Source organism: Amblyomma americanum, chromosome 5 (genome assembly GCF_052857255.1).
Source record: "Amblyomma americanum isolate KBUSLIRL-KWMA chromosome 5, ASM5285725v1, whole genome shotgun sequence".
Lineage (NCBI taxonomy): Eukaryota > Metazoa > Arthropoda > Arachnida > Ixodida > Ixodidae > Amblyomma > Amblyomma americanum.
The window spans coordinates 86,094,517-86,166,605 of record NC_135501.1 but is presented as its reverse complement, the minus strand read 5'-3'; the positions used below and the strand labels follow the sequence as shown (position 1 = coordinate 86,166,605).

The following is a 72,089-nucleotide window of genomic DNA, read 5'->3' as shown; positions in this document are numbered from 1 at the left end:
GCATTTGTGAACGCCATTCCCAGCCACAGGCGACAACAGCGTAGCATCGCAGTGGGAGAGGCGGGATTGAGGACTAAGTTGGAGTAAGGGGTCTAGGCGGTGCAGACGGCCTGTGGAGTTCCCAGTAGAAGACCATGACGCTAAAATCTCTCTTCGGCCAAGCATTCGCAGATGTCTTGCTGCGTCGGCTCTTGCCAACGGTATCTGGACAATGTTGGCACTGCCGTGAGCCGCTCGTCGGACCAGGTTATATCTGAAACAGCCGCTCTGAAAGAAGCAAGCGCGTGCTGGTTTTTTCTTGATACCTGATTTCACCCCTAGCAGTATTTATTTATTTATTACAATACCTTCCGGGCCCCCGTGGGTGGGATTGCTCAGGGGTGGGAGAGGCAACCGTTAAGGCCAAACCTGAAATAGGAAAGTCATGGCTGTGCCTTACATGCAAAGCCTCAAAATTAACAGGTAGCCAGAACTATGGAAAGGCCAAACATGGCAATGACGCTGACATTTATTTATTTATTTATTTATTACAATACTTTCAGGGCCCCAGTGGGGCGTTACAGAAGGGAGTGGATAAAAAAACTAAAACCAAGGCAGCAAAATGAAAACAAAAAGTAAATGGAAAATGTAATGTACTACAGCAAGGAATGAAAAAACGTAAGCTTGAACAAAATACAAATCAGATTACGTAAGAAAACAGCCAAGTCAAACACAATTTCCCGCGGAATTTTTGAATAAACAGGTGTCAGAAATGTCGGCAACCAAGGTGGGCAGGTGGTTCCAATCGCTCGCAGTCTTGGCTATAAAAGAGTTAAAATATGCATTGCTTCCGCAGTATGGAATGCGTACCTTGTGGCGATGATCCGTGCGAGGTGATATGAACGATGGTTCAAATAGAAGATCCCGTTTTAGCTGATGATTGTGGTAGTAAATCTTGTGAAAAGTTAGTATTCGCGCGAGTTTTCTACGAAGGGAAAGGCTAGGAAGGTTCAAAGTATTTTGCATCGTAGTTACACTAGCAGTGCAGGAAAAATTAGACAAAATAAATCGGGCGCTACGATTCTGTACTGACTCTGATTAGTAAGAGTTTCAAGTCCCGGGTCCCACACAGAGCACGCATATTCTAATTTCGATCTAACTAAGGTTTTATAGAGTAGCAGTTTTAAAGAAGATGGAGCCATGGAAAAATTACGACGCAAGTAGCCAAGCATGCGGTTAGCATTGTTAACAATATAATCAACATGTGCCTGCCATGAAAGGTTAGTAGTTATATGAACCCCTAAATATTTATATGTGGTAACTTGCTCAAGGAGAGAACCTGAAATATTGTAGGGAATAAGATTTTCGTTAGCAGACCGGTGTGCAATACGCATGACCTTACACTTGTTAGTATTCAGTCTCATGAGCCAAATATTACACCAACTAGATACCTTATTTAGGTGACTTTGAAGTAAGGATGATTCTGAAGCGGATTTGATTAATCGATAAATAACGCAATCATCTGCGAAATGCCTAGTGGAGTTAATGGAAATTGGTAGATCGTTAATGTATATTAGAAACAATAGCGGCCCGAGCACGGAACCTTGAGGCACGCCGGAGGTAACAGAGCATGGTGAGAAATCAGCGTTATTTGCAGTGACGAATTGAGTTCCGTTACGCAAAAAACTATCGATCCATGAAAGAATGTCTGGGTCGATGTTTAGTTTGCCAAGCTTAAAACAAAGTAGTTGGTGATTAACAAGATCGAATGCTTTCTGAAAATCTAAAAAATACACAGTCAATGAAAAATCCCTTGTCTAATGCATCAAATAAATCATGGGTGAAGGAAATGAGTTGCGTTTCACAAGAAAATGATTGACGAAAGCCATGCTGATGAGGGAAAAAAAACGAATGATTTGCTAGAAATTTAATTAGATTAGAATAAATGATATGCTCAAACAGTTTACACGGGACACTAGTTAATGATATGGGTCTGTGATTAAGAGCACAATGAGCATCACCAGACTTGAATATTGGTACCACCTTACCCACCTTCCAGTCCCCGGGTAGCTTTCCTGAATTCAAAGATTGCGAAAACAGTGCACACAAGTAAATGAAAGAATAAACATTTGTATTCTTTAAAAATTTAGAATTTATGTCGTCGATTCCCGAAGACAAAGAAATTTTGAGATTATTAATTAGACTCTCTATACCAGACTGTCAAACACAATTGGGTCCATTAATGGAATCTGCACAGGCTGAAAAGAGGGCAGAGAAACAGATGATTGCTGTAAAAAAGTATTTGAGAAGGCGTCATTTAGCACTTGAGGACATTCTGATGGAATGGCTGCGCCGCTTCTATCGTTCAGAGCTATTGCTTTATGCTTGGGACCAGAAATGATGTTCCAAAATTTTTTGGCATTATCAATCAACAAAAACGGAAGCGTACTCTGGAATAAAACCTGCTTGGCGTTTCTTAAGGCTTTTCGATACTCAGATGTTATGGCACGATACACATCCCAGTGATCAGGGCAACCGGTGGTTTTCGCTCAACGATAAACTCGTTTTTTTTACTTAAAAGGCGTTTTAATGCGGCAGTGAACCACGGGGAACGTTGCTTGCCTGATATGACGCGTAAAGGTATGTGTTTTTGGACGAAAAAATGAACTTTTTCTTTAAAAAGGCGCCAGTTCATTTCCACAGTTCGGTTATAAAAGTTTGGCCTGCACTCTCCTAAGAAGATTTCGAGTTCAGCGTAAATGGACGGAAAATTTGCCTGTGAATAAACTCTGATATATTTGGGATTGGGTCGCACACGTGTGCTAGTAACTTTAAGGTCAAACTGGATGAAGGAGTGGTCACTGAGGCCTGGTAGAAATGGCAATGAATGAACTAGCTCAGGAAGCGTAGTTAGAACAAGATCAAGAATGTTAGCGCTAGTAGTGGTGATACGGGTTGGCTGGGTAATGAGCTGAGAAAAATTAAAGTCAGTGCACAGATTGATGAAGTCAATCGTGTCAGGTGACGAATCGAGAGTGGAAGGGAACGCGCCAGACCAAATTATTTTTGGCATGTTGATATCGCCAAGTAAAAAGATTGGTGAAGAAGGAAACCTAACTAAAATGCGATTGAGCACATTATGAAGTTCACTACAGAAAGACGATGGAGCATTTGGAGGGCGATAGCATGCGCAGAAGATTACGCCTCGATGATTAATGTGTATAGCGGCGCATAAAATTTCTAGTGAAGAAACAAGTGACACGTGTGAAGAATGCAGATGATCAGCGACCGCTATGAGAACACCGCCTCCTATTCTGTCTCCACGGTCACATCGATAAGTAATGAAATCCTTTTCGCAGTTTAGTATTTCATCATTAGAAATCTTTGAATTCAGCCAGGTTTCGGTGAGGACCAGAATGTCTGCATCGCACGTGTCGATGATACAACACAGATCATCACGCTTGTTAACAACACTACGAATATTAGAGAACAAAACATATATGTCATTTGGAAGCTCATGACCACGAGCAGGTAGCTCCGCGGTAGAAAGATCGGCAGGCAAGACACTACTATCAGGGCTGCGTGGGGATGCTTGGTTATTGATATGATATTCACAGATGCTATCTGATGCCGAAATGTAGATGTAACACTTATTCTTTATGAAGAATTTGTTCCGACGAATAGCGTACTTCTCTCCACTTGCTTGTCCAAAGTCAAAATGTTTTTTACGTGCGTTGCGAGTTGACAAGCAGAAATCTTCCGTAACCTTTATCCCAGCATTTTTCATTTTGCTTCGATCAGTAAACACGGCTTCTCGGATCTTAAAATTCGTAAACTTGACTATGACAGGACGGCATTTGTCATTCGAAAATTTACCCAGCCGATGCGTGCGTGCTATGGCCTCACCGGGTAGCTCAAGGTCTATTTCAGAAAGAAGCTTTTCACGCACGAGCTTTTCATATTCATCCCATGTTTCGTTTTGCGTGTCAGGAAGGCCGTGAAAAGTAGATTATCGCGTCGTGACCTGTCTTCGAGGACGTCGAGTCGTTTATGAAACGTCTCTGCTTCATTCTGTACAGCCTCAGACACTTCCTGGGTAATGTCAAAGGCGCTGGAGGCTTGCGAGGCAGCTACTTTTTCTTCGACGGCAACAAGCCTATCGTTCATACTGGCCATCTGACGCTCAAGCTTTGTGTTTGCCGAACTTCATTGAGCTGGGAGAGTATTTCGCTATGGTTCTTGTCAATTTTTTCGTTTAAAGATTATAACAGTGACTACGTCATCATTGGACTGGCTAGAATCTTTTTTAGGGGGCCCTGGGTTCTGTTCAATGTCGCCACCTAAGAGCAATAATTTCAGCACATATACACATTCGCAGACAATGCACATGAATACGCTTGGGCATGGCACAAGCAGCAGGTTGACATTACTTGTGCGTTTACAGTGCAAAGAAGGACATGAACTGACCTGCCCCAAGAAACAGAAGAACATTGGTCGTTGCTGCATTGCTGCTGCTGTTCCATGCCCACTGAAGGCGCTCGGTGATTGCCAGTGCTTAAATGGGCGCGATACACTTGATGACTGGGACGATGGGGCTTGCGCGGCCAAAGGTGCAGACCACTTGAAGGCGATGGCTTCTTCCGGTGGCGTCGGGCAACATTCGCTCATTCGTAGCGAGTCGGGCTTGAACTGTACAGGCAGCCGAAGAGGCGATACGGGGCGCTCAGTCAATGTCAGGCAGGGTACGTGCTGCCGGTCGCTCGAGTCATGACTAAGGCCGCTCCAAGATAGCATCTGCACCAAAAAACAGAAGAACATTGGTCGTTGCTGCATTGCTGCTGCTGTTCCATGCCCACTGAAGGCGCTCGGTGATTGCCAGTGCTTAAATGGGCGCGATACACTTGATAACTGTGACGATGGGGCTTGTGCGGCCAAAGGTGCAGACCACTTGAAGGCGATGGCTTCTTCCGGTGGCGTCGGGCAACATTCGCTCATTCGTAGCGAGTCGGGCTTGAACTGTACAGGCAGCCGAAGAGGCGATACGGGGCGCTCAGTCAATGTCAGGCAGGGAACGTGCTGCCGGTCGCTCGAGTCATGACTAAGGCCGCTCCAAGATAGCATCTGCACCAAGAAACAGAAGAACATTGGTCGTTGCTGCATTGCTGCTGCTGTTCCATGCCCACTGAAGGCGCTCGGTGATTGCCAGTGCTTAAATGGGCGCGATACACTTGATGACTGTGACGATGGGGCTTGTGCGGCCAGAGGTGCAGACCACTTGAAGGCGATGGCTTCTTCCGGTGGCGTCGGGCAACATTCGCTCATTCGTAGCGAGTCGGGCTTGAACTGTACAAGCAGCCGAAGAGGCGATACGGGGCGCTCAGTCGATGTCAGGCAGAGAACGTGCTGCCGGTCGCTCGAGTCATGACTAAGGCCGCTCCAAGATAGCATCTGCACCAAGAAACAGAATAACATTGGTCGTTGCTGCATTGTTGCTGCTGTTCCATGCCCACTCCAGCAAGCGCGTGCTGGTTTTTTCTTGATACCTGACTTCACCCCTAGCAGTATTGGGAAATTGTCACTAATGTCGTAATGAACCACAGCGGACACAACGCTCTTCTCATCAAAATTAGTAATAAAAAGTTCAATGAATAATTTTGTATAGACAGGAACTCTTGTAGGCTTACCAATTGCGTTAATGCAGCCATATGCGGAGAGCAGAAAAATGAAATATTTTGCTGTGCTGCTGTCAGAAAACAGATTTACATTTAAAATGCCGCCTAGAATTACACGGAAATTGTTAGAGATCACAAAACTAAAAATATATCAAGGAAACAAAATAATTCTGAATTGTGGCCATCAGGAGGGCTGTAACACACTCAATTATAGTAGGGTCAAAATTTAAGCGACACAACATAATCTCGGTGCTAGGTCACAATGTATACACTTTTTCACTAAAGCATGAAGACCGCCACCACGATTTAAGGACCTGTCTACGAAGAATGAGTTGTACGCGGGCATATTAATTACTTCACCACAGGAGCACCAGGTTTCCGTAATCATAAATACTTCAAACTTATCTAGTATATTAAACAGGTATTCAAGATCAGCCGTTTCATTCACGGCAGACCGTGCATTCACATGAGACAACGAAAAGATGTGTTTGTTAATATTTCGTTACATTTTACTGCATTCATCGTGACTTGATTGTAAGCTCCTAGACCGTCTTGTTCATTGATAAGACTGCGCACGTCTAGATTGATCAAGGTATCCGGCGTCTTGACCGAGTGGCCCGTACTTCCGTACTGTGCTCTACTTCGCTTCCTTCGTTTTTTGGTTCTACTTCAAAGATGTCGTTGCTGTCGTTGTCCCACGTGAAAAGACAACAATTAATTAGGACTTTATAATACGTCAACCTACCAATTTCTTTCTTGTCGCAATTTTCTTTGGTTCGAATCCACACTTTTTTCCTTACCTCTCGGACCCTTCGCGAAAAATCTTCACTGATTGAATAGGTAGATCCTCCAAGTTTAGAACACTGGTTTAAAATGCTCACTTTGTCACGGTAATCTAGTAATCTAAAGATCACATGTCTATATTTGATTCCATTGTCTGCCTTTCGTCTAACTAGCCAATGTATTCTTCCAACACCTGATACCGTCACGTTTAGCTTATCTTAAAGAATATCTTTTGTTACTATTCCTGAATTAAGTTATCCGTAAGACTCTTCTTCTTTCTCCTCTATGCCAAAAACAATCAGGTTTGATCGTCGGCTTCTATTTTCTAAACCATCAGTTTTTTTTTTCCTTACTGACAGCTGTTGCCTCAATTCGGTTACTTTTTTTCACATTCCATCACTTTTTCCTGAAGGCTGCCTATCTATTCCAGCTTCTTTTCAACAACGTTTAGCCTCTGGTTCGTTTCATTTAAGAGCGTTAGCTCTTTTTGTTCATCACGTATCGAGATATTTTCTTTGCCAATTTCCTGCTTAAATATCCAGTATGTTCCCAGTGCCGATTTCGTCAGCATCCATGTTTTCCACAGAGCTCTCTCTGTTTCTTCAACCTTTTTCTAAACAGATAATTGCTGATTTGCCCCCCTACTGCTGTTCAGATATATGCTTGTCAATTTTCTAGTTCGCTTTCTCCATTTCGTATCAACATTCCTTATATACAGGATCTGAAAACTTTCCTAGCCCACTGCTCTTCCCCCATTTTTCTCAATCTCTCCTCTAATTATATCTTACTGCTTGCTTTTCATCCCTTGAACGAGGCCCATCCCATACCACCCTGTACTCCCTGATTTGGTGTATTGCCATGTGCTCCCAAAGCTAGCCTCCCTACGCCAAGTTGTTTGATTTGTAACCTTGCTTGAACATCTGATCTCATGCACAGGACCGCACTGCCGAAAGTCAAGCTAGGAACAATTGCCCCTTTCCAGATCGCTCTAACCACTTCAAACCTGTTGTAATTCCACAGTGCCCCAATTTTCATAACAGCTGGATTCCTACTAGCTTTATTCATTATACATTTTCCATGCTCTGTCAGATACTCAGCAACGTTTTTTATCCACACTAAGAGATACTTGTATTCATCCACTACTTCTAGCGTGAACTCCTGTATTCTGTGCTCGCCGACCTCATCATTAAATATCATGACTACAGATTTTTCCTTACGAAACTTGAAACCAAATCTATCTCCGTCTGTACCACTTACGTCTATCAACTTCTGCAAATCTTCCTTGCTGTCAGCCATTAGCACTATATCATCGGCGTATATTAGTCCCGGTAATAACTTTATTCCATTATCCTTGCTTGAAAAAGAAAGCTTGAAGCCTAGTCCGCTCTTCTTTAACTTGGCCTCCATCCCTTGCAGGTACAACAGGAACAACAAAGGAGACAGAGGACATCCTTGCCTAAGCCCCCGCTGTATCTCAATAGGCCCCGATACATTTTTTTTCCATTTTATAAGCACTCTGCTACCTTTACACACACACACACACACACACACACACACACACACACACACACACACACACACACACACACACACACACACACACACACATATATATATATATATATATATATATATATATATATATATATATATATATATATATATATATATATATATATATATATATATATATATATGAAGGGAGCCAACAGTCACCGAAACCAAGGTGCATAGGGGAACGTTAATTTTTTTTTTAATGTGGTATGCTTATCAGTAGGATAATAATTCTTAGATTAATAAATTGCTTAAAGAAAATTACTTATAAAGCAGCAGAAAAAACAACCATGCCGCCGGTGGGATCCGAACCCACGACCTCCGAATATCGCGTCCGGTGCTCTTACCAACTGAGCTACGGCGACGGCTGTCCAATCTGCTGCTCTCGTGGGTATTTATGTTTACTGGGTGTAAGCGAGCCTTGAGAGTGTTCACCAGCGCCACCCTCGACCATAGCGGCGGACGTAGCACGTCCTGTAATACCGCGAGCGTGACGTAGAACGTCATCTAACGGCGAGGGCGGAAACTGTGCGAGAGCCCTCTTCTGCTACCTTTGGCACTAAGACTGCCAGAACCGAGACCCTCGTTAAGCTATCAGCAGCCAAGTTAAAGGAAATGAGGGGCCCGTTTGACAAATTCATGAAGGGAGCCAACAGTCACCGAAACCAAGGTGCATAGGCGAACGTTAATTTTTTTTAATGTGTTATGCTTATCAGTAGGATAATATTTCTTAGATTAATAAATTGCTTAAAGAAAATTACTTCTAAAGCAGCAGAAAAAACAACCATGCCGCCGGTGGGATCCGATCCCACGACCTCCGAATATCGCGTCCGGTGCTCTTACCAACTGAGCTACGGCGACGGCTGTCCAATCTGCTGCTCTCGTGGGTATTTATGTTTACTGGGTGTAAGCGAGCCTTGAGAGTGTTCACCAGCGCCACCCTCGACCATAGCGGCGGACGTAGCACGTCCTGTAATACCGCGAGCGTGACGTAGAACGTCATCTAACGGCGAGGGCGGAAACTGTGCGAGAGCCCTCTTATGCTACCTTTGGCACTAAGACTGCCAGAACCGAGACCCTCGTTAAGCTATCAGCAGACAAGTTAAAGGAAATGAGGGGCCCGTTTGACAAGTTTATGAAGGGAGCCAACAGTCACCGAAACCAAGGTGCATAGGGGAACGTTAATTTTTTTTTAATGTGTTATGCTTATCAGTAGGATAATAATTCTTAGATTAATAAATTGCTTAAAGAAAATTACTTATAAAGCAGCAGAAAAACAACCATGCCGCCGGTGGGATCCGAACCCACGACCTCCGAATATCGCGTCCGGTGCTCTTACCAACTGAGCTACGGCGACGGCTGTCCAATCTGCTGCTCTCGTGGGTATTTATGTTTACTGGGTGTAAGCGAGCCTTGAGAGTGTTCACCAGCGCCACCCTCGACCATAGCGGCGGACGTAGCACGTCCTGTAATACCGCGAGCGTGACGTAGAACGTCATCTAACGGCGAGGGCGGAAACTGTGCGAGAGCCCTCTTCTGCTACCTTTGGCACTAAGACTGCCAGAACCGAGACCCTCGTTAAGCTATCAGCAGCCAAGTTAAAGGAAATGAGGGGCCCGTTTGACAAATTTATGAAGGGAGCCAACAGTCACCGAAACCAAGGTGCATAGGCGAACGTTAATTTTTTTTTAATGTGTTATGCTTATCAGTAGGATAATAATTCTTAGATTAATAAATTGCTTAAAGAAAATTACTTATAAGGCAGCAGAAAAAACAACCATGCCGCCGGTGGGATCCGAACCCACGACCTCCGAATATCGCGTCCGGTGCTCTTACCAACTGAGCTACGGCGACGGTTTTCCAATCTGCTGCTCTCGTGGGTATTTATGTTTACTGGATGTAAGCGAGCCTTGAGAGTGTTCACCAGCGCCACACTCGACCATAGCGGCGGACGTAGCACGTCCTGTAATACCGCGAGCGTGACGTAGAACGTCATCTAACGGCGAGGGCGGAAACTGTGCGAGAGCCCTCTTATGCTACCTTTGGCACTAAGACTGCCAGAACCGAGACCCTCGTTAAGCTATCAGCAGACAAGTTAAAGGAAATGAGGGGCCCGTTTGACAAATTTATGACGGGAGCCAACAGTCACCGAAACCAAGGTGCATAGGGGAACGTTAATTTTTTATTTTAATGTGCTATGCTTATCAGTAGGATAATAATTCTTAGATTAATAAATTGCTTAAAGAAAATTACTTATAAAGCAGCAGAAGAAACAACCATGCCGCCGGTGGGATCCGAACCCACGACCTCCGAATATCGCGTCCGCTGCTCTTACCAACTGAGCTACGGCGACGGCTGTCCAATCTGCTGCTCTCGTGGGTATTTATGTTTACTGGGTGTAAGCGAGCTTTGAGAGTGTTCACCAGCGCCACCCTCGACCATAGCGGCGGACGTAGCACGTCCTGTAATACCGCGAGCGTGACGTAGAACGTCATATAAGTAATTTTCTTTAAGCAATTTATTAATCTAAGAATTATTATCCTACTGATAAGCATAACACATTAAAAAAAAAATTAACGTTCCCCTATGCACCTTGGTTTCGGTGACTGTTGGCTCCCTTCATAAATTTGTCAAACGGGCCCCTCATTTCCTTTAACCTGTCTGCTGATATATATATATATATATATATATATATATATATATATATATATATATATATATATATATATATATATATAGTATAGAAAGATGAACGTATTTGGTTGGTAGAGGCAAAAATTCAAAGTTGAAAACTCTTCATTTAGCCATAGATTTATTTTGAGTCGACGTTTTGGACAGAGCCTGTCCTTTCTCAAAACTGAGGTTACAGGGGTCTTCTTCCTCTTCTTAAGGAGTTGGCACTGGCACACATGTACGACACATGAACAAAAGAAACAAACTGAGCCAAAGAACACTAGAAAATATCCAGATAGAAAGGAAAAAAAAGGGGCACAAATAAAAAAGAAAAACGTGTTGTCCCCCGCCGCCCACCCCGAAGCCGCGGGGAGCGGACTCCGGACAAGGAAAAAAAAAGGAAAACACGGATCGGGAGGGGATAATGGCTACCCATCAAGGCAACAGAGCGGCGGCGTGTAAGGTGCACAGGAGCAGACGGTGGCGGGATCGCCCTACACACAAAAGTTAAAGACGCGTGCACTCGCGTGCCCCGACCATAAAGAGTAAACAAATAAACAGAATAAAATGCAGACAGGGCCGGAGCTTCCGTCATCTGAAGAAGACCGCACCGCGGTCGAAACGTTGATAAATAAAAGTGTCTTTGTAGAAGTGCCCACTTCTCTTAAATCTTTATTCTGCGGAGCCAACGCAACCTACGTTCGTAACACACACACACACACACACATATATATATATATATATATATATATATATATATATATATATATATATATATATATATATATATATATATATATATATATATATATATATATATATATATATAATTTAAAAGATTAATTACTCCATTTTCCACATCCAATGTGCCCAATATGTCCCACAAATGCTCCTGAGTAACGTTGTCATAGGCTCCCCTAATATCCAGAAATGCTAGCAATAAGGGCCTATGTTCCTTTTCCGCAATTTCTATACACTGTGTCAATGAAAATAGATTGTCCTCCAACCTCCTTTGTTTCCTGAACCCATTTTGTAGCTCCGCTAGCACCCCCTCGTTCTCCACCCAAGCCTCCAGTCTCTCGTTTATAATCTGCATCACCACCCTGTAAACCACAGATGTCACTGTTATGGGACCGTAGTTACTTACATCAGCTTTGTCCCCCTTTCCCATATATATCATGTTCATTCTACATAATCGCCATTCATCGGGGTCTACCTGTATTATTGTTTGCTCGGATTTTGGTCCTAGCTTCTATATTAACAAAATCGAATACCATCTGGTCCTGTTGATGTGCCACTAGGAACCTTCTCTGCGCTTTCACACTCTCTTCGCTCTAGTGAAGCAATTGCAGTAACCGGTGTATCCTCCTTCGATAAATTATGAGCAACATTTCTTTCTTTAATTTTTTCTGTCATCCTTGTTCCTATGTGTTTCATTGCTTCATTCCCTTCTAGTCGAATACCCTTAAATGTAATAAACCTTTGCTCTAGCCTAGTCTTATTACTCATTGCGTTTAGATTCTTCCAGAAGTTTTGAGCTGCTTTTCTATCCTTTGTATTTACTTTTGACATCCATTGGGCACCCTTCCAATTTTCTCATTAATCAAATTGGATGCTTCTCTCCTACACTTTATGAATGTATCCCATTTTCTGTCTACTGCTGTTCCTGGTTCCCCTCTCTTCTTGAAATATCTGTGTTCCCTGGATGCTTTCTGACGTTTCTCTATCGCCCTCTTGACCTCTTCATCCCACCAACTCTTGGGTTTGCGTCTTTTCCCTTTTGGCTTTACTCGCACCTAAGCTAGCTCCAGCTCAAGTAACTGAGTTAATTTCGTATAAGTGCACTGTGTACCATTATCCTGAAAAATTACTTTCTGCATTTGTTTGGCTGCTGCCAATTGCTTTTCTGAGTAAAAATTCCCCTCTGTTCATCTCGCTTCAGTTCTAAATTGGTTTCTGTTCTCAAACTCAACTTGATACGTTTGTGGTCACTACCTTGACTTCCAGAACCATGTTCATCTATGCTCATTACCCCTAATCTATTATACACCCTCTGTGACATTAGTGCATAATCTATCGTCGAGTGCAGACTCTCTTCCTCCCATGTTATGAGCCCCTCACACTTCTCGGTACTGTTGCATACAACTAAATCATGCCTGTCACACATATCCTGCAGCACGCTTCCTGTCGAATCTGTGTACCCATTCAGGTGTTCTATAGTGCGTTCATGTCGCCTAATATAATTATCTCGCCTGTCCTCCTAGCTCAGCAATGTCGGTTGCAATACATTCTAACATTTTCATGTTTTCTTCTTTGGCATTAGCTCCTGTCCACAGGTATACAAAGTCAAGGAGTGTTTGCTGCCCTGCCACTTTTCCTTTTAGCCATAAATGTTTTTGCGTCCCATTTTAACCCTTTGAAAATTCATACCTTTATGAATGAATGCCCCAATTCCACCCCTCTTTCTACTTCCCTCTTTTCTATTGCAATATTCCCATGTGTAGTCTGCGTTACAGGGTGGTTGCTCCATGTTTCTAAGATGCATTTCCACTAAACCATATACCATTAATTCCTCCTGCCTTAACTGTTCTTCTATTTCCTCCCATTTCAGTCTATTCCTGCCACTTTGCATGCTAATGAAAGCTATATCTGAATTAACTTGCCCCTGGCGTTTATGTCTATCTATTCTACTATGGTTCCATCGTCCCTTTGACCTTGGTTCTTGCTTCTCTACACTATTTCCCTCAGAGCTCTCGGTCCCCCCCAAAAAGCTGTTGCCTGGCGACCTATCCTACTACCCACCCTCTTGCCAGTGACATCACCGTAGTGAATGGCATCCTGCTTTGGGCGAGCTGAAAGAGGAGCGGGAGAAGCGGGCCCAGCTAGAAGAGCACGTAGAAGCGCTCAGGTCGTGGCTGGCAGGGCACCCCGGTTCGGAGCAGTGTCAGGTGATTGTGTGGCTGGGGGCTGACCTCGTACACTTCCCTGTTAACTTCCATTACACCGTATCCTAGTTGGCGAGTCATTAACCTAATCACACGGTTAGCCTCAACGGCCCTCCTTTCTCTTTCGCTGGCCTTCCTCTGGACCTCTGGGATTGTGCATGTGGTCACATGCACTCTCAGATGCCTCTGTAAGCCTACGCATCCCCACTTCTAACTGCTTCTCGAAATTCTGGCTCCTCCCCTTCAGCACATTGTTGAGACCAGCGTGGATAACGACAAGGTGATCGCCATCCAAGTTGCCCCCTACAACCTACTAGGCTTCGGCCATTGCATCTACCTTGCACTTCCCTGACTGGGCCTCCACCTGCACCCACCTGTCCGCCTTCGCTAACGTCAAAACGCCTCCTTCAACCCTCGCCACGTTCGAGCCACCGACTACCAGAACCCTCCTGCGCTCTAACCGTTCGCTTCCTAACTGCGACTCTTGCCCTCCGGACCGCACTAGTATCCTCCGCCGCCGTACGCTACTGTCGCGAGCCTCCGTGCCCGATTTTACCTCTCTGTCTTCCCCACTCAAAGCCTGCGGCGCTACAGCATTGTAGGATCGACGAGCCTCTTCCCCCCCTGACACTGCTCCGAACCAGGGTGCCCTGCCGGCCGCCACCTGAGCGCTTCTACCTGCTCTTCTAGCTGGGCCCGCTTTTCCCACTCCTCTTTCAGCTCGCCCACAATTCGTTCCAACAGGTCGGCATTAGCCCCCTACCTCTTAAGTAACTCGGCGACCTGAATTTATAGCTTAATCCTTTCCTCTCGTTCCTCCTTCTGGTCCCCTTTGAGTTCCTTTATCCTAGCTGCTCATTAACCTTTCAACGTCCAAACGGCCTCCACAAAACGATTACATATTGACACGGTAGATTCCACTAGCACGCGCCGACTCAGAAGAAGAAGGAGCGATCTGGAGCTGTGGTCAAGATGTTCGTCGGAGCCCGCCGCTGTCTCTTGTGATCACTGATCTCCAGCATTCGCGCTTGACATCTTGGTGGTGGTTTGCTGGGTAGCGCACCACATGCCCAGGCCCTCTCCAGGAAGCCCGGACTTCAGCCCGCCTGAATCCTTGAAAGTCGAAGTTACGCCCAACCACCAAGGTAGCCGGCAGCTGCAAGGACTGCAGCCAGAGTTCGGGCCTCTGCAGTCTCGTCCGACAATGAGAAAACTGACCTCTGATTCAGCGTGACCATCTCGTGTCCACACAAACCCCCGTCAGCATGCCGGATGCAATCCCTTCGCCGTCTGTCGTGCTGCAACAGCCACGCGAGCCACCCACCTTTCAACGTTTTCGAGGCCAGGACCCGGAGGACTGGCTCGAGAAGTTCGAGTGCGTAGCCCAATACAACAAGTGGGCTTACGACTCGAAGCAGCAGCACATGGTTTTTTCGCTGGAGGGTGCAGCTCGTACTTGGTTTCAGAACCCAGAGCCCACAATAACAACGTGGGGTTCCTTCAAGACTCAGTGTTTGCTGGCTTTTACTACCGTCCTCCGGAAAGAAGGTTGCGAGCTGTTCCTCCAGACACGCGTCCAATCACCAAGCGAGAGCGTCCTTGTTTACTCCGAAGACATGGAGAAGCTCTTCCGCCGGGCTGATCCCAACATGTCCGAAGAGAAGAAGATGCGTTTTCGTATGAGGGGCATCAAGAAGCAAATCTTCGCTGGGTTAGTTCGAAGCCTGCCCAGAACAGTCGCCGAATTTGTTTCCGAAACCACTACGATGAATAACATGCACGACATGCGATTCAGACAGTACGACCGTCCGCCGTTGCTGATGGCTACCAGCGGTGTCGATGCTTCAAGCCACGACGTCCTTCGGGAGACCATCCGGACCGTCGTACGCGAAGAGCTTCAAAAGCTCTTTCCAGCCACGCAGTCGCCGCAGGTTTTTTCCATTTCGGACATTATTCGTGAAGAGGTACAACAGGCGCTCCGCCGCCAGACACTCTTCAACCGAACACAACACCCCAGATGATGACATACGCCGCAGCCGTTCGCCGTCCACCGCCGCCTCCAAGTCGCCCCTATACACCTGTCCATATTCGCCGCCAACCACTCCTTCCTGACCCTTCTCAGGTCCTCCCTCAGAAGAGCGACGTCTGGTGTACTGCCGATCAGCTCCCTCTGTGCTATCACTGCGGCGCGCCCGGTCAAGTCTGCCACAACTGTCGTTACCGACGTATGGGTCTGCAGGGTTATAGTGCCGATGCGTCCCGACCGCTGCGTGGTGAATGGCATCGAGAAATAAGCGATTACCTGGCCGCGGCACCCGAAGCACCACACTATTATGCTCGGTCGCCGTCTCCACGTTGTTTCTCGTCTCCGCGACGTTCTTCTACCGACATTTCGCACGAGTCTCCTAGTCCCCGTCGGGAAAACTAGAAGCGGCAACCTTTGGGGGGAAGGTTGCTCACCGGCGACACGCCCAAGATCCTAAACCACTGCACAGACATGACCGGCCGCTTCTACGACGCACAGAAGATCACCAGCCCGATAACACGCCTCGCCGCATCAATTCTCCTCCGAAACAAAACCGCCTGGCGCCACACCGCAGCCGTGAGCGGACTCCGCGACGTTCCCGTACACCTACGTCTACAACTGCTGATCTGAACATTTCAATCGACGGTACCGACGTCACTGCACTTGTGGACAGTGGCGCCGACTACTCGGTAATCAGTGGATCTTTTGCCGCGACTCAGAACAAGGTGACCACACCTTGGACGTGCACACAGCTTCGTACTGCCGGGGGCCATTTGGTCACCCCAGCTGGCAAGTGCACGTCACGAGTGACCATCGAAGAGGACACGTACCTGGCCACCTTCGTCGTACTCGACCAGTGTTCCCGGGACGTAATCCTCAGAATTAAGTTTTTGACAGAAAATGATGCAATCACTGACCTTAGATCCAAGTCAGTGACGTTCCCCACCGAGAACGCAATCCACAGTGCTTCCGAACGTCCCGCGGCTCTTTAAATCCTTGATGGCGTCACCATTCCACCCCATTCGAGGTGTTGTATCTGTCGGCGCGAAGACGCTGCGGAAGTTTGAAGGCGTCGTCGAAAGGAAACAAATCATGGTTTCCGACCGCTGTCTTTCTGTCGCCAGAGGGTTCGTTTGCCTCGAAAACGGAGAAGCCAAAGTGCTGCGCACGAATTTTGGAGGTGAGCACCAAAATCTCAGCCTTGGGACCACTGTGGCCCACATTCATGGTATCGCCGACATTCAACGAGCGCGCAGCCTTGCCATGGTATCGTCAACAGAAGTTCACACCGGTGTTCCCGACTTCCAGTACGACATTAACCGCGCGCTTTCGCCGCAGGAGCGAAGACAAGTAGAAAATTTCCTCCAGCACTGCGGCGATACCTCCTCAACTTCTTTCCGCGTCGGAAGAACACACTTGGCCAAGCATCGGATAATTACGGATGACGCCGTGCACTCTCTCCAACAGTCACCTTACCATGTGTATTCCACTGAACGCGCTGCAATAAACCGTCAAAATAAGGAGATTCTTCCAGACGACGTAATTCAGCCCTCCCGTAGTCCCTGGGCGGCATCTCTCGTCCTCGTGAAGAAAAAGATGGTACACTGCGGTTTTGTTTTGACTACCGTCGCCTAAACAAAGTAACTAAAAAGATGTTTATCCCCTTCCTCGAATTGACGATGCTCTCGATTGCCTCTGCTATGCAAAATATTTCTCTTCCATGGACCTCAAGTCAGGATATTGGCAAATAGAGGTAGATGAAGAGGACCGAGAAAGACCGCATTTATTACTCCGGACGGGCTCTATGAGCTTAAAGCAATGCCATTTGGTTTGTGCTCTGCACCCGCAACGTTCACACGGCTGATGGACACAGTTCTGGCGGACCTGAAATGGCAGACATGCCTCGTATACCTTGATGACATCGTTGTGTTCGCACCAACCTTTGATGAGCACCTTCGGCGCCTTCAAGTTGTGCTGCAATCCATAAAGTCTTCTGGGCTAACGTTAAAAAATGAGAAATGCAACTTTGCTTACACTGAGCTAAAGTTCTTGGGTCACGTCTTCAGTTACAAGGGAGTTCTGCCGGACCTAGACAAAACCAAAGCTATTGCCAATTTCTCTCCACCGCAGGACCAAAAGGCATTCCGCCGCTTTCAAGGATTACGTGCCTACTACCGTCGCTTTGTGAAAGATTTCGCTCGAATCTCTGAGCCCCTAACGCATTTGACGAGGACAGACACGCCGTTCACGTGGGACGCCCCTCAAGCACAAGCATTTGAAACTCTTCAACGCCACCTGCAGGCACCTCCAGTTCTGGCTCACTTTGACGAAAACGCAGATACGGACCTTCATACTGACGCAAGCAACGTAGGCCTGGGCGCCGTTCTGGTTCAAATCCACAGCAGTCGAGAACGAGTCATCGCTTACGCCAGCCGCTCTTTGTCTCACGCTGACGCTAATTACTCAGCAACTCAGAAAGAGTGCTTAGCGATAGTGTGGTCGACGTCGAAATTTCGACCCTACCTTTATGGAAAACGTTTTACTGTAGTTACGGAGCATCATGCCTTGTGTTGGCTCGCGACCGTCAAAGATCCGTCAGCTCGCCTTGTCAGATGGAGTCTGCTCCTCCAAGAATACGACATGACAGTGGCGTACAAGTCCGGCCGGAAGCACTCGGACGCCGATTGCCTCTCGCACGCCCCGGTCGAATCCCCAACGGAGGACAGTAACTACGACGACGACATCGCCTTAAATGCGATCAGTGCAACGAGCCTCGCTGCAATACAATACGCGGACCCGGAACTTCGGCACCTCATGGAGTTTCTTAACAGTACGCGCCCGACTGTCCCGAAGGCTTTCAAGCACTCGGTAACGTCACTCTGCGTTCACCATAGTGAAGAGAAATTTCGCTGAAAACAATCAGCAATACCTTATTGTCATGCCGACGAGTCTACGTGACGAAATACTTCAAGCTTCATACGACGAACCGACTTCTCGACATTTGGGTGTAGCCCGCGCGCTTGCAAGGATCAAAGAGAATTATTACTGGCCCCGCCTTCAGTCGGGCGTTGCGCACTACGTCCGAACGTGCCGAGGCTCTCAGCGTCGCAAAGTGCCCTCAACAAAACGAGCTGGATTCCTGAAGCCTCTATCACCACCATCGAGGCCTTTCCAGCAGATCGGGATGGGCATGCTGGGCCCATTCCATCTTTCTCATTCGGGAAACAAGTGGATCATCGTTGCAACTGACTACCTGACACGATACGCGGAAACACGAGCTCTACCAAGCGCCACAGCCCTTCAGGTGCAAAATTTTCCATCCATCAGATCGTATTGCGGCGTCACGGTGCATTGGAGATCCTAATCACCGACAGGGGTACAGCATTTATGGCTGACCTGCTGCAGCAGAGTTTACACCACAGTCATACAGACCACCGAAAGACGACATCCTACCACCCTCAGACGAATGGTTTAACGGAACGGTTAAACAAAACGCTAGGTGACATGCTCTCAATGTATGTAGACGTTCAGCACAGAACATGGGACGAAGTGCTCCCATACGTCACCTTCGCATACAATACGGCCGTACAGGAAACGGCAAACATGCCATCGTTCCGTCTCGTTTACGGCCGCGACGTGGCCACGATGCTGAACGCCATGTTAGCGCATGTGGACGACATCGACCCGAATGCGGATCTTCACACCTTCCTGCACCTCGCTGAAGAGGCTCGTCAGCTGGCCAGGGTGAGGATTCTAGACCAACAATGTCGAGATGCCCAACACTATAATCTCCGACGCGGTGCGCAGCAAGGATGCGCTGTGCGCTTACAGTGGGTGCCAGGCCACTGCGGCATCACTGGCAACGAGGAGACCGACGAACTCGCGACCGCCGCACACTAGCTACCGCCACGAGATCTCCCCCTTGCGCTGGAGGACGTGCGAGCGGTCATTCACGAACATCGACGGCAGCACCCCGACCCACGCATCGCCTGAGGTGAGCGCATCGCCAGCATCAACGGCTGCCGCGCTCGATCGCGGTCGCAACGCGCAACGATCCTCCGCGCGCGCATCGGCTTCGTGTGGCACGGTGACCGACGGGTGCGTCACGGACACGCGACGAGTGAAATGTGTGTTGGATGCGGTGCAGTGGAGACACTGAAGCACCTGCTCCTTCGATGTACCGCGTTCACTGATGCTCGTCGCGATATGCTCGCGGCCTACAGAGAGCTGGGATTACTCCCGGACTCGCTCAAGACACTACTGTGGCCGCAGGGCAGTGCGCGCACCCGTGAGCGAACAATGGTGAGCCTCTGTGCATTTCTCGAACGGACGGACTTGACGTCCCGTCTGTTCTGCGCCAGGTAGTGATGCGCTGTGACGGAACGCTCCCCGTGCACTACCTCGGACGCTTAACAGCTGAGCGCCCCACCCCAGCTGTTGTGTGAAAAGTGTTGTACGGGTGCGTTTGTTATTTTTATTTTATAATTTTTTGTACACGCGCACGACCTGGACAACTTTATTTTGACTCTTTGTAAATAGTGTATATATGACCTTTCCCTATGTCCTCTCTTGCTGTCCCCTCACCTCTTTCATTTTCCTTCTTCATACTGCCTTCTATCCTTTATTTCCGCAGCCCCAGCTCAGGTGCCGCCGATACAGTGATGGCAGATGCCGGGGTGAGCAAAAATCTGTTAACTTCATTTTTATTATATTTTTGATTAAACACTTACTACTACTACCTCCGACGCCGTGATGTTCAGTACGCATCAGGAGACCGTGTGTGGGTCTGGTTTCCCATTCGCCGACGAGGACTTAGCGAAAAGCTCCTCTGTTGGTATTGTAACGTGCTTTGCGTAGACGACGAAGGAGAGATCAGAAGCGTAGAGAAAAAGGAAGCTGGTCGGTCTGATCGGTTTGAGCTCTGCGCCCCGTCGCTAAATCTCTTAAATAAACACCCCAGACTCACGCAGTGCCTACTGAGTACGTAACAGTTGTGGTGGAGGTGCTGGGTATCACTACGGATTCCCCTGTTCCTCGACGCAGCCGCAGAGTTGTCGGATTGCCACCACTTCCACTGGATATGCATCAGGACGGCGGCGCTGAGCAAGCAGCACCCGCGGCGGGCCACTGGCAACATCACCGCGAACCGCGCATCTTTGCTGGAAGGTCCGATGAAGACGTTGACGAGTGGTTGACTAATTACGAGCGAGTGAGTCGCTATAACGGCTGGGATGCCACAGTGAGGCTAGCCAACGTCGTATTCTTTTTGGAAGCGACAGCGCTGATTTGGTTTGATAACCATGAAGTCGCTCTTACCACGTGGGAACGTTTTATAGAAGAGATAAATAAATGTTTTGGTGACGGCTCTGCCAAAAAGAAACGCGCCGAACAGACGTTGCTTCAACGGGCCCAATTATCTGGTGAGGCTTGCACCATGTACATTGAAGAAATCGTAAAGTTGTGCAGGCTAGTGAACCCGCGGATGTCTGAAGAAGATAAGGTCGGACATTTACTTAAAGGGATTGCTGAAGATGTATACAACTTCCTTATTAGCAAAGACAGCATGACATCGACGGCCGACGTCATCAGGCATTGCAGAGCGTTCGAGGCTTTGAAGCTTCGTCGTATTGTGCCGAAATTTGGGCGCCTGGCGAATGTCACCTCCATCGCCAGCGTTGACGTCGCTGCTCCAGTGTCAACGGCTGACATGATTCGCCAAATTGTGCGCGAGGAACTCCTCCGGTATCAAGACCCTGTGCACCGAAATGACGCCCAGCAAGATGGTTGCGCATTGCAGGCAGAGCCCGCAACACCATCTACTTCTTGGGTTCCAGCTGGCGTTTTGCAGAACTTCGCCGATCGGAGACCCCGCGAGGTACAGTCTGCTTACCAGTCTGTGGGCAGACGGCGTGCCTACGAAGGCGACTTGGCACGACAACAGCTTCGAGATGATTACAACCAACGTTCTGACCACGCTTGGCAAGCATCATACGTTGATAGCTGGCGCCCGCCACCTGTGTGTTACCGCTGTGGCATGACCGGACATATATCCCGATACTGCCGCCGACGAGGCCCGATGCAACCAGACCATCGCCTGTGGCCGAACACTTCCCTCAACCCCGATGCGGACGTTCAGCACCCAACGCCAACATCCTCTTGGGGTAGCTACCGTGCGCCATTGCTGCGAAACACCTCGCCTGCCTCCGACCGCTGCCTGACACCACCACCTTCACGTCAACGACGCTCACCATCTCCTCGACGCCGCTCGCCTCCTCCGGGAAACTAGACGGCGCGGCCGATGGAGGTGAGGCCGCCGGCGAGTCGATATCATCAATCCCTCTTCCCGTGTTTATGTTAAAGAACAAACTTGAAGTGCTTATCGACGGAATTCGAACTATGGCGTTAGTAGATGCCGGTGCGACAGTATCTATAATGAGTTTGAACTTCAAGAATAGTTTGGGTCGAAAAGTAATGTTTGGTTGGGATCAGGCTGTGCTGTTTCGGGGTGTTGGGGGTGAAGCATTAGTTCCCTTTGGTGTCTGTTCTGCGAATGTTATTATCGGTGGTCAAGTGTTCAGGACTGAATTTGCTGTGCTGTCACGTTCCATACATGACGTTATACTCGGAATTGACTTTTTGCAGCTGTGCGGTGCCACATTAGACTGCCGTACTGGAGGGATTTCATTGGACGCAACTCTGATGTCGGCTCTTGTGGAAAGCTCCTCTCTTGATTTCGGAGCGTTCTCTGTGTCAGAGGACACAGTTGTACCGGCGATGTCTGCCGGATTTGTGCCGGTTGTTTCATCGAAAATTTTGTGTGATGCCTTCGATGCCGTGGTGGAACCCACTGCACTGACGTGTGCTAAGAAGAGTGTCCTCGTGCCCTGTTGCGTAATCCGCGTAACTAGTGGCGGCCACACCACGCTGTGGAGAGTGAACTATTCGGAAGAGCCCGCCGTGTTACCTCGTGGCATGAAGCTTGCCCATTTCGAGGAAGGCTTGTCGGTTTCCGTTGCGGCGCTCAGTGATCACGCTTTTGAAGAACCGGGGCACCCCTGTGAAGAGTCCAATGTTCATGCCATGATTAATAAGTCTCTTTCCACGACCGAGCGTCGCATTTTGGTGGGACTGCCTTCGAAGCATGTCACAGTGTTAGATTTTTCCAGAGACCCTCCAGTACCAATTCCCCGTTCTCGCATTCATCATGTGATCGATACTGGATCCGCACCTCCAATACGACAAAGGCCTTACCGCGTATCACCAACCGAACGTGAGATAATAGACCAACAAGTTCATGACATGATAAACCGAGGAGTTATCCAGGAATCTTCAAGCCCTTGAGCGGCCCCAGTGATCCTCGTGAGAAAGAAAGATAATACGTGGCGGTGCTGCGTAGACTATCGTCGCGTTAATGCCATCACAAAAAAAGATGTGTATCCGCTCCCACGCATAGACGATGCCATCGATTGTCTACACTCTGCGTCATATTTTTCCTCGTTTGATTTAAGGTCAGGGTACTGGCAAATACCAATGCACCCGAACGACAAAGAAAAGACTGCATTTATCACACCTGACGGACTGTATGAATTTAATGTCTTGCCGTTTGGATTATGCAATGCACCTGCCACATTTGAAAGATTTATGGACACTATTTTGCGTGGTCTGAAGTGGCAGATTTGTTTGTGTTATTTGGATGATGTCGTGATCTTTGGGAACACATTTAGCGAACATAACAGCCGCCTCGCTATCGTCCTCGACTGCATTGAAAGAGCGGGCCTGGTCCTTAACTCTAAGAAGGGTCACTTTGGTGAACGTCAAATAATTGTCCTCGTTCACTTGGTTGATAAGGACGGTGTCAGGCCGGATCCCCAGAAAGTTGAGGCTGTCACGAACTACACAGCGCCGCAGTCAATCAAGGAACTTCGCAGTTTTTTAGGGCTGTGCTCGTATTTTCGCTGTTTTGTTCCGCGGTTTGCCGACGTCGCCTTCCCACTCACGTGCCTCCTACAAAAAGACGTGCCATTCCAGTGGACCCCTGACTGTGAGTCTGCATTCCGCCATCTGAAATTTCTCCTGACGTCGGGACCCATTCTGCGCCATTTTTGCCCGTCTGCTCCCATCGAAGTTCACGCCAACGCCACTGGTGTCGGAGTTGGCGGTGTGCTCATCCAGCGCCAAGGCGGAGATCAGCATGTGATAGCTTATGCCAGTAGGTTGTTGAGCAAGTCGGAACGAAACTACACTTACCGAACAAGAGTGTCTCGCGGTAGTTTTTGCTGTGCAACGCTTTCGTTCCTACCTGTACGGCAATGCTTTTACCGTCGTCACCGACCATCATTCGCTCTGTTGGCTCGTGAATCTCCGTGACCCATGTGGCCGACTTGCCCGCTGGGCTTTGCGGCTACAAGAGTTCAACTTAACTGTCGTGCACAAAAGCGGTCGTCAACACGCCGACGCTGACTGTCTGTCGCACTTGCCGCTTCCGACGACTGCTTGCGATGGCGACAACTTCGACGACTACCTCGCTTCTGTCTCACCCACGTTTCCTGATGTTAACCAGTTCAAGACTGAACAGCGCAAGGACACGACCTTAACAGCACTCTTCGACGCCGCCGGCCATTTCCCTACTGCTCGTTTCTGTATTCTCGCTGGTTTACTTTACAAGAAGAATTTCACGCCCGGCGGTGCACGGTACCTTCTCGTCGTGCTGGAAAGCCTTCGCATCCCTGTTCTTCAACTGATGCACGACGATGCCACATCAGGCCACTTGGGAGTTGTCCGGACCCTTCACCGCACACAAGAACGTTTTTACTGGCCGAAAATGCGTCAAACGATTCAACAATACGTAGCCAGCTGTGTCCAGTGCCAGCGTTTCAAGATCCCTGCATCGTGTTCGCTAGGCCAGCTGCACCCTGTCACTCCACCGACCACTCCATTTAAGCAAGTCGGCATCGACCTACAATGTGATCAGGCAAATTGGAGTCCTCAACTATGAGGTCGATCCTGACGGCTTTCTGAAGTCCCGGCGATCCTTCCATCCTGAGGCGGTGCACGTTGTCCGTTTCAATCCTTACTGCGTGGGATAGCGGTAGACCTGGGCTTTCGCGCGCACATCATGCTTTCCCTAGTGAACTTTTTTTTAAAACAGATAGGCTACGTATCGGGACGATGCTCTTTCTTTCCGGGGGGCCAGTGATACGGTGCATTTCGCTAGCACGCGCCGCCTCAAAAGAAGAAGAGGAAGAAGCGATCTGGACCTGTGGTCAAGACGTTCGTCGAAGCCCACCGCTGTCTCTTGTGATCAGTGATCTCCCGCAATCACGCGTGACAATATCTTGCACGCGAAGCTAGCCCCATCTGCCTCGGCTACGCTCCTGAACTTGGTGTCGTCTAAATAGCACCAACGGTCGCACTCATGGCACTGCACAAGCTTTCCGTCCACCTTGACTTTCCTAGCTTGCCGACCCAATGGCCGGCCGACTACGCACCGAAAAAGCCCGCCAAAATTCCTACCCAAAATTCTTGGGCACTACGCAACGCAAAAGCTCGCCAAAATTTTTACACAAACACGTTCGGCATTACGCAACGTAAAAGCCCGCCAAAATTCCTACACAAAAACCTTCGGCACTACGCAACATAAAAGCCCGCCAAAATTCCTACATAAAATCCTTCCGCACTAGCAACGTAAAAACCCGCTAAAATTCCTACACAAAAACCTTCGGCACTAAACAACGTAAAAGCCCGCCAAAATTCCTGCAGAAATACCTTCGGCACTACGGAACGTAAAAGCCCGCCTAAATTCCTACACAAAAACCTTCGGCACTACGCAACGTAAAAGCCCGCCAAAATTCCTACACAAAATCCTTCCGCACTGCTTAACGAAAAAGCCCGCCAAAATTCTCACAGAAAATTCTTCCGCACTACGCAACGTAAATGCCCACCAAAATTCCCACACAAAAACTTTCGGCACTAAACAACGTAAAAGCCCGCCAAAATTCCTGCAAAAAACCATCGGCACTACGCAACGTAAAAGCCCGCCAAAATTCTTACAAAAATACCTTCGGCACAACGAAACGTAAAAGCCCGCCTTAATTCCTACACAAAAACCTTCGGCACTACGTAACGTAAAATCCCGCACAAATTCCTACAAAAAAACCTTCGGCACTACGCAACGTAAAAGCCCGCCAAAATTCCTACAAAAAAACCTTCGGCACTACGCAACGTAAAAGCACCCCAAAATTCATACACAAAAGCCTTCGGCACACACACACTTCCGCTATCCTTCCCACCCTTAACACGGTTTAAACTACCGCCCCTATTGAATGTACAAGAGCAAATACCAAAAAGCGCTTAGCCTAGGACGTAGTCTCTGGAGCTCCGAACAAAGCATCCACCTCCGACCGCGTCACGAGTGTTTCTACCGATGGATGGATGGATGGATGGATGGATGGATGGATGGATGGATGGATGGATGGATGGATGGACGGACGGACGGACGGACGGACGGACGGACGGACGGACGGACGGACGGACGGACGGACGGACGGACGGACGGACGGATGGATGGATGGATGGATGGATGAGAGAGAGAGAAGGTTTATTGATAGGAAAGGCAGAGAGGTAGGCCTGAAAAACAAATATTTGGCCTGCTACTCTGCTCGGGGGACGGGAAGAGGAGATAAAAGAAGGTCACGATGGGGGACGATGATGATGGGAGGAGGCAGATGAAGAACTACTTTAAAAAAAAAAACAAGGCACACTTTCTGACATCACAAACGCGAGACAAGGTCCGTGTCGCTCAAAAAGCGTGAGAGCGCTCGCGTTGCCTTTACAGTTATAAAACTATCTGGCCAAGCGCCGAGGATCAAATCCTCAGAGAGGAGCGATGTGTCCATAGGCTTCAGAGCAGATGCGAGTATGAGTCTTTCACGTGCATACGCTGGACACGCCACTAAAACATGTTCTATAGTCTCTAGCACGCCACATGTGGTACATTCCGGGGAGTCCGCTTGTCCTATTAAGTGCAAGTATTTGCGCGTGAATGCCACGTTTAAACGTAGTCTACGGATAACGCATGCAATAGGGCGAGGTATTCCGCGAGGAACTGAAAAGGTCATCGTCGGATCTAGCCGTTTAAGGCGGATGTGGCGGGTGTCTGGCAGGGCCCAGTACCTAGCCGTCGCCCTCCTCATCAATTCCGAAAGGAGACAAGTTGTGTCCACTATAGAGAACGGTACAGCTGTACGCAGGCCACTGCTGAAGGCGCTCCTTGCTTCAGCGTCGGCGGTCTCATTTCCATCGAGTCCGCAGTGTCCGGGGATCCACTGAAACACTATACGGTGGCCGTTTCCCTGAGCAAATGATACGAGACTAATGATATCAAGAGGCAGAGCTTGGTAGGCTGTGTGGCGTAGGAAGCATCCTGAAATGTGTAGCGCAGGTTTACAGTCGGTGAAAATGCACCACTCCTGAGGCGGTTCTCCGCAGATGTGGCGATTCGATTCCCGAAGGCCCACAAGCTCTGCAGCGGTTGAAGTAGACTTGTGTCCCAAACTGAATCTGCGGGTCGTCTGTTGTGCAGGGATTGCGAAAGCTGCTGTTGATGCATTTGGAGACGCAGATCCATCCGTGTAGACGTGCACACATTTGTGGTATTCTGACCAGATGAAGGAAAGTGCGAGTTGCTTCCGCTAACCGGCATCGCTGACTTCTTGATTATGCCAGGGACATGCAGGCAGACTGAAGGCTAAGCCATTACCCATGGGGACTGCAAGGAATGATGCGGCAGGGCATAGTCTGATGGCAATTTGGAGCGATGGAAGCGCAGTGCGTGTGCAAAGCTGCTGTCCGGTCGCTCATCAAAAATCTTCGTCAGCGGGTGACAGCGGTGCCGTGTAAGCGCACGTACATATACACGAAGTGGTTCGTGTGACAGGTAGACCGATATTGGGCACGCACGAGATTCCTCAATCGTGCCTTTGTTCGAGGCACAACGTGGTAATCCGAGGCATATCTTGAGCGCTTGTGCTTGGACTCTCTCTAATGTCCGCAAGCAGGAAATACTCATGTTAGAGAGTACAGGAAGGGTGTAACGAATGTAGCCAATAAAGAGGGTATTGTAAAGTCGAAGCATGGAGCGCTCCGTTGGGCCCCATTTAATGCCTGCCACAAAGCGAAGCACATAGCAAAAAAGAGTGACTTTTCTTTAGCATGTTTATATGCCTCGACCATGACAGATCGCGATCAATGATAATGCCCAAAAATCTGTGGTGGGAGACGTATGGTATTGCAACCCCTTGAAGAGTTACCGGGTAGTGGCAGACAGACTTGCGCGTGAATGCGACCACAGCACATTTTTCAGCTGGCAAGTGCAAACCCTGACGCCGTAGGTACCTTGAAGTAGATGACACGGCACGTTGTAATCTCGCACGCATTTGCGGACGTGTCGAACCCGACGCCCAGATGCAGATATCATCAGCATAGGCACTGATGTGAATGTTAGTAGGAAGTTCATTCACCAGTCCAATCAATGCCACGTTAAATAGGGTTGGGCTAAGAACTCCTCCCTGAGGAACTCCACGGCAAACCTGATGACGGGTAGTCTCCCCATCAGGCGTAGACATGTTAACAGACCGGCCGTTGAGGTAGCTCCCAATCCACGAATACATCCGGCCGCCAACGCCAATGTCGTCAAGGGCATCAAGGATGGCGTCATGAAGTACATTATCGTAGGCCCCTTTGATGTCCAAGAAGACAGCAGCGACGAGTCCGCGACTACATTTTTCATGTTCCACTGTCGATATGGATGGATGGATGGATGGGTGGATGGATGGATGGATGGGTGGGTGAAGTGGTGGGATTTGGGTGGATGGATGGATGGAAGGAAGGAAGGAGCGTACCATTAAAAACGGTGTGGTGGCAGTGGCCACGATGCTCGGCTTTTTTTTCTTATTTTTGTTTAACTGTATTGTAAATTATTGTTAAGATTCGCCCTTGCCTTTAAATACATTTTCCTACACTTCTAATCTTATATCACCTCTCTTCTTTTCAGCCACCAATCTTCCAATTGCTTTTTCCTAACTTGCACAGCAGATTTATTTACATGACCGTTGTTGTCTCTAAACCCTTGGGCCTCAGAAAGAGTGGCTATGCTTACATCTACATCCGGATGGATACCATCACATTTGAGTATGAGGTGTTCAATTATTTCAACCAATTTACCACACACAGCTCATGTGTCATCTTCGTTAAATTTGTTTTTGTAGCTGCGCGTTCTAAGACACCCTGACCCAGCTTCAAAGAGTGGCGCACTGCCTCTTGAGTTATCGCAGAATACTTCCTTCCTGATCTGCCTTTTTCCAGAATCGATATAGTTATACAGCCTGCTTCTTTTCCATTGAATTTACCGAATTTTTACCTTCTGCATTTTTAGCCTTTCGTTTAATGCTCTATCTTTCTCCGTCGTCGTGTCCGGCATAATTACAGGTAAGGGTGGTCAAACGGGCTAGTTGGTAGCTCATATTTGGAAAAAAACAGCGCAACTTTAGACAGGAACAAAGGCAGATATAACGACACAGCGCTGACTTCAACCAGTTCTTTATTGCAGAGTGACACAATATATATACAAAAAGTGGGCGGGAATACATGGGAAGCAGCTGCTGTGTTCGCATGCGACAGAAAGATAACTGAGGCGAAAAGACACGAGGTGATAAAGTGCAACTGGCAGTGTAAAAAGGTAAGGGCTGGTTGAGGATGGCACCTAAAGGCAATAACAGAATGACAAATGACAATGCGATAGCAACATGAAAAAATAACAAAAAATATAGTAAAAGCCAAGAGGGCATCACAATCAGAATGAAGATTCTATTGTGATGCAAAAACTCAAAGGAAGAGTAGGGAGTACTGGCCCAGACCACCAACAGAATGTTGCTGTGGTGCCTCACCTGCACAACCTTTCGCACAGGCTCAAAAATATTGGGAAAAAAGCAGGTGTTCGTGTTGTCTTCTCGGCGTCCGACAAACTATCCAAGCTCTGTTGTAGAGTGAATGCCCCAGCTTTGTGAGGGCCAACCTGCCCAGTTAAACACCAGGCACCTTTCGTTCCTTGCGAAGTTGGTGTGGTGTACAAAATTGGTTTGAGCTGTGGCAAGGTTTACGTGGGTTTACGTGGTCTACAACACTGCAACGAGAAACCTGGGAGTCCACTGCTTAAAATGCCCCTCCCGTTCTTGTGAGCCCTTTTTTCATGAACGCACTGCTCTCGCGAAGAATGCACATCAACTCACACGTGAAATCATAGAAGCCGCCCACATTTTAAAGCTAGGAGAAGACTGTGTAAGCACGCCATCGATAGCTCTAACCAAACGGGAATTAGATTATTTGAACCAGGTTTCCTTGGAGTAATTAGGCAGTCTTTTCTTAACCTCGATGTCTTTTTGGGTGGGTTCTGAATCCTATCCTCGACGTTTTTATTGGATGGGTTCTGATTTCAACCTTTTGATCTTATTTTGATCTTATTTTGATCTTTCCTCAAATTGCATCGTTCAATTTTAAGTTTTCATTCCTCTTTCCCTCCCTCCTTTATCTCTTCCTTTACGGTCCGGTTCGGGTGTCCACCGAGATATGTGAGACGGTTACTGTGCCATTCCTTTCGCTCAAAATCCCAACAAAACAAGTGAGCCGACAGCGTTCATAGAGTTCATTGGCGCTGACAACTTTGCAAAGGCCGTTCATTTTCACGAAAGGAAAGGCGCACAACCGGCTCCGTGGGTCAGTGGAGACCTCAATCTCGCTTTCATGTACGTGGCGTGGCGTTGGTGTCCAACTGCAAAATTATGCTTTGATTGCGTTCCGCACACTGGATAGGCAGCGCGTCCTCCCTGCCACCCTGGGAGGGCTCATGCAGTTAATGGTTGGTCGCGAGAGATTGATCACCAAATGAACGCTGCGGCCTAGCCATTGCTACAGTGCCGCATGTCAGCCACAACCCTGTGAGCGCTAATGCATTCAGGCCGCATCTCTCACTCCACCACCGCCACATATATCAAAGCACGCATGAGGCGTCCGCATATCCAGGGAGCCAGTTATGCGCCCTTCCTTTCCTCAATACCATCGCTGTCTAGAACATTGTCAACGCCAGCATCTTTCGCTTTGTATATCCTGGATTAGCTCTGCTAATCGACATTAATTTTTTTTCTTTCCCTCAAAGCCAACATCGCCGATGCAGACGACACTGGATTTTCTGCGACATGGAGGTTACATAAAGCAGATGAGGGATTGGCATTCGATCACTCGTCACCCAAGTGCAAGAATTTTTGAGCTAGCATCAATAACAACCAAGATAGAGACGATGAAATATTACGCTCCTCTTCCCTCCCATCAGCTCGTACAGGAGAGGCACCAGAAAAAAAATAAAGAAAACAGATCTGGGACTGGACCCCGCCTATGAACACGTCATCTGTTGACGTTCGGTTTGCATTTTCCGGTTGTCGCACCCAGCGCCCCAGCAGCAGCATCTGGAGCGTCTCCCTGCTCTTACTTCGCCTTTCTGGATTGCGGTGCGCTTCGGATTCTTTTGCTTGTCGTCTGTTGTTGCGGACGAAAGAGGCACTGCGGGTGGCCCCCAACTCCCGACAGAAAGAGGCGGCAGAGGTAAATTGAAACCATATGCGCGAAGACAGTGACCTGGCTCGCGCTTGCCCGAGGGGCTCGCGCGGCGGCACGAGCAGACTACTTTCACTGCTACCGGAAGTGTGCCCGTGACGTCGTGGCTGCCGTGGCTCCAGCGAATGACAGCGTGTGGTGGCCTGCCAGCGTCACGGAACTAGTGACGTCTATTTTCACGATTTTACTTTCAAAACTGGTCACTGCGAAAACACCAATCTGCCCGCGAATTTTGAAAAACACGGTTTTTTAAAATTTATAATAAATTGCCGGCTGAGTTCCGAAGACTCACACTTAGTGCAAATGCTCATTAGCGTCATTAATGAGCATTGAAAACATTTACAAGCGACTTTTAATTCATTGCATAGTCCCTTTAACGCTGTCGCGTTAATATATTCATAATTAGAGTGCGCGCCTTTGTGCCTATTGAAAACGTCGTCGTCATCGGCGGCGGCGGCGGCGCGCCGATGCCTCGGCGCACAGCTCTACACCACAGTGCCTAGAATATACTGGCTAGTGAGCATACCAGGGTCTCCTTGGTGGCAACGAGAGCGATGAATGCCGACGGCCGCCGCGTGGAGCGCTGCAAGTCGGGAGGGTGCGGACCGCGCCGTCTGGCTCTCGACAGCAGAATGAGTGTGCTGCATCTTTGCTTTAGTTAAGGCGTAAGCGACCATAGCTGTCATGGAGGCAGGTTGCAGTGTATATTTTTAAAGTCTCTGACTAGAAGCTACACATGTAGGGCTTGTGGCATGCGCGAAAGCTTCGATGAAGTTCTGCCCATCTTCTAGCTCCGAACATCCGGTGCTTGCGAAGGGAACAGGACATTTGTGTTCTAGATCCGATACAACATAAGCTTTTTGATATAAAGTACTTTTTAGTAACATTTTCTCTAACAAAGCAGGTGAAAGACGATTGTTAATTTTAATGGGTTTTTCTTTAGATGTTCTGCCTGCTTGGTTTGCAGTCAGAATTCTTTGGTACTTACAGAAAGCATATTATACAGGACTATCGATCGGACCGCGTAGGTAATAAACACTTCTCAGCAAAAAAACATGCCTTTGTTAGAAGTGTGCTTTCCTGAGGCCGGCTCTATACCGCATCCACCACAAAGATTTGTCAAGGAAACCTCCTTGATAAAGGATTCGACCTGTTTGCAAGCTCATTGTGATGGTATATTTTGACTCCTCTCTCCCCCTCAGATACACCGCGGCTACCGCTGATTGCACATCAAGCAAAGTTGCATTCTTCATATTCGCAATAGGCGTAAGCTAGTTAATCACTGGCAAAAATGTCACTTCGATCCCTGTCACTGGATTAGAGAAGTTGTAGAATAGTTCCCGCTTTTGGACGGCAGATGTTCACAATCATTTTGCGATTCACAATTCACGAGCGCTTGCTTCTTTATAGAAGAACAAGCGTGTGGTGCACTTTTTCATTACTAAAGCTCCGTTGTCGGCACCAATTCGTTCCAGGCTTCCCTGAGCGGGGACGCGCGCATCGAGGCACCCTTAGCGAAGGGCTCTCGTTGCGCCCTCTGTGCAAATAAACTGGAAGCACTGCATCTGAGAAACTATATAGGGTCAGTATTTCTTTTTACAATGTAAACCATACTCTTTATTCTACCATTTCATATGCAGTTGAAAATATTTTGTGTAGCAGAAATGTTTTTAGCATATATTGACGTACTTCGACGGGTCGGGTCTTCTGAATATCCAAAGCAAGCCAACCGCAACTCTACCCAAGGTTGTACGAGATTTTTGGCCGTGACTGCTACAACCAGGTCGGAATAACGCAAGCGTTATTTCAATTCATGACGTCGCATCTGGTTTGAAGAAAAGACGTCACGTCCGGCCATTTTTTTGCTGTTTTAGACATGTTTGAGCAGAGCCGAGCATTGCTTTCAGTAGCACTATGGCCGGTCGACGGAAAGAGCGCACGATCGTGTTTCACGTGGGTAATTTGTTCTTGCTATCTTTTGGTATGCACATACTGAGTGATTGCCTGTTATCTGACACTTGGCATTCCGTTGTTAACGTCAACTTCTTTGTGCCCGAATATTTTGTGTTAGCAGATAATCCAGGACCAGCGCTGAGCCCGCTTGCCAGGAGGTAGACCCAAATGCCCGGAGGGAAAGACTCATCTGTTATTTCGTAGGTTATGCTCAAAAGCTCTGTGCAGTTCAACAAAAAGAGCTTGCGCTGAGCGTGTTTTATATCTTTTGTCAACCCAGCCCAAAGTAACTAATGGTCATGTAAAACACGCATAATTACCAGCTTTTGCATGCTCCCGAAAAAAGGCGGAAAACTTTTGACAACCGTCCAGTTGAACTAACCGTTCGTGAGATGAGTTTTGTACGCGGTCAAATTTTTTGTGGCCCCGCGGCTGTGAAAGTCTGTAGAGTGTTGACTTAATGCTTCACTTTACAATTGTGTGCTGCTGTTACAATTCGCTTCTAGAACAGGTGCAAAAATTGCGGCGGGATAAGCGATTACGCTTTGTTATCTGCAGCGTGAAACATGTTCATTTAAATTAATACTTATTTCAGAAAACAGGACTTTAAAAACAGACTTGCAGTTTTGTGGTATGCACGAACCTTCCGGATTCCTGCTTCGAGCCTGGCGTTGTCTGGCTGGCGCAGAGGCAGAACAAATGGGACTTTAAAAAGCTGAGGCAGCAAAGACTTTTAGGCGCAACAAGGTGAGCCCTCAACCTTCTGTGAGAATTTTAAAATGAGTGCTGTGCCACCTGCGCCGAGCATCGGTTTTACGTGGGAAAGGTGCTTGGACTCAGGTAGCCAACTAGAATGGAGGACATGAGGCAACTGGAGAAGCAAGCCTAATTTTAAGGCCCCTAAGCTTAAGACCTTTTTACAGCTGATGGTCAAAGAACCCTTAAAGAGATGAACATTGTGGGCAATGTGCTTGATGTCCTTTGACTGTTTGGAAGCTTGTGAGGTGCATAAAAGCTCACAAGGCACAGTTGCAGTGTGTGACAAGTCATTGCGGTGATATTAGAAGAAGGCGTAGTGCAGCACAATTGGACAGAGAAAAGGAGCCCACAGGATAAGCGCTCGTCCTGTGTGCTCCTTTTCTCTGTCCCATTGAGCTGTGCTATGTCTTCTAATATGCTATACGAACAAGCCCAAAGTACAATTTTGTTAAGATTAGTCATGATAGGTTTCTTTGATTTGACTGCACTCTCTGCACTAGTTCTGTGAAATTCCGCGGTGGTGCCGGCAGCGTGCAACGTCAGCTCAGGCAGTTCAAATGCAGCTTGGCACTGGCCGCTTTCAAAACGAATGGTCGAGTGCAGTCCAGATTGTCCAATAGCCTTGCTGTCGTCACGAAATTGCAACCAACTGCATGCCACCGACACCAACAACCACCAAAATTGTGAAACACTTGTAAGAATTTTCAAGCAGCAAATCTGAATGAAGTTTTACCATGAACCTGCTCTAGGAAATGGTCGTTTCACAGAAAGAAAAAAATCGTTGCATGTATACACACAAGCGACTTACGAATAATAGCTGAAATGCTGTCCATGCGACTCGACTTGACCGCTTAGGTTTTCATTAGGACTCCTCATACAGTCACTCACCTCCTCTACGTGCAGGTCGAAGAAGCAGAGAAGGTATGGCACGAGTAATTTAATGAAATGGTGACAGTTATTTGCTGAAAGGTTCTGGCTTATGGGGGTTAACGTCCCAAGTCGACTCAGGCTATGAGGGACGCCGTAGTGAAGGGCTCCAGAAATTTTGACCACCTGGTGTTCTTTAAGGGAGCATAGACACCTAAATTTTGGGTGCGTGGTTTCTTCTTTTTAATGTAATGACGCCACTGCGGTGGCTCAGTGGTTATGGTGTTGGCTGCTGACCCGAAAGACGTGGGTTCGATCATGGCCGCGGGGGTCGAACCTTGATGGAGGCTAAATTCTAGAGGCTAAATTGTGTGATGTCAGCGCACGTTAAAGAACCCCACGTGGTCGAAATTTCCAGAGCCCTTCACTACAGTGTCCCTCATAGCCTGAGTTGCTTTGGGACGTTAAACCCTCATAAACCAAAACCGATCTTTTTGTAATGAGGTGTAAGGCATTATTATACACGGATTACCACGTGGTATGATCCTATGGCTGCTAAATAATTTATAACTGAATTTCTTTCTTGTGCTGTTTCAGTTTCACTAGCTGAACGATGACTGTGACCTCAAAGAGAGATTGTAGGTCACGTCAGGAGTGAAAAACTGCATTATAATTGGTGATTCTACATTTGTTGTCATTCCTGCTCTTGAGGAAGGCTGGCTTCAGCACTGCAGTAAATTAAAACGATAAAGCAGCAATTATATCACAGTTTTTCTATGCCTCATATGAGCTAAAAACCTCTCTTTGACGTCACAGCTCTCATTCGGTTGTTGAAACCGAAACAGCATCAGAGAAATATTCTATTATAAATTATTTAGCGGTTGTAAGCGAATATCACATGGTGATTCATGCATAGTAGTGTCTTCTGCATCATTATAAAGAAGAAAATATGCCACTAAAATTAGTTCTATATGCTCCCTTAACGTGCACTGGCATCGCACAGTACACGGGCCCCTAGAATGTCGCCTCCATCGAAATTCGACTGCCGCGGCCAGGATGATACCCGTGACTTGAAAGACGCGGGTTCGACGCTGGCCGCGGCTGTGGAATTTCGATGGAGGCAAAATTCTAGAGGGCCGTGTACTGTCATGTCAGTGCATGGTAAAGAACCCCAGGTGGTCGAAATTTCCAGAGCCCTTCGCTATGGCATCCCTCATAGCCTGAGTCACTTTGGGATGGTAAACCCCCATAAACCATAAAGGTTTCAACAAAGAACTCTCATCATTTCAATAAATAACTAGTGTCATACCTTTTCCGCTCCTTCGACTTACGCATGGGCACCGCCGTATTGCTGCACCGCAACTGCGCTTCTATTTCGGCAAGTGCAAGCCAGCCTAGGACTCGTGCTGCACTTCTTGAACTAGTGCAGAAAGTGCAGCCAAATGGAAGAGACCTTATGATTATGTGGCTATTTCCTTTGGATTGGGTGGGCGACAGTATTTGTCCTAGCCATTACATAGAAAGAAGAAACAAAAAGGAAACGTGGAAACATTCACTATTAAGACAACAGCTTTCACCTGCAGACCTCAAATGAACAAGGGCTTCCTGTATAACGAACATAACAACTAGGCTGTCACGGATCTAGCAAATTATAACTTTGAAAGGGGGCCTCCTGCTGTGAAACTGGCAACGTTTGTGCCCCTAGAGACAACCAGTGGCGAGAGGCGAGAAGCCACAGACGAATGTATTTAGGACAGGGAGCTGAATGAGGAAGTAGTTCCCATAATTGAAGAATACATGGAAGGACAAGGACGAGACATGTGTATGTTCTTCCTTCTATGTTCGTCGTTTTGTTTTCACAAGTTAGGAGTAGATGTTTGTTGTAGTTTCACTTTTTGAGGAAAATGAGGAGGGGGTTGTTCATCATGAGACATGTAGCCCAAAAGACAGACCACAGGAGTGACTCACACAACATTAGTGTTTGCGTTTGGTTCCAACTGTTCTGTGTGCTTGCACCCCTTGTCCACAAATGAGGCATTGACGTGATCTTACGTGGTGCTATGCTGGTAAAAGGATGTGTGTTGCATGCATATGGGTGTTTGGCATTCAGATTTAAGCACCAACACATGGCTTCTAGTGTAGTAGGAATTACGGGAGGAAAAAAGGCCTCAAAGATGTAGATGAATAGTTTAGTTCTTCAGTTTGCTTTTTCTGAAAAATTCTATGGCAGGAGGTTTTAATACATGTTAGCCCACCCCTCATGTAATACTACCTTGTGGGCCTTTGAGGTACAAATAAATAAAAAAGTAATGCCCTTTCAAACAGTATAATTTGCACCTTTGGCGCAAGAATTTCGGTGGCCACTTCAGGGAGTGTTTGCCAGAGCTTGCGGTGATTGCTTAATGGCGCTTGGTCCCAAGAACCGTACAGTTAACCAATTGCCCTTGTACCTCTGGTGAGAATATTTGAGAGGTCAAAATGACAATTTACCATAGCTGTAAACAGTAATGAGCTGGATGTTTTGCCGAAGAGAACCGAGGTCATCTGATTCACAGTGGTAAGAATTTTGGGTTGGTTAGAGCATAGATGGCTTAACACCATCTTACATATCTTAATAGATGTAGAATTGTTGGCACCTGTAATTAAAAATTTGTTTCGACGTGTGTGGCTGTCAGCTCGGGCATGACGAAGTTGTAACCTCAACAAAAGCACCTGTGCTGTTTGAGCTCAGGGCAAGAGCTTTGAGCGAGGCCACTGCACTACGTCCTTGATGTACATTTGGCTTTCATGGTGCTCCAACTTCCTCTTCCCCCACCTATGTTAGGAATGTCACCATGGGGCCGAGCGAAAGTGGTGGGGTGTAATTAGAGCAGTGGCATGGCCATAAGGTCCATCCGAACAGCACTGCGTAAGACTTGTTTGATTGATTGGCCCCGCAGTCAGAACTGAAGTGAGTTATGAGTGGGCCACTGTGGAAAAAGACACTAGAGCAGCGGAAAACATGCCACGATTGGTGGAGAGCTATATTTTGGAGGCAACCTTTGATGCCTTCGTTGCCATTGTGGTCAAAGTTATCTGTGAGACCATCAAGGGCAGCACCTGTTCTGAATGCATCGCATAGCAATAGATCAGAGCTTCAATTTTATAGTTGGATCATAGGCCTTATTGCAAGAGGTGTATGAATCGTTTCAGTAGAGTGGAGAGCTGGGCGAGTCGGTACATGATTGAAGAAGGAAACCAGCGCAAAAGACGAAGACACAGGAACAAGGAACACAGGACAACGCAGGACTATCGATAGTCGATAGTCCAGCGTTGTCCTGTGTTCCTTGTTCCTGTGTCTTCGTCTTTTGCGCTGGTTTCCTTCTTGAATCGTTTCAGATTTCACACTGACACGCATCAAATTCAGCAACGTTAGTACTCACAGGTACAGTAAAACCTCTTTAAGGCATACCTCGCAGCACTGTGGAAAAACTGTGTGCAAAGCGGCAATATTGTCACAAAGACGACGAAGCTGGAGTGGTGCGGGAACAGAAAGGTCGCGCTATAGGCGAGCGGCCATTAAAATGATCTCACTGCCATCGTTCACCGCCGCTTATTATTCGGCTGGTCACCACGTAACAATATGCCCAAACTTAAAGTAGCCTGAGTATATCCGTTGACCTGGTAAAAGATTGTACCCGAGGCATTTCAAAAAATGCGCAGGTGAAACCTTTTAATCACACAGCTACGAGTGCAGCCTCGAAGGTATATAAGCCAGGTCCCGTGTCCCAGCTGCTCTATTAGGCCGTATTTGAGTGAACAGGCAAGTGTCTCGCACGCATGCAGTTTTTCCCAACAGTACAAGTTTAGCTGTATTCAGCTTCCATGAGGCGTTACTTTCATTAGATGGCGTTTTGCCAATGATAGAAGCAACCGTGTCAATACTAAACTGTGCTGAAGAAGTCTTGGACTGCAGTGTCTAATAAACCAATCATGCAAAAAAAATGAGTCTCCGCAATGCGTCCTCTGCAACAAAATACCTCCTCTAAGCAGGAGGTATTTAGGAATACCTGCTCTATTTCGAGGCCTGGATTGGGAGCAGTTGGGGATAAGAGTTAATGGAGAAAAATTTTAGTAATCTGCAATTCTCAGGTGATATCGCTAAGTTGCTCAGCAGATGAACTGCAAAGCAAGATCAGTAAGCAGAATGGCGGGTCTAAAGAATTAAAGTATAGACACCTAACTTCTGGGTGCGTGTTTTTTGTTTTTATGATGCGTAAGGCTTTGTTATACATGAATTACCACCTGGTATTCTCCTATAACAACTAAATAATTTATAATAGCATTTCATTCTCGCGCTGTTTCGGTCTCAGTTTCAACAACCGAATGAGTACTGTGATGCCAACGTGTGCCCACAGGTCACGTGAGGCATGAAAAAACTGGAATATAATCGCTTCTTCCACATTAGTTGTCATTCCGGCTCTTGAGGAAGGCTGGCTTCAACAGTGCAGTAAATCATAACGATTAAGCAGTGATTATATGGCGTTTTTTCATGCCTCACATGATGCAAAAGCACTCTTTGACGTCACAGCAATTGTTCGGCTGTTGAAACTTAAACAGCGTGACAGAAAAAAATTCAATTTTAAATTATTTAGCGGCCATGGGCAAATATCAGATGGTGATTTATGTGTAGTAGTATTTTCTGCATCGTTTTAGAGAAGAAAACAAGCCGCCAAAATTACGTGTCTATATTCCTTTAGCACGCAGAAAACCAAATGGAAAATGCTCTTGGCCATTCCCTCCAATGCAATTGCTGTGTGGTGTATAATATTGTGACGTGGTGGCCGTCCTAAGAGTGAGGCGCAATGAAAGATGGCAGAGATATAATTTAATGGCCGTTGGCCTAGCGCGAGTGCTCTGTAACACACCACAGCCAGCTTCATCGTCTTTGTCACAATATTCCTTTCTCTCTTGGACATTGTCACATGTAGGAAACTGGGTTGTGTGACATTATTTGCGTAAGAACTTAAGGACACTGAGAAGTTGCCTAGGCAGCCGCTGACCACACACCATACGTGGCAAAATTACTTTTGAAAAGTAATTAAATTTCATAACTAATTATTTTCATAGAAATCACAGAAGTAATTAAATTATATTGCAAATTACTGGTCTCAAAAAGTAATGACATTACTTTACAATTACCTGCCTTAAGTAATGAAAAAACTTAGTTTCGATGGTAAAATGTTGCGCATTGGTCATAGTTTGTGCAAAATTTGTAGTTTTTTGTTTGCACCGCCACTGAGCTTGACAATCGGCGTCAGAAATTTTGCCCACTTTAGTCAATTTGAACAGCCGCTTTGCTGATGTAGATGAGGGCTTTTTCATATCACTCTTCAATCAGAAGTACATCGTTCAATGTGTAATGTGGTCCCACCATCCTGATTTTGAAGAATTTGTCATCCGCGTAAACAGCGGCAGTGCATTGACGGCTTATCCACGCATTATACCAGAAGTGCACAGGTGCGCGATAAGCAGCCAATTCTGCTGTTCAATTGATTATTCTGGAGAGAAGTTGGTGGAAATATATTGCATGTCGCTGGGACGCTGTTGCCTATCTGGCCCTTGAGTTAGAAATACGGCCTCAGATGAGGCCATAAAATTCCGACAACTCATGGCCAACTTTCTTATACATGTCAGTTGAGACTTCTTGTCAGTGCGGCGACGTCAAAGTACATGTTTAAGCACTGCGCAGTGCGGCTGCACGAAGGTGCCATATGGCATGCCTTGGTCATCGAGCTCTCCTGGTGGCCATGCAGTGTGTTTATGTGTGAGACCTTATGCAGTGCAGTAAGATGCGTAGTAGTCCTGTGACTGATATGCAGACTCTTCACCAAGGCGGTGCTGGCTATTACTGCTTGCGCGCTTTTAAGGCAGAAGCCTTAATTGGCACATTAACATCGATACCCGTTTTTTTTCGTTTACCTGGAAAAATCGGGGAGTTGTGAGGGGTACCATCAAAAAAGTGGTCAAGTCTAGGAAAAGGACGGACTGAAATTAACGCATAGGTCTGCTGCGAGCTTTAACGATACTGTGAGTGTCCAGCACACGGTCCGTTCTTATTGGCATGACATATTTTTGCTTCTAATAAGTATTAGGCATGGCAGCCTTTCTGTTTTAGCTGTCGGTTTCTTGTCTTCAATTAAGTGAGCATTGCATATACTGCTTGGTTCTGCACAGGTTGCCACACTCATTAAATTTAGTGTCGCGCATATTGCCGCGAATATTTGCAGTATTTGTTCGTTTTCATATCTGCCGCCACACCACTTTATCGCTTTGTTTGCGACGCAAGACGCGACTAGATTTATCTCGATTGATCGCAGCCAGGAAGAGCTGATCTAGATTGTTCCGGAATGTTCTAGAAACTTTCCACACTTTATTTCGAAAGTTCGCTACCGGCTTTAAATTGAGCACGGCCGAAAGCGGCGGGCATTCTGTTCGACGACCGCCGAGCACGCTTGTCGTTTCGCTGCCGCCGAGTCATTCAGTCCATTTTGGGTGCAAGTCAGCCCAATGAACAGTTTTCTTTTAGAAGACCTTTTGTCCATCTTCATCGCTGCTTCGACTGCCGCCACCACTACGTGACATCTGGTGGATGTGCTGGGCAGCCTTCCATGCTCCGGACGCCCCCTTTAAGTCGTGAAGCCAGCCCTCAGCGCTTCGCACCCGAGGACGAGCCAGCAGCTCGGCGAGCCAGCCGACGTCTCCAGAAAAAGGAGCCTGAGTTCGGGGCTCTGCTGGACCGCACCAGACAGCGAAAAGACGCTGCTATGAGCACCGCAACCTCGCCGAAGATGTCGACACCGATCATGCTTCAGCAACCGCGGGTGCCGCCAACTTTCAATGGATCCCTAGCCGAAGACCCTGAAGAATGGTTTGATCAATATGAGCGCGTGGCGTCATTCAACAAGTGCGATGATGCGGCGAAAATTGGACATGTGTTTTTCTCATTGGAGGGCTCCGCACGCACATGGTACGAAAACTACAGAGTCTTCCCTTACGACGTGGGAGCTATTCAAGAGAGAAATATTGAAGGTATTCACCACTGTCGTGAGGAAAGAAAGAACCGAACGACTCCTCGAGTCCAGAATCAAGCTTCCGAATGAGCCCGTCCGCGGTTACGTCGAGGAGATGAAGCGCCTATTTAGCCGCGCCGACCCCGAGATGACCGAGGAAAAGAAAGTTCAGTATTTAATGCGCGGCGTAAAAGAACAACTGTTTGGCAGCCTCGTCCGCCAGCCGCCAAAAGCAGTCGAGGAATTCATGCAAGAAGCCTGCACGATTGAGAAGACCCTCGACGTCCGACCTCGGCAGTACAATCGCCCTTCCTCTGCCTGTGCAATCCGTTCGGACACGACGGCCACCACCAGCGACAGCTTGCGGGAAGTTATCCGCGAAATCGTACGAGAGGAGCTATGCCGATTACTGCCATCCTCCCCACAGCCACAAGCAGCGACTCTGATGGATGTGGTACGGGAAGAGCAACAAGCACTTGGCACCCCGACAGCCACAGAACCCCAGGCCATGACGTACGCCGCTGCAGTAAGGACTGCTCAGCCTCAACGATAACCCCTACGTCCTCCCTGAGATGAGCCACTTGTTCCACAAAACCACCTCCCAGCCCCAACCCGCCCAGCCTATGACCGACGCTCAAGCCCCAGGAAATGCGACGCCTGGAGGACTTCCGACAACCGGCCGTGGTGCTTCCATTGCGGTGAGGCCGGCCATATTCTTCGTCACTGCCCGTACAGACGTATCTGTCTTCGAGGATTTGCCGTTAACGCCCCACGGCCACGCTTCGGACAACGTCCGCAGAAAATCGACGAGTACCTGCGTCGAGAGGAGTACACGCCGAACCGCTTTTCGCGCTCACCATCGCCGTCAACCTCGCGCTTTGCGTCACCACGCCGCAGCTACGCAGCCGTGGTACGAGGAAGGTCTCCCAGCCCCCGTAGGGAAATTAAGGCAGCAACCTCTGGAGGTGAGGTTGCTCACGAGCGAAACGCCGAAGATACTCCACCGACCAGGCCCCATGAAGACCCTGCACCCGCAACACCGCATGAAGAACCTACTCTCGCTGCACCGACGCCCCGCAAAATGACAACCCCGACCACGACGCAAACTGCCTTGAAAACGATCATGCCACCCAGAAAAGCTTCGACCACGCGCCCCACCCGCGACTCGCATACGCGACGAAGACGTGACCCGACGCCGAGAGCGACATGCAATGCAAGAGCCAGGACATCCGACTTAGAAGTAACTATCGACGGCCTGAAAGTTACCGCTCTAGTCGACAAAGGAGCCGATTACTCGGTCATGAATGCAACATTCGCTGCACAGCTAAGAAAAGTAACAACGGCTTGGGACGGCCCACAAATTCACACCGCAGGGGCCCACCTCTTTACGCCATCAGGACGATGCACAGCGTGAGTGACTATCAAGGGACATACCCATCCTGCAACCTTCGTTGTGCTAAAGCAGTGCGCCCGCGAAGTGATCATGGGTATGGATTTCCTTAATGAGCATCAGGCGATCATCAACCTGCGATCCAAGCTGATCACGCTTTCGACGGACGAAGCCATCGCTTCGATGAAAACTCGGGGAGATCACGTTGCCCTGATTGTCCTGGAGGAAGAAGTGAGCGTCCCACCCCGATCAAGCGTTGTCATGACCGTAGGCGCCACGAACGCTATTAACGCTGAAGCCATCATCGAGGGGAACATGCAGTTGCTTCTAGACCGAGGAATCAGCATCGCACGAGGTGTCGCACATGTCCGCAATGACCAGGTCGAAGTACCGCTGACTAACTTCAGCGAAGAATACCGGCACATTAACGGAGGAACGGCGATTGCTTTCTTCGACGAAATATCCGACGTACGAGACTCGTTCGCCCTCTCCGACACCTCCGAAGAAGATCCGCCTGACAAAGAGAACTCGCCCAGTTTCGACATCAACCCAGCCCAGCCCCGGAACAGACAAGACCAGATCCGGAATCTGCTTCAAAGCTACAGTGAGTGTTTTCGACATCGCCGAAGGTGCGACAAACTCCAATTGCCAAGCATCGCACTATAACGGACCATCACGTCCGACCTGTCTGTCAAAGCCCCTACCGTGTGTCACCACGAGAACGACAACCCATCCGGGACCAAGTCGAAGAAATGCTTCGTGACAGCGTCATCCAGCCTTCAAACAGCCCATGGGCAGCACCGGTTGTTATAGTGAGAAAGAAAGACGGTGCACTTCGATTCTGCGTTGATTACCGCCTCTTGAACAACATAATAAAGAAGTACGTCTACCCCCTCCCCCGCATCGACGACCCACTGGACCGCCTCTGCAACGCCAAATATTTGTCATCGATGGACCTCAAGAGCGGCTACTGGCAAAATGAGGTCGTTGAAAGAGATCGCGAGAAGACAGCATTCATCACTCTGGATGGGCTGTTTGAGTTCAAGGTGATGCCATTTGGTCTCTGTTCCGCACCAGTGACGTTTCAGCGAGTAATGGATACAGTGCTGGCAGGCCTGAAGCGGCAAATTTGTCTGGTATATTTAGATGACGTCGTTGTCTTCGCCTCGAACTTTGAATAGCACCTAAAAAGACTTCGAACAGTACTAGGCGCAATCAATTCGTCTGGTCTAACCTTGAAAGCAGAGAAATGCCACTTTACCTACGAAGATCTGCTCTTTCAAGCTAGGCCACATCGTTAGCAAGGAGGTAGTACGCCCACACCCGCAGAAAACAGCTGCTATTGAACACTTTCCGCCGCCGGCCGATAAGAAATCAGTGCGAAGATTTCTCGGACTGTGCGCATATTACCGACGATTTGTGAAAAACGTTTCGCGCATCGCTGAGCCCCTGACCAACTGACGAAGGCAGCCGTGCCGTTTAAATAGAAAGCGCCGCAAGCAGAAGCCTTCCAGGATCTTCAGCGTCATTTACAGTCCCCACCGATCTTTGCGCATTTCGATGAAAACGCCGATACTGAAGTTCATACCGGCGCAAGCAGCGTGGGCCTTGGCGCCGTCCTCGTTCAAGAACGCGACAGGGTGGAGAAAGTCAACGCATACGCTAGCCGTTCCCTTTCCAAGGCCGAGGCTAACTATTCGACAACTGAGAAGGAGTGCCTTGCTATCATCTGGGCCACGTCGAAATTCCGCCCCTACCTCTACGGACGACCGTTCAAGGTGGTCAGCGACCACCACGCGCTGTGCTGACTTGCCAATTTGAAGGACTCCTCTGGCCGACTCGCTCGATGGAGTCTGCGTATCCAGGAGTTTGAGGTCACCGTCATTTACAAGTCCGGACGCAAGCACTCTGACGCCGATTGCCTCTCACGAGCTCCTGTAGATACACCGCTGCCGGAAGACGATGTGGACGCCTTCCTGGGACCCATCAGCCCCAGCTCTTTGCTCAGCAGCAACGCTCGAACCCCGATCTAAAAAGCCTCATCGAGTACCTGGAAGGCAAGGTTTCTTCGCCCCCCCCGCTTCATTCAAGCGAGGACTCTCTTCCATCGGTGTGCAGAATGAGGTCCTTGTGAAGAACTTTACAGCGAGCAAAACAGCCTACCTTCTTGTTGTACCTGCTCGTCTCCGCGAAGATGTTCTACAGGCTTCACACGACGAGCCGACAGCTGGACATCTCATGTTTACTCGCACCCTCCGCCGCATTCAATACAACTATTACTGGCCCCGACAGTCTGCCGATGTCGCACACTATGTGAAAACCTGCCGAGATTGTCAGCGACGAAAAGCCCCTTCCACACGACCAGCAGGATTTCTGAACCCCATTGAACCTCCCTCAAGGCCGTTTAATAAGATCGGCATGGACTTGCTTCGCCCTTTTCTAACGTCAACATCTGGAAATAAGTGGATAATCATAGCGACTGATTACCGGACCCGGTACGCCGAGGCGAAAGCCCTACCGAACGGAACAGTAGAGGTCGCCAAATTTTTCGTGGAGTGCATTCTTCTTCGACACGGCGCCCCCGATGTGCTCATCACGGACAGAGGAACAGCATTCACGGCGGAACTGGAGCTAACGCAAGCCATCCTGCGTTACAACCAAACCATCCACCGGAGGACAACTGCATACCATCCTCAGACCAACGGACTGACCGAGCGCCTGAACAAAACCATTGCCGATATGCTCGCCATGTATCTCGATGCCGAACACAAAACCTGGGATGTCATCCTGCCTTACGTCGTCTTCGCCTACAACACCGCCGTGCAGGATACCACCCAGATGACGCCTTTTAGGCTCGTCCATGGCAGGTAGGCCACGACCACGCTAGACGCCGTGCTGCCCAACGTTACAGAAGAAGAGAACGTCGACGTTGCCGCATGCCTTCAGCGCGCAAAAGATGCTTGAAGGCTTGCCCGATTACGGATCAAAGATCAGCAGCGGTTCGACGCCAGACGCTACAACCTACGAAGACGCAACGCGGAATGCAAGCCAGGAGACCAAGTCTGGGTGTGGACGCCCATTCGTCGCCGCGGATTGAGTGAAAATCGTTTGCGCCGATATTTGGGCCCGGACAAGGTTCTTCGTCGGCTAGTTGAACTGGATTATGAAGTCATCCGTGACGCAATGACTGCATCCCAGCGACGCCGCGTACGACCAGAAGTTGTTCATGTAGTCCGTCGGAAGCCGTATTATGCGCTCTAAAGGCCGCTGCATTTCTATGCTCTATTTTCGCAAGATGCGTTTTTTTCGCTTACTAGTTGCATTATTTGTTTTAATGCATCAGGTCGAGGTTTCTTTGAGAGGGGAGTAATGTCGCGAATATTTGCAGTATTTGTTCGTTTTTCAAATCTGCTGCCACACCACTTTATCGCTTTGTTTGAGACTCAAGACGGTACTAGATTTATCTCGATTGATCGCGGGCAGGCAGAGCTGATTGTACGTTTTTCCGGAATGTTCTAGTAACTTTGCACGCTTTATCTCGAAAGTTCGCTATCAGCTTTAAACAGAGCACGTCCGACAGCGGCGGGCATTCTGTTCGACGACCGCCGAGCACGCTTGTCGCTTCGCTGCCGCCGAGTGATTCAGTCAATTTTGGGTGCAAGACAGCCCAATAAACAGTTTTCTTTTAGAAGACCTTTTGTCCGTCTTCATCGCTGCTTCGACTGCCGTCAACACTACGTGACAATATGAATAGACACAGCTAAGTTCAAAAGTATTTTCTGTGGAATAAGCCCTAGTCATTGTAATGTGCAGAATTCATGCACTTTCAGTATACTGATGCGAGGTGCCACGCCACCCCAGTGGGTCATCAAAATCGATCTGTAAATCTTACTCTCAGGCCTCGTCAATCTTGTAGGCTATTGGAGAAACAAATAGAGGCTAGTTTCTCTGCGGTTCGAGCTGTGATGACGAGGTCGTAAAAAGCTTACTTTTTGTGGAAATCGCTTGGTGCTTGTCCTGTGGCATTGCTGCTATCGAAAGGGATGTCAGAGTGTGCCTTCATTAGAAAGGCAGTAAAAGGCAGTGCTTCTCAGTAATGAGCAAACCATTCTTTCTCAGCCCTCTTGTTCAAGGGTTCCTTCTTGAAAGCCTGAAATATTCTTTTGCAATACAATGAGGAGTGTATGGAGCCTCTGAAAGCATGCAGAGTGTTCCGTTTAGAACTCTTCCAGAATTTTCTCAGAGTAGAGTTGTTTGTCTCTTTTGTGAAAGCACATGTAATGTCAGCACATATGGCCACCACTCTTATAAGCCATTAAAAGAAAGCAAAAACTTGAGAGCATAATTTTAACAAGCATCCAAATGTAAGACTCCGGATCACCCAGGCACTTTTCATCTAGTGAGAAGGGAAACAGCTGCTGAAATTCCTGCGCAGATTCCTAGTTGAAATGTGGCAGCTGCTGTGGGTCCGTTACGGCCAGGGACACCAGTGTGGTGAAACCCATACTCAAGAGTTAAGCGGGCCATGTCCCGTCAAGAATGCTGCATCTGGGGCAGCATTCCACAGCTGGAGGTGTCACAAGGGAGTGTGGAAGAGGTCGTCTTGTTAATGCTCTCACTTTTGTTGTATCTTAAGCTGCTGCTGTTCATAGATTTTTTGTGTCATTAATGGTTCTCAACAATGCCACATCACGTCATGTGCCTTTTCAGTGTCTGAACTGTGACAAGAGTATCTCCACCGCAGCTGTGGCCTCGTGCTTAAGTGCACGCCTCGGCTACGGGAGGTCGTGGGTACGATTCCCGCAGCCTTTGGCCCACCAGCCAATTAATCCAATAGGAACAGGCGGTCCCCCGGCCTAGTGCTCGGCTCTCCAGAGGTGCACTGTGTGGGAAGGGTAGCGTGCGCCTCAAAATTACCGTCAAATGCGGGCACAAAAACGTCTCCATGTGGTTAAAACCCGCAGTCCAAAACTCTGGCCTTGTGCCAGTTACAAAACTTACGTTCACTTCTCTAGCCTCAAGAGAGATGTGCCATAGCTCTGTCCGCTCACAAACCGCCTTCGAGCAAAGTGCAGCGGTATTTGCTTGCTACCGTTGTGGCTGGCTCACACGCATCGGCAGGTGTTCATGACGGGTTAAAAAAAAAAGATGGGATTCTACCGCACGAGGTGGATTTAGGGTTGCTTGACGGCGGAACTTATCTCTGATCCGTGAAGGCAACGGTTTGGTCGAAGACCCTTCTCCCAAGCATCTCACCCTGAATGAGCTGAGCACCATGGCGGGGAATTCTTAAAACCGGTGGGTACCCGGCGACACTGGGAATCGAACACAGCACCTCCCGAATGTGAGGCGGATGCTCTACCACAAGGCCGTCCTTCGGTGCTATGATCTTCGCCAAAAGGCTGGGAAATGAAAAGCCGAAAGATTGTCGTTCGGCAGCTTACAAAGTCAAGCTGTCATGTTTTTTCCTGAACACAGTTATGGCTCAGACTAATTGTACCATTCTACATGATTTTCCCTCATACATTGAGATGCTCAATAAGCTTTAGGAGCGATAAATTATGAAGAGGAATGAAATGTTTCTTTTCATTACTGCATTTTGTGGAAACATGTTTGTATTGTAATTTCAAATATCCGTTTTATAATTTGAACTTCTCGAAAATAAAGCATATCGCAGTACTGGCCGGAATTTCGAAAGGCCCTGATATGCACAGCATGTGTACGAGAGCAGACGATGCAGCGGTCCCTGTGTCACTACTTTTGGAGCCCACATGACCAGGGTTGCTGCTCTAACTCGGGAGTGACGTCATAATGCACCCCAACACTCAGAAACCGAAATTGCTCAGTATAAATATTGCGATAATATTTAATGTGCATATTTGAATTGCGGAGCACGTATCACGCACCGGGTGGGAGTATGCAATGTTTGAAACTAAGAACACTCCAACCAAAAATTTGATGTCTCCGCCCCTTTAAGGTTTTGGGTTTAGCATATGGAGCTTGTGACCGCCTGTGTACCAGCGTCAGAAGCCTTTCAGAAACCCTTTCGTTGTTTGTCTTGACTATTTTTATTCATTTTTGGTCTCTGCCTTGTACACACTTCTTTTTGTGTGTGCTTTCTCTGGCACATCTTGAACAATGTTCCTTTTATCCTTTTTTTAAGGATATTTCTAATGCCCATACGCAAAGCCACTACAGGAGTGCGTGGGCTGCTGCTGTAGCCTGTTGGGAGATGTCCTTATCTTTTTTCCCTCATATGCATTCCATTTTTTGTGTATTTGTTTCTGGGTTTCTCTTAGTTGTTTATTAATTGCATTTTATTGTTTTGAGCTTGCATACTTTTTTCTCTTTTCATGGCATCCAACCCTGTGTATGACTGACATTAGTAGAGGGACTGCAGCAGCCGACCTTGCATGGCACGGCATTCTCTGGTCCAAGGCACCTATTCCCCGTTCCAGGCTACTGGCTCAAGATTGTGCCCACAAGTCTGCACCTTGGCCTACAGGCAGAGTCGCATTAGGCCCACGTCGGCCAGGACTTCCTTGCCAAATAAAGTATTCCTACCAACGCTCCTTGTCAGTAATTGATGAAGCGTGTGAATAAATGAGTAACAACTTCGTTGGCTGTATAGAAAAACCGTGTTACAAAGCAGTTTTTTTTAAGACCATACCCAGACACCACATTGTTTCCTCTGAGTAACCTACTCATTTTTGAGGTAAGTGCTTGCCGTGTGTCGCATCACAGTCTGAAGTGTTGCTGCAGAACCGCATATTGCCTTCCTGTTTACGCCATTGCAACAGAAAATTCTCCACAAAGCTAATGAAAAAAAAAATTCGCCAACCTACTGCTTTAAGACAACTGCTAAATGGGTGCTGAAGCCCAGTGAACATTGTAATTGAGGCCCTTTGAATTGAAGGTTCTTTGTAGGTATTTTACAAAGGCAAGATAACAGCCCTAGCAGTACTACTGGGATTGCAACTCGCTGCAAACGAGGCGGATTCTGTAGCACTGGGCTCTTGCTGGCAGTTTTTTAAATTCGCATTACCCGAAACTGCACTGTAAAGGCATAAAGAAAATGATGTCTTCCTCGGTAATTCATGTCATGCAACATGACATGGAAACCATCACATGGCCAGTTTATCCATTGCCTTCAGGTTCAAGACATATGCCAGTTTCTATACGGTAGCTTGAGACTGTTGCACTGGAAAATTACATTTCTCTTGAAAGCACTTTTTGAGCAGGAATTGCGTTTACCCTGGCTTTCGTGATTTATGTTTCGGGTGCACAAACTGGGTAATATCAGGGTTTGCTAATAAGAGGCCCTAAATATTCGCTAAATTTGATTTATAATCTTCTCTTACTGTTGACCTATATTTCCTCATGCAGAACAGTAGTCTGAGCTAGGTGGCTGAGTTAATTCGCATCACCTGTAAATGTCAGATTAATGTTTTCTTTCCTCGACTGCTGAGGGCCATTGCCAGAGGGGTATGTAAGGTGTGTACTGTAGACAGGAAAATCGCTTAATTCAAACCGGCGGTATTTACAAACTGGCACTTCGCTCCCGTCAAAATCGCATATTTCAGTGCAACCAAGCTGCCGGTAATATAAGCATACGCAACGGCAGTACAGCTTACCTGTCCTGATCGATGAAGCATGGAAATGCAGCGTGCTGCATACTCGTCTACTACACCTGTCACACGGTGCTTTCGAAGTGCAGTTTCTCCAGCTGCGCTCCTGTTTCTGCCACGACATGGGACCAGTTTATCTCAGCGTATGCGGGGCCTATCGAGTGGAAGCTATGAGGCGCCGCAGACATTGCTGATGAGCGGTCGCATAAGAATGAAAAGACCCGTACCAAACCCTCTGGTCGGGCTCTCTTTATTCCGAACTCAGCGTAAAGAACTATTTTTCGGTCCCCTTACCCTTTGTTTCTAATCAGCATAGTTTGAACAAATTTTTGGTCACTTAATAGTTTGAAGTATCGAGGCGTCGAATGCCTGACCGTTGGTACGTGGCCATATATATATTTCCCACCCATGGTGTGCGCACAGTTTGTCCCTAAACTTAATGATCGTTGGATATATTGACTTCATCTTCAAAAGACTTGTCGAAAATCTCAAAATTTTATTATAGCGACCATTATATATATAAGACTGCTCAAAGGGAGCACGGCTACAAAACCACCGCCGCACACACGCGCTCACTCTTGGCGCTCGTAATTCACTTGCAATAGATTGACCGAAACATTGAGCTATAAAAGCGAGCACAAAACAACGAGAATTCACTGTGTGAGCGTGTGTTTGAGGAAGGATCGCGCATAAAAGGTTTTACCACTAAACGTACTGATCATAGTGCTTGCATGCGGCCCAGCGAAACGGTGATATCGATATGAGATGGAATTCCGCATCTGGCGCTTTTAGCCCTCGCAATGAAAAGAGGCAGGATTAATTTTTCCCTTTGCAAAACAAACATCTAGTAGAACCCGCTGCTACGTTCGCGGTCGCTGCGTTTTTCCCGGTAAGTTTTTTTCTTTCATATGAGCCAGGTAGTCCAGCTGCCACATAAGCCCCTACCACTGAAACTCGATCGCCTATATCTGTTACATAATGCAATTGTTGCATAATTCCCTTGTCGTACGTCGCGAAAGTCATCTCACGATGGTCGTTTATACCGTCCCGGAATTCGTTCAATGCGCGCGTAATGGCGACGCTGGCCAGAAAAAGCGATACTATACACGTACTCTATATAGGCACTTGTTCGCCGCTGCGTTCGGCGACTTCTGGAAGCACCCAGGCCAATGCCAGCACACTTACAGACCATGTGATTTTTTGTGCGTCTGTTGTTTGTTACATCGACGCTGCGACACTAGCGCGAACGACAGCACAAAAACAAAACTATGCCGCGGCAGACTGCACAAACAGCACTGTACGAAATGAGCTTGCGTGGGTTCGCTCCGACAATTTTGTTTCTGCCATCCGCTTTATTCTTGTCGCCTGCATCTTAAAATACAGAATTTCTAGATTCCAATACAGCGATGATTCTATGGGATTTTTAATGCGGCCACCGCGATAACAGGGAAGAAGCGCGCGCGTACCGCATCTTCGCACGCTCCAGGCATGCTCTCTCTTCATTGCTAAATACCTTCCACAGACAGCTGCCCAGGCTAACCGAGACTCGACGCACTGCGTTTCTGAAGGACGGTATTTGCTTATGTTAGCTTTGTACCCCTTTCCCTTATATATCGTGTTCATTCTACTTGATCGCCATAGGATGTGCCCATTGTTTCCCACAAATCATCTTGAATAACGTTGCCGTAGGCTCACCTGATATCCAGAAATGCTAGCCATAGGGGCCTGTGTTCCTTTTCAGCAATCTCTATATAATGTGTCAATGAAAACATTGTCCTAGCTCCAACCTCTTCTGTTTCCGGAACCCATTGTGTAGCTCCCCTAGCACCCCATCGTTCTCCATCCAAGCCTGCAGTCTGTCCTTTATAATCTGCATCACCACTTTATAAACCACACACTTCACTGTTATGGGACGGTATTTGCTTATGTCAGCTTTGTCCCCTTTTCCTCTATATATCAAGTTCATTCTGCTTGATCGCCATTCATCCACTATCATTTTGTTCACTAACTCTATTAATGTTTGCTTGGATTTTAGTCCTAACTTCTTAATTAACATAATTGGAATACCATCTGGTCCTGTCGGCGTGCCACTAGCAGCCTTCTTCTCTTGTCGTAACGCGAGCGCTTGGTTGCGCTCTGTGGAGGGCCACTGCGTCCGACACGGCCGCGCATCGAAGCGAAGTGGCAGATGACGCGAAGCGCCACGCCCAGGTCCAACTTCTGCGCCACTCGACTGCGATGAATGGCCGTGTCGGACGCAGTGGCCTTTCAGAGAGTGCAGCCACGCACTCGCGTGTTCAGGGTGGACGACCCTGTACGTATGACACCGCTGCTCGCTTCGACTGACGGATGCCTCGGGGACTGCGGAACCACCGTGCCTGATCGTATTTCTGACCATTGCCACACGTTGTAAAGAATTCACATTACTAACTTTTACTCTGCGCAAATTAAGACGAAAGTTCGGAGCGGATGAGCGTACATATGGCCACTCGAACAACTCATAAATTGCGCGAAATGAAAGCGTATTTTCATACGGTCAATTACGACAAGATTTTCCTGAGAAAACTTCGAAAAGACTTTCATTTTTCCGGAGTGCCTTCGAAGGCACAGGCACTACACAAGTGCGAGCCCACAAACCACACAAGCGTCCTTTCACAACGAATGTGCCACACCACACGTCCAGCGCATCCAGAGGCCGACCAAACAAGCAAGCGATGCAAAACGCCCGCGCCCGCACGACCGCGATCCACAAATCACAAATGACGCCAAGCCAATCTATAATCCATGGGTGAAAATAACGCTTTCGTTATTACGACCAGGTCGGAATAACGATTTGGCTTGGCTTTCCGTTATTTTCACCTGGTCAAGATAACGCCGGGCGCCGCTCGCGAAGCGAGCCAGGCGGGTGCGCCTCGTCCGGCAAACGGATGGAAAGTTGGTCAACTTCAACTTTCAGGCGGGCGAGCGGGTCCGGCCGGCGACCGGATTGGAGCTTTTGGCTGCTTTTTTCGTGATGTCACTGACGTCTCGCTTCTGCCAGGGCAAGATGGCCGTCCGTCGTCTGAACTGGGGAGCAAGGCCTGGGCAGTGGCGGTTTTGTCGCAAAGCATATTATATTGGCCACCTATTGATACGAGTGTTCAGAGCGACAGCAAACTTCGCCGCGTGCAGCAGTGGCGAGCGACAGTTCCACTAGTTGAATTCTGTAATCATCTACGCTGATGGAGTTGACAGAGCGCCTCTTCAAACCGACGCAAGCCCTACGCGTTGGAGGTGTCACGAAGTGCTTATATGGAGCAGTTTGTGGTTGTTGCAAGCGTTCCTAATTCCTGCGAGGATCATCACGGACAGCGGCGAGTGGCAGCTGCTCACGGTGAATTTCTTGTGCGTCCATGAGCTGCATAGCAGTGACAAGTGACCGCGTAGTGAACGTGATTGCGATCGGAGCGAGTGCTTTTAGGTCAAGGCAGCGAAATGTGCACTTTCGAAAGCTCACGACGGACGCCGTGCTTTCCGAATGCTGAAGTGATCGTGGCGTTGCGCAGCTAGTCGCATTCGTTGCGATAGTTGCAGTGATCGCGACCACACGACGTTATTTCTGCTACGTATCCATTACCATTTTGATCGCGATTCGTGCGGGCACTGTGCTCGAGTACTGCCGTGTGTGCGACGTGACACGAGTTTGGCTGCACGGTCGTTGGACTGTTTTCTGCGGCGACAAAAACAACGCCGCCATCCTTTTGCGTCTTGGTGCTCCATTCAATACATTTTGTGATTATGGGTGCTCGGGTTACGAGTGGCCGGCGGCACTGTGTGACTTGTTGAAAACATGGGTGTGCCGTGTAGATGTATCTTCGGGGGCGTCATTTCTCTTTATTTCCTGTCCGCTGTGGGGACATTTGTCTGCAATAAATATTTGCGCGATGAATGGGTGACTGAACACTTCCTCTAGCCATTTCGGTTTAGGTTGTGACAACATGGTATTAAACGATTACGAACAAGAATCATTGCCGCATTTAAATGACGGCTAGTTCACAGTGTAGAATATCTAATATGTGTTAACTCATGAGTCTACTTTTCGATGAGCATTCCATTCTATGTTACGCAACAAAAAAAAAACTGTGGCAGCAGCTTATGGGGTATCAACTGTCCATAGAACAAGTTGGGCATAACGAGTCTTGATGAACACACACACACACACACACACACACACACACACACACACACACACACACACACACACACACACACACACACACACACACACACACACACACACACACACACACACACACACACACACACACACACACACACACACACACACACACACACACACACACACACACACACACACACACACACACACACACACACACACACACACACACACACACACACACACACACACACACACACACACACACACACACACACACACACACACACACACACACACACACACACACACACACACACACACACACACACACACACACACACACACACACACACACACACACACACACACACACACACACACACACACACACACACACACACACACACACACACACACACACACACACACACACACACACACACACACACACACACACACACACACACACACACACACACACACACACACACACACACACACACACACACACACACACACACACACACACACACACACACACACACACACACACACACACACACACACACACACACACACACACACACACACACACACACACACACACACACACACACACACACACACACACACACGCGCGCGCGCGCGCGCAGAGAAACATTCCCCTATGCACCTTGATTTCGGTGACTGTTGGCTTCCTAAATATGTTTGTCAAACGAGCCCCTCACTTCATTTGCCTCTTCTGCTAATAGCTTAACGGGGGTCTCGGTTCTGGCAGTCTTGATGCCATAGGTAGCATAAGAGGGCTCTCGCACAGTTTCCGCCCTCTCCGTTAGATGACGTCTTACGTCACACGCGGTATTACAGGACGTGCTACGTCCACCGCTATGGACGAGGGTGGCGCTGGTGAAAACTCTCAAGGTTCGCTTACACGCAAAACATAAATACCCACGAAAGCAGCAGATTGGACAGCCGTCGCCGTAGCTCTCAGTTGGTTAGAGCACCGAACGCGATATTCGGAGGTCGTGGGTTCGAATCCCACCGGCGGCGTGGTGGTTATTTCTGCTGCTTTATAAGTAATTTTCTTCAAAAAAACTAACTGATTGGCACTAGATATTCAAAAAAGTAAAAAAATGCGCCAGCGTCGAGGCCAACGCCGCCACGCACACCACGCGCTCCCTTTCGTGGCCTCCACGCGGCCGCCGCGGCACCGCTTGATGCTTACCTTTCCTCCTCGTACTCCTCTTCCTTGCCTCCTCGCCATCGTCCCCATTCTTAATTCTTCCCTCTCGACGCACCCGCCGCGGTGGCTCAGTGGTTAGGGCGCTCGACTACTGATCCGGAGTTCCCGGGTTCGAACCCGACCGCGGCGGCTGCGTTTTTATGGAGGAAAAACGCTAAGGCGCCCGTGTGCTGTGCGAAGTCAGTGCATGGTAAAGGTCCGCAGCTGGCCGTAACTATTCCGGCGCCCTCCACTACGGCACCTCTTTCTTCCTTTCTTCTTTGACTCCCTCCCTTATCCCTTCCCTTCCGGCGCGGATCAGGTGTCCAGCGATATATGAGACAGATACTGCGCCATTTCCTTTCCCACCAAAACAATTGTTATTATTGTTATGACCCAGCTCAGATGCTTCAGTAATGATGGCAGATGCCGTGGCTAGAAAGTGTCTCTCCCTTCCTTTTTATTATTATTTTAATAAAATCCACTTAGTACTATCGCCATTGGCCCTGCAATGCTTCACGCATTAAAGCTCGTACATTGTACAAGTGCGTTAAATCGGCCGGCACAAGTGAACGCAGTAGTGACTTGCCATTACGATGTCCGCACGTTTGTTCAGCGTGCTGCGATGAAAGGAGCATCAACGAGCATTTTAATGCGACAGCGTTTAGGAGCTCGTGTCGCAGAAAAGCCGGCGTCGTTGGCGTCGGCCGTGAGCGAAAAATCCCTCCTCCTCCTCCTCGCAATGCACACCACTGCCCCAACAGATAGCGCGCGACGGCAGCGCAAGGAAATGAAGGGAAGCCTTGTCACATGAAGGGAAGCCTTGTCACACCGCGCCGCAACGGAAAGAAAATGAAATAAAAATCGGTTTTAAGGAAAGGAAGTGAGGCCTGTCTCACATATCTCTGTGTACACCCGAGCCGCGCCGATAGGAAAGGAAACTGAAATGAAAATTGATTTTAAGAGAAGGGAGTGACGCGTTTGAGATATCTCTCGTTCGGGAGCAGTGGGGCCGTGCGGGCACGCAGGAATCACGCGGTGAGCAGCGAACAACGCCGCGCACATGCGAAGCGTGTTCAACGCGTAGCTTGTGGCTTGCTGCCCTTTCGTTCGGCGCGGAAGCTATGCTGGCGGTCGTGGCATCGGGTTTGTTGAGAACGATGTTTATAATATAATTGGTTTTTGGAGGGAAGGGAAATGGCGCGGTATCTGTCTCATATATCGTTGGACACCTGAACCACGCCGTAAGGGAAGGGATAAAGGAGGGAGTGAAAGAAGAAAGGAAGAAGAGGTGCCGTAGTGGAGGGCTGCGGAATAATTTCGACCACCTGGGGATCTTTAACGTGCACTGACATCGCTCAAAGAACGATGTGCCGACGAACTACGACTGCAACTTGAGAACCACGCGTTTCGGCAAGGCGCCTGGCAGGAGTTGTACGTGGTATGCCGCTCCGCACGTCCGTTTCACCGTACGTAGCAGAGCGATTTGTCTAACGGACAAGGCGTGGCGCAGAATGGACAATGGCGTTCCGTGGTCTCCCTGGCAGTGGTGCAAAACGCCGTCGCGTTCCGCTCTTAAAGCCGAAGCGTAAGCGTCCTCCAAATTTTTTATCGTCTGCCAGAAAGAGACTGCGTTCTTGTCCGGCATCTCGCAATAAACCAAGCGTGGATGACTCTGCCTCCTTACTCCGACCTACGAGAAGCTTATCCTGAGAGCAATGGTCAACGTTATTGTTTCGCGTGTCAGTATGCAGCAAGCGGCCCGGTCAATTTCTGATAGCGATGCGTGATAACCGCCCGCTGTGGTCATCATATCTACAGTGTGTTCCAGCTATCTTGAACCAAGATTTGAAAAAAAAGAACCTTAGGGTTCTTCAGAACTGAAATCGCGTGGCTGTTGTTGAGGTTTATCTTAAGTAACAGTGCCATTTTCTTATCGTCCTACTATGATAATCATTGGAGATAAATAATTATTTTTTAAATATTGCTTCAAATGTTCAGGTGTCAATAGGAAAGTTGAGAAGCTCCACAAACATTGCTCAATGCAGGCACTTCCAACGCGATTGGCTTAGCGTGGACGCTTTTTTTCGGGAAAAATGAAAGCCCGCGGAGTTTAAAAAATACCACGTGACAGCGCACTTCATGCGCCCGAATGCGCCGCGATTACAGCGCTCTCATCCTTTATTTGCGAAAAACAATTCCAGCTCCGCGCCTTCTCTTCGCTTGCCAGAAAGGGCTTCGAACTTTGGTCGGCTCTGATGTTACCAGCTGCGGCTGGCGACAAATGATGCATTCTGCTAGCGTGAGAGCGCAATGATTGCCGCAGAAACGGGAGCCGGCTTTCTTTTATCTGCTTCCCGAACCCACTGGCGCTTATGGTGGAACCAACCACAACGCTTAGCTCTGTCGTGTGCACCACGAAAGGCGCGAAGCGAGCGATGTTTTTTACCATGCACGAATGAGGGCGCTGGAAAAATAATTGGTTTTGGGGGAAAGGAAATCACGCAGTATCTGTCTCATTTATCGTTGGACACCTGAACCGCGCCGTAAGGGAAAGGATAAGGGAGGCAGTGAAAGAAGAAAGGAAGAAGGAGGTGCCGTAGGGGGGGGGGGGGGGGGCTCCGGAATAATTTTGACTACCTGGGGATCTTTAACGTGCACTGACATCGTACAGCACACGGGCGCCTTAGCGTTTTTCCTCCATAAAAACGCAGCCGCCGCGCTCGGTTTCGAATAATAATAATAATAATTGGTTTCCGGGGAAAGGAAATGGCGCAGTATCTATCTCATACATCGTTGGACATTTGAACCGCGCCGTGAGGGAAGGAATAAAGGAGGGAGTGAAAGATGAAAGGAAGGAGGAAGTGCGTAGTGGAGGGCTCCGGAATAATTTCGACCACCTGGGGATCTTTAACGTGCACTGACATCGCACAGCACACGGGCGCCTTAACGTTTTTCCTCCATAAAAACGCAGCCGCCGCGGTCGGGTTCGAACCCGGGAACTCCGGATCAGTAGTCGAGCGCCGTAACCACTCAGCCTCCGCGGCGAGTGAGGGCGCTGTAACAGTGGCGCGTTCGGGTGTGCGGAGCGCGCTGTCACGTGTTATGTTTAAAACTCCGGTGCTTGCGTTTTTCCTGAATTTAAACGGCCACGCTAAATCTGTCCCATTGGAAATGTGTGGGTCGGACAATATTCATGGAGCTTCACAAATTTCATTCTGGCTCCTGAACGTTGTAAGCTATATTTCAAAAATTCATTTATCTCGACGAATTATTCAATTAGAGGCGATCAAGAAAATGGTACTGCAACTTAAAAAAAAAAAAACTTGAGATAAACCTTAACGCCACCAACGCGATTTCAGTTCTGAAGAACGCAGTTTTTTTTTTTTGAAGTTTTGGTCCAAGTTAGCTGGGACACCCAGCATATATGTAATTGTTTTCTGGAGAAGGGAAATGGCGCACTATCTGTCTCATATATCGGCGGACACCAAAACCGCGCCATAAAGGAAGAGATAAAGAAGGGAGTGAAAGATGAAAGGAAAAAAGGGGTGCCGTAGAGGAGGACTCCGGAATAATTTCGACCACCTGAGGATCTTACCGTGCACTGACACCACCTGCAAGTTGGGCTCTCGCTCCATACGCGGTTGCCATGAGCAGTCTGTACTCGCCGCCGGAGACGCAGCGCATTTGTGCGACATGAGACGCGTGATAAGAAGGAAACGCTCGGCCGTTTCTGATCCAAGTGGCGTTGGCGGAGCTCTTCGTTTAGAAGTCTGTTCGTAAGTGGGTATGATCTCCGCGCTGCAATGTCTACGCTGTCACCTTCTGATGCTGCGGACGTTGCTCAGGCGAGTGGTGCGCGCCTGACTCGCTTTGCTCCACGATGTTTCTTGCTTGTCATGCATGAAATATGTGCCGAGAATAATGTTTGCAAGTGAGCAGCGGGTCAGTTCGTATCGAGCCTAGCGCTGCAGTACCGATCTGGCAGCGGCTGCATTGGCGGGCACGTGGAATAATTAGGAATAATGTGCGTTGTCATGCGGCGGCTTCATATTACTGTATTGCGCCGCAGATTCTGCGCTGACCGACCAGCTGAAGTTGGTTGGATGAAATCGGGCGCATACGGTCGCTGCGTTGCTTCACGATAGCATTAATTCCGATGTGTCTTTGCTTTGTGGTCGAAGTCACAGAAAGAAATCACCTCTATGCGGAGGGGGGGGGGGAACTTAGTCACTAATTGCATGTGACAACGCGGTATCATAGTCGCTCCCAACAGACACCAATGCTATAAGACACTCATAGTGAGACCCGTTTTCATAGACACTCTTGCTTGTGTTTGTTCATTGTTCGACTTCTTACCGATGGCTGGCGCAAGTTTCCAATAGGAACTCTGTGTTTGGCCTCTCGCACATTCGATAGTCTTTAGGGTACTAGTGCGATCAATAGGGGCCCACATTCTCAGCCCCTGAATCCCCAAACCCCTAACCGAGTGTGACAGCGGCACATTGCCGGGAAATCTCCTCAACGTGCTCGCTTCGCTATCGTATAATAATAAAACTGGTCCCTACGAATGAATAGACGCAGTAATCATCTAGATTCTCGGTGCGCACATCAGTTTCGATCTGAGAAAAGGGATTAATGTAGAATGTGAAAGGAGCAAGAGAGAAAAGGCTCCGGATTGTAGGGCCCCGTGTTAGTTTCGACCATGGTAACGTACACTGACATCGCGCAACGCACTGATCTGTTATCCGCTTCCCTTCCATGAAAATGAAGCCGCCGTTAATAATAATAATAATAATAATAATAATAATAATAATAATAATAATAATAATAATAATAATAATAATAATAATAATAATAATATTAATAATAATAATAATTGGTCTTGGGGGAAGGAAATGGCGCAGTATCTGTCTCATATATCGTTGGACACCTGAACCGTGCCGTAAGGGAAGGGATAAAGGAGGGTGTGAAAGAAGAAAGGAAGAAAGAGGTGCCGTACTGGAGGGTTCCGGAATAATTTCGACAACCTGGGGATCTTTAAAGTGCACTGACATCGCACAGTATACAGGCGTCTTAGCGCTTCTCATCCATAAAAACGCAGCTGCCGCGGTCGGGTTCGAAGAAGCCGCCGTTGCCGGGGTGGTAACCCGCCTCCTCGTGCCTATGCTCTCAGTGCCCACTCTCCAATGCACTCATACGCTGATTGTGGCGTACACGGGCATCCTCCAACATTACCGGCTCGAGCGTTGTCCATACCCTCCAGAAAAGCGGGAGACGCCGTCAATTGGCGCCAAATACAAACAGGAACCTTCCTGAACCCATGGCTAGCACAGACTTTTCACCAATCTTACTGCACCTGCGTGCGAACACTGCTCACAACTGGTGATATTCCGTCACATGTTGTGGACGAATGTGCACAAAAGAACGCTGACTATTTAACTACTGAGGAAGCGTGGGAGTCCCTCCTGGACACCACTGATCTGGCCAAACAGCTCCACATAATTTCCAACGCATTGAAGGCCGCAGAGACCTAAGAGATTCCCACCGACCGCCTTTACTGCAGCGCAACCCGACCTCTGGCTGGTCCCCCTATTTTTGTGAGTAAATAAGATCTATATCAGCATTATCAGCCGCCGCCGGTTTTTAATGCGAAAGCGTTACTGGGGCTTCGTCGGCAGCTAATGTGTCCACAAAAAGTGGATGCAAATTGTGAAACCAAAATGGGTCGCACATTATGACGTCATTAGATAGTATATAGTAGCCATGATTGAATGTGTATTACAATTGGTATATTGTGTCATATGATTGTCATGGCCATGTGAGTCATTGTAATTGAGTCGATATTCCGTTGTCATAATGTGGTCATGACCGGAGTCATTGTATGTGGAAGGAATTGAGTCGTGGTTATCAAAGTCAGGATCATAAGTCATGGACAACGATGGGTCATGAAAAGCGCCGAGTCATGATCACGCAAAATGCTGAGTCATGGGTCACAAAAAAGCGTAAGGTGGGTTTGAGGTGTCCACCGAGATGTACAGAGCTACTATAAGTATTCCTTTACTCAAAAATGTTTCCTTTCCTCAAAACACATGCTATTCCTCCGCATAAGCAGACTTAAGTGCACTCAGAATTTTCTGGCCAACAGAACTCGGGATGCACGTTTTTTCTGTTGGCCAAAATGCATCCCGAGCACAATCCAGTTATGAGAGAAGCCCGAGCTAGAGCTGCAGATAAGTATAATAGCAGAAAAATGGCACGTATTATCTAGACGCGGCGAGCCTTACGCAAGGGGGCATCTGCACCATCGCGTTGATACACGAGGAAAAGCAGGTGGATGGACACTTGGTGAAAACTGGTAAAGTTACGCTAGCCGAGGGAGTAGCGATAGTGCTGGCAGCCACTCACTCCCATGCCACGCGCATTATTTCTGATTCTCAACACGCCTGTCGAAATTATATAATGGGAATAGCGCCATTTGACAGAAAAAATTTTAGCAAACGCGCAAGACAGCTCAATGCAGAGAATAAAACAATTGGCATGGGTGCCAGGACACCAGGGAATAGAAGGAAACGAGGCTCCTCACACAGCCGCCCGAGCGTCTCTCCCCGGGAGTTCCACTGAATTCCCAGACCTTGTCGGGACTCCTGTACTGAATCCGCTTACGACGTATGCCGACATCACAGCATATTTGCGCCTCAGTAGTCAGAGGTTCCCACAGCCAGCGAAGGGCCTGGATAGAACTGAGGAACAACACCTCAGAAGGCTGCTAACGGAGTCTTTTGTAAGCCCTGCGATTCTAAAACATATGACCGAACTTTTTCAGGGGTACTGTAAATTTTGTGAGAAGTGGGCAGACGAATATCATATGGTATTGGCCCGCCAGAAAAATTTGCAAATAAAGAGAGTAAATCAGCTAACAAGGAAGGACTGGGAGGCGACCTTGTCCAGCTGCTTGGACCTGGGGTCCCAGAAGGCTGTGGTCCAGAGAGCGCGGACAGCGGCTACCGCCAGTGATTTCCCGGAATGAGGGCTGCCACCCAAGCAAGCGAGCGGTGAAACCCTCCACTCTCTTCTAAAACCCGCCCCAGTGCATCCAATAAAGGTTTACTACCACTACCACCACCAACAGAAAGAACACACGCGAACCACCTAAGTTCAACATATACGTGATGCTCCGCTCGCTGCGTTGAACTTTTCAACCTACGGGGCGCGTTATACGTGCCAAGACAAATGGTCAAGCCCGCTGAAACACAATCATCAATCGTGCGCAACCCGAAAGCGCCTTTTGGTCGTATCGCACGGCGTTCACTTCTAGGCGTTCAGCCAGTCAAGCTGTAGACAAGCTAATAGCGCTTTCTAACGGCAGCGTGGGCTTAGATTGGCGGACGCAGGCTGACGCCTACGCGCTTTAATTTGCTGTCGCTGGGGTGACGGGAAGTGTGTACTGCTCTGTTGGTTGGCGTCAGTTTTCTCTCAACTAACTCAAGAACAGAACCAGATGGACTTGCTCCGGAGATGTTTTCTTTACGCCTCGACTTCGTCCACCTGACAGCACAGTTGGCCGAACGCTTTGTCACCTGCTCCCGCACTGTGGCTATTTACAAGACCCACCTGACTTTAGTGGACTGCGCCACGTGCTAAGAAAGGGAGAGCAAAGGCAGCAAACCGCTGCTGCAGGCCCACTTTAGTCACCCCTGAAGAAGGGACCGATTTGGTCCGGAAGCGTTGGCTAAAGCTAAAAATATGGGTTGGCGTCAGTTCTCTCTCAACTATCTGTCACTTGTAGAGATGCCGCATAATGCACTGAGCTCGCTAGATTTTGATAACTGTTAGAGCTTCACTTTTATCGACTCATACGAAGGAAGCGTATCCCTAATAAAAAATAGCTGGGGTTCAATTAGTGCTGAAGCTGGTTAGAGAGCGAAAGCTGTGGTGTATCGAGCAATTAGACACGGCTTGGCGTCTGAGTGCATGCTTTCCGCACGCGGTATATGCAGCGCGTCCAACCTGCCGCCCTGGCAGGTGGCAGTGATTGGTCGCGAAAGGTTACTCACCCAATGAACGCTACGACCCGACCTATTGCTGCAGTGCCGCGTGCGTGCCACAATGTTGTCAGCACTAATTTATGCAGTCCACATCTCTTACCACCGCCACGTATCTCAAAGCGCGATTGAAGCCTCCACTGACCCACGGAGCCAGTTATGCGTGCTTCCTTTCATCAAAATGGTCGAACAATTGATAGCTCACTCGTTGCGATGGTAATTCCTCCTCTTGCTCCCCGTCTGTTCTAGATAGTTTTTTTCGCCTGTGTACCAACTGGCCCAGATTTAATCCTTTCTGGAGTCTAGAACGTAGTCAACGCCAACGCCATTGAAAACAAAGAACGCCGACGGCCTATATAGAAACAGCCGAGCGCTCGGTTTTGGCAGCGGCGGCAGTGGTGGCGGCGGGTGAGTGACGTCATAGCTGTCACGTTGTCTTTCCTTGGTTCAAGTTCAAACTCGCGCACACGGCAAAGAATCTGCAGAAGAGTAGTAAAGCTTTCGCTTTGAAAAAGACACGTGGACATTAACGTGCGCTGCACTTCATCCGTGCATTCAAACGTGGAATTGCTGAAATAGCCGCTATTAACCGAGTCATATACGGCGCTGAAAAGCTCTAAAGGTGATGACAGAGACGTGCGCACGAGAGGGAGAAGGGATAACTCTATTTGCCACTTGAGGGTTGGGAGTTAGGGTAGGTGGGCTGAGTGTGGCCCCCAGGTGGGGGCGACGTCTTGAGCCCAGGAGATGAGTGCAAGTTGTGCCTTCTTGTCTAGTCTTGCAGGAAGTTGGATCCAACCCTCCAAGGAGGGAACTGGCAGCAAAGTTTGTGGGGGCGGGTTACCCTCGCATCACCAGAGGATGTGTGCCTGAGTGGCAAACAGTCCGTAGTCGCAATTAGGAATGACAGGGTCATATTCCCGTCAGAGATGAGATATAGTCGAGAATGACTGAGAATCGAACTGGTCTGCACTCTGCGAAGCACGGTGGCTTGCGCTCGATCGAGGTCGGGATGGGGAGGCGGACACACTCGTCTTGCCTCCTTGTAAAAGTTGGTGATTTCCGCATAGGATGGGGGGCCTCGACGACAGCATCCGGACTCGAGGGGCCCGCTGCCCGGTTGGTTAGGCCTGGGGCGAAATGGTCGACCCCTTCGTCCCCAGAGTTCCTAGCGTGCGTGGGTACCAACACTAAGCTTACAGTACGGTCGAGAGTGCAGTCGCGGAGGATGTGTGCGGCAGGTAGACAAATTGTTTTTGTCGAGAGATTTTGAATTTCTCGTTTAGAGTCACTGAGAATCGTGCGTGTTCGGGGATCTGCGACGTCCAGCGCGTTCGCGAACTCTTCGGCAGCGGTGGGGGAGTGTGTGCGCACTGTGGTAGCGTTGATGAGGGTCGTGGTTGGCGTGGCTACGCAGGCCACGTATGTTTTGGAGACACATTTCGCCGCGTCCACGCACATGGCGTGTTCGTCGGTGGAGTACGTGTCGTCCAGAGCCTGGGCCTTCGAGTTCGGCGACGCATATCGTGGCGGCCGGGCAACGCGTTCTTGGCCATGGGTTTGACGATCAGCCGACTATAGACTCCAGTTGTAAGGGGAAGAGTGGGGTGGATATCACCTGCAGGGTTGATGTTAAAACGGTCGAGATTGTAACGAGTGTGTGGTGCGAGAAAGGCGGTGTATCTGGCCAGTGTTGTGTGTTTCGATAAGTTCTGTGAGGGTGTTGTATACCCCGAGCTGGAGCAGACGCTGTGTGCTGGCGAACTGGGGCAGTCACACTGCCGCCTCGTACGCCGAGTGGATGGCACTGTTTACCACCTCTTTATCTTTGCGGCGCAGGTGGTAATAAGGAAATGAGTAAACAGTCCCACTAAGAGGGAAGGCTTGTGTGAGGGGGAAGAGGTCGGTCTCCCGCAAGCTTCTGCGGCGAGTGGCGATGAGGCAGATTAGGCCGTTGATCTGGTGTGCGGTGGTACGGAGGCGTTAAATGGCTTCAGAGTACTGCGTGTTGGTCTGCAACAGCATGCCTAACACGCTGATGGTTTGCACGGGAGGAATGAGGTGGGTGTCGATGTGGAGTGTGATCGGCTCTTGAAGGTCGGGGATGGGTCGGCGAACCCGCCTATACCGGATGACTAACAGTTCAGATTGGGTGGAAGAGCAAACGAGTCTATTTGCCTGCAGGAAAGCGTGGAAGGTGTCGATTGCCTATTGAGTGAATCCTGTATCGCAGTTGGGCAAAAGGGTACTATCGTCGGCGTAGAATGAGTTTTTAATATAGGGTATGGTGTCCAAAAGTGGGGGGAGGCCTCGCATAGTGATGTCAAAAAGGACCGTGGACAACACTGCTCCCTTTGGTGTCCCCCGTGTGCCCTTGGTGATTTTGGCGGTGGAGAGGCCTCCAATGTCGAGTTATGCAGTACGGTTGTGGTGAAAGTTGGCAAGATAGTTGTAGGTGAGGATGCCTACAACCATCGGGGAGAGGTTGGCCAGTATAGATACTTGCAACACGTTGTCGAACGGCTTACTGACGTCGAGGCTGAGAATGGCACGTGTGGCCCTGATAGAACCCGGGTCGAGTATGCCGTGTTGTATCTGCTACATGATGTGCTGGGTGGATAGTCCAGCCCGGAAACAAATCATGGTGGGTGGAGGAGGTCCTCCTTACCTACGTCGGCGTGAAGTCAGTGAAGAATCATGTGCTTCATAATCTTTCGCCAGGCAAGACGTGAAGGAGATGGGCCGCATGTTGCCTAGCTCGAGTCGTTTGCCTGGTATGAGTATGAAGATGAAGTATGAGGATGAGTATGAAGAAGGCATGCTTCCAGGAGTCTGGAAGGCGACCTTCGTGCCAGTGGTGGTTCAAAAGGTCCGCAAGTGCTTCGACTGAATGGTCGTCGAGGTTGCGTAGCACCTTATTGGTGATGCGGTTGTCGCCGGCGGCTGCGGTAGTCTTGATGTGGTTGAGGGCGGCGCGGGCTTCCGACGCCATGATTTCTCTGTCCATGTTTGGGTGCTGAGATCCCGTGTATTCCGAGGGGATGGGTTTGTCTGTTGAGATGTTGATGCATTTGTCTTTCAAGGTGACGAGGAGTTCCTCGTTCGTGCCTTGAAACGCATGCATGACGCTGTTCAGATTCTTGTGAAATGCAGAATTGGTATGTGTCGCATCAAGCAAGTGCTTCAGCAGAAACCACGTGTTCTTGCATCCCAACTGCCCGTTGAGGTGGTCGCAACTCTGGTGCCATTGTTCTTGACTGAGTTTGCAGAGTTGGCTTCGATCTCTCGTACGAGGCGAGCGAGGCGAAACTTGAGAGGGCGGTTGTGTTTGCATCGGAGGCAGCAAGCGTGGAGGCTACGCTGCGCCTCCCACATGTGCAAGAGTTTGGCGTCGGGGGTGGGGCCATCCTCCTCCTTGGTGGCCATGGAGGTGGCGTTGGCGGCGTCGCGGAGCAATGTCTCTCTCCATGTGTCGAGGTCGTTTATGGGGCTCTGCGGAAATTGGGCTCACACGTACCGGAAAGCGTCCCAGTTGGTGTACGCGATAGTGGGACGGGGGGCCTTGCTGTGTGTGGCAGTAAAGGTAGTGCTCAGAACATAGCGATCGCTACCTATGTTCATACTGAGATTTTCCCAGCGCGCGTATGGGATATTGCGAGCGAAAGTGAGGTCCGGAGAGCTATCTTGCTTGACGGTGTTGCCGAAACAGGTGGGTCGTTCGGAGTCGAGGAGTAGCAGAGACCCAGTGTCCGGGCTGTTTCCCATACCTTGGCTCATTTACGACCACAGACTTTGTGGGGGCAGCCCCACGGGGCCTGTGGTGCTTTAAAGTCGCCCACTATAAGTAGCATTTCGTTCCGCTTGGCTAGACAGGCCTTGCGCAGGATAGTTAGTGGCTATCTTAGTGCTGTTGTCACTTGGGGGCCTATACACATTTAAGATGTTGAGCGGGGATTAGGTTTGGCTGTTGAGAAGGACCTGCAACGAAAGTGTGCGGGACTTCGACGTAGTCAAGATCGAGCTGATTGGCTGTGAGGTTGCAGCGTACGCGGATGGCGGTACTCGGGCGGAGATCCGGCGCCACCTTTTGGTTGTAGGTGGCATAGCTGGTGAGTTTGGTGTCAATGTATGTTTCTTTGAGCGCGATAATGTGGGGTGTGTATGGATGGGCCTGCAGGGTACGCTCCAAGGCTCTCCGCTTTGCCTTGAAGCCCCTGCAGATCCACTGTCTTACCGTGCTAGCCATCGCGTTTCATGTAGGGTTGGGTGCGCTGTGGATGAGCTATGGCGGTTTTGAGAATACCACCAGCACACGCGCGTGCGGCTGCACTCTCGAGTGCGGGAGTTGGACCAGGGAACTGAATGCGCGGCGGGGTGGTGAAGACGTCCATTTCCGGGGGCCCGCAAGGTGGTCGAGACGGATGGTGAGGGTGTGGATTTTAGCTGCCATGTCGGAACAGCCGTCAATGAGACGGTCAATTGTGAGGTTCAGTCGTATCCCAAGAAAAAGAGCCTCTCTGACTAGAAACTGATCAGCTCCCTTCAAAGAGGAGCAAGTGTTGTCCACAGAGCGCGGTGTCGAAAGCCACCAGCGACCGCTGTGCATCGATTGCGCCATAAACTAAAAAAGACCCGCAACAATTAACAGGCGAGCAAAACAGCCGCTGTGGAAGGACTCACGACAAACAAAGTTCGAAACGCCCTGCCCATGGAATCCCCCATGAACCGCGCGCCAAACACGCACTACCACGCAGGTGACCGTAGCTTGGCGATTAGATTCCAGAAGCGAGCAATTCGGACAGGTACCGGAGCGTAAAACACCCCACCGCTCTAGCCGATCACAAGTAGGCAGCACTGTCCAACCAAGTTTCCAAACAAAGTTGCATAGATGGCCTGGGAGAGGCGTAGACGCTATGCGCCCATTGAACGCGGCGCATCGGTGAGGGGCGAGTCGCCGGCAAAACAGGCGACAACAACGAGCCCATAATGTCCACCACACGGTCTGCAACGATGTTGACATCAGGGGCTACTGCGCTCACATGTCTGAAAAAGACCACTGACGTAGCACAGAAAGCGGTAGGCTGCTCTGATTGAGGCAAATGATTAGCAGGGGCCGAGGGATTCAATATGCGCAAAGGGCTTAAAAAGTACCACGCTAGGGTTCGCGATCGGCTCCTGTTATTTTCCCCAGGAACCACGGAACTTTTCGTGTGACCCCACCGAAACCGTCACTATCACCTCCCCAACATCGAGAGGAACCTGCTGGTCCTGGTCCTGAGAAGGTAGGCCCGAAACTGGCTGTTCTATGACAATTTTTCATCATTGCCACGCCGCGGAACGCTATGGCGACCACTACTCAACGCGGCTACGATCCCACTACAATGGCGTGGGCTGAAGTCGACATTGAACAACCCGAAGACAGGTCTCCACCCATTGAAGATGAAGGACTCTTTACGCTGATTTCCATGCGCAAGCGGACCCAGCGTTCCAAGACATCCAAGGACGGTACCACGATGCGTCGCTCAATCAAACACAGGCAGCTGGGCTCAACGGCCGCCTCTTCTCCGGCAGCGATCGCGCTGCGCTGCCGCTGGATAACAAGGATGCTTTATGCCGCCTGAAAGAGACGCCGAAAATGAGCTCAGAAGATATAATCGTAGTCCTCAAGCCAAGGCAAACCATGAACCTCAAGGAAATTTTCCAGCACGGCGAGTTGGAAGCGGCTATTGCCCAGTACGTTGGAGGAGACGCTGGCGTCGCGCTTAGCATATGGCCCGTCTGGACCCACAACCTCGTCGTTTGTGGGACCCAACACATCGAAGCAGCCAATAAGCTGACTAAAGACTTTGACCTCAATACCGGAGCGGACTGCCATCCATTTCGGGGCCACGTAAAGCTTAATGGTGAGGTGTGCCGAGGTGTGATCAGGGTGCGGGCTGATGAGACGATGGCTTCCCTCAAGAACAAGGTGAAGTGGCGCGACGGTGAGATAGCCTTTGTGCGCAAACTGGGAAAATCAAATATAGCGGTGCTCACCTTTGTGGGCCGCAAGAGGTGCCGCGCTACGTGCACTACAATTGTGAATGCACGCTTGTGCGAGAATACAAACGGACGAACCCGACCGCGGCGGCTGCGTTTTTATGGAGGAGAAACGCTAGGGCGCCCTTGTGCTGTGCGATGTCAGTGCACGTTAAAGATCCCCAGGTGGCCGAAATTATTCCGGAGCCCTCCACTACGGCACCTCTTCCTTCTTTCACTCCCTCTTTTATCCCTTCCCTTACGGCGCGGTTCAGGTGTCCAACGACATATGAGACCGATACTGCGCCATTTCCTTTCCACAAAAAAAACAATTATTATTATTATTCCTGCATGCTTCCGCTGCGGGACCATCGGCCACCGAGTTGACAACTGCCACACCCGGACATCAGAAGATGTGGATTTTGCGGGCAACATGTGGGCACCTCCAAGCAGGGTCTTAACGAACATGACTGTGCCCCATGCTGCATGATCTGCGGGCAAGCCCACCTGACTGGCTCCGCTGACTGCAAGGGTAAGTTTAGGCTTCTCCAGCGATCGAGACCGCTAGCCCAGCAGCACCAAGGGGAGCAACCAAACAAGTCAAGCAAGTCCCCTGGGAACAAGACGGGCAAGTCCGGCCAAGCGGCTGGGAAACAAGGCAGCAGGAAACAACCACATCCCGCTTCCAAAAAGGCGAAATTTGGGACCGGTGACAAGCCGAAGGCTTTCCAAGACGGGGATTTTCCCCCCTTGGCAACAGCCCAACTTCTACACCAAAGGTAAGCAGCTGGGCGGGCGTCGCCTCTATTACCTCTCCCTCCCCTTCCCCCCTCGAACTTGAGCTGAGAACTTGAGCGTTTCTCCAAAACCAGAGCGCGCAGTTAGAATCCACCCGCCGCGGTGGCTCAGCGGTTAGGGTGCCCGAATACTGATCCGGAGTTCCCGGGTTCGAACCCGACCGCGGCGGCTGCGTTTTTATGGAGGAAAAACGCTAAGGCGCCCGTGTGCTGTGCGATGTCAGTGCACGTTAAAGATCCCCAGGTGGTCGAAATTATTCCGGAGCCCTCCGCTACGGGACCTCATTCTTCCTTTCTTCTTTCACTCCCTCCTTTATCCCTTCTCTTACGGCACGGTTCAGGTGTCCAACGATATATGAGACAGATACTGCGCCATTTCCTTTCCCCCGCAAAAAAACAATTATTACAACCAATTATTAGAATCCAAATTGAACGCACTATAAAACGCTAGGGCAGAGCCACCACCATCGGAAACAATGGAGGACGCTGATGAATCGGCGTCTGAGTGCTCGAGCGTCGCTCCGTTGTCAGGTGCTCCGCTCACTGCAAATCTGGAACGCCGCATGACGGCTATTGAGCAAAATGTGGCTGATCACATGACCCAACTGCCAGCGATTATTACTCAAGTCATCCAAACACAAATGCAGCAGCTGGTAACAACCATTACTCAGCAATTGACTGTGTCCGTTACGCAGCAAGTCACACAAAACATTAAAGCCTGGATACAGGCTAACCCAAAATTGCTTAGGTGGGCAGGACCCGCAAGGGAAGTAGGCCGTCCATCCAAAATTTTCCGCGAAACTATTGAGGAAGAAAATCAGGATAACCCCCTCGCTACCATGCAGGGCACCAGCGCAGTGGGTGGGGTGAGCCAGCCGGCCTCTAGCCTTCATCATGGCTC

At 48.9% G+C, this 72,089-nt stretch overlaps 1 protein-coding gene across 1 annotated transcript; it reads left to right on the top strand.

Moving 5' to 3' along the window:
- Positions 1-20,712: 20,712 nt before the first annotated feature.
- On the top strand, positions 20,713-67,263 carry LOC144134030 (uncharacterized). Its single transcript, XM_077667038.1, has 2 exons — positions 20,713-21,611; positions 67,095-67,263. Exons 1-2 carry the CDS (start codon positions 20,713-20,715, stop codon positions 67,261-67,263), a joined length of 1,068 nt encoding a protein of 355 aa, XP_077523164.1.
- Positions 67,264-72,089: the final 4,826 nt, after the last annotated feature.

Bases quoted from the DNA above. Each gene is read 5' to 3' on its own strand.
- LOC144134030 (XM_077667038.1), top strand. From the start codon at position 20,713: ATGCATCAGGACGGCGGCGCTGAGCAAGCAGCACCCGCGGCGGGCCAC. The intron at 21,612-67,094 runs GCAAGCATCATA...ATCTTTCGCCAG, and splicing joins CAACGTTCTGACCACGCTTG to GCAAGACGTGAAGGAGATGG.